The 72,089-nt window shown below is 30.2% G+C and overlaps 1 protein-coding gene across 2 annotated transcripts; it reads left to right on the plus strand.

The window, feature by feature from the left end:
* Positions 1-22,221: 22,221 nt before the first annotated feature.
* Positions 22,222-51,213, plus strand: LOC135950239 (receptor-type guanylate cyclase gcy-17-like). 2 transcript variants are annotated; one of them, XM_065499773.1, is made up of 7 exons: positions 22,222-22,546; positions 40,480-40,696; positions 40,761-41,024; positions 41,094-42,216; positions 48,523-48,621; positions 48,686-48,796; positions 48,855-51,213. In XM_065499773.1, the coding sequence occupies exons 1-7, from the start codon at positions 22,363-22,365 to the stop codon at positions 50,769-50,771; spliced, it is 3,915 nt and encodes a 1,304-aa protein (XP_065355845.1). In that variant the 5' UTR covers positions 22,222-22,362; the 3' UTR covers positions 50,772-51,213. The 2 variants fall into 2 exon arrangements, with proteins under 2 accessions (XP_065355845.1, XP_065355846.1); XM_065499774.1 differs by lacking the exon at positions 22,222-22,546 and having other exon boundaries at positions 40,570-40,696; positions 40,802-41,024.
* Positions 51,214-72,089: the final 20,876 nt, after the last annotated feature.

The following is a 72,089-nucleotide window of genomic DNA, read 5'->3' on the forward strand; positions in this document are numbered from 1 at the left end:
CAAACACTTCAATTACAAATATAATTAAAATTAATCAATAATTATTTAATAAAACTTTATTTATCACTATTTAATTTGAACTTAAGTTAAAACACACACTTTTTATTTAACACAACCGATGATTTTAAAATTCATAAATATACTGAGTATTGTCATGTTCTTCTTCTTTCTTTTAAAATGTAAACAGTAAAAAGTCGGTATTAATGTAATTTGTTATTGTAAAATTTGTCACTAACCAAAAATAATATTCTTTTGTATACTAAAAGGGATCGTTTTTGTATCATAATGTCCTTTTTAATATTATCTATTAAGTTAATTTTTAGGGATCTTTGTTTGTAACTAAAATGTTCTTTAAGATGAGCATAATTCGATAGTAATGTAATTTGTTTCTGTAAAATGTTTTTTATATGCTGAGTAACATTTTTGCGACACAAAAGAGACACATTTTAGTATACATATCGAAAATAGAACTTCCAATTGCTGGCAGGGTATGATTGTGTTAGTGCAATAGTGTGAATGTATTGAGTTTTTTGAACTGTTACTTGCATGCGTAAACGCTAGGTTATTGAAATTTTTTACTAGATTATATATGATTTATTCTCAGTAAATAATCCTAGCAACATTAAAGTTATAATCTAAACATGTTCATATATCAGGAACAAATTTGATATGATTTGATAATGATATGCAATTTTTGATTTTTCGAAATTAACGATCATACCGACGTAAATGTGATTACATACGTTTCTATATGTACACAGAAATGGGTACATAATTGTATTTTTTGGATCTTACTTATTGATTTCCCTGATTTATGAACTTAGTAACATACAAATTTCTGGGTGTTTCAAAAATGTGGCATAGAGACTAAGTTCTTTCTTCTGATTACATTTCATCTCCTTTATTTGCATTATACATATGTACCTAAGTTTAGTATGGTTATTAGAGTGACAATTAGTTGTATGGAAACAATTTTTTGTTTGAATTTTGAAGAGTGCCGGGAATATTGTGACACTAGGCCTAAAAGTTAAGTGCTGAAAATTTGAGCCAAATCGGACAGCGATTTTGGGACGCGCATCGAGGTCAAATATCAGATATATGCAAAATTTTACTATTTATATGAAATAAATAGGTGAAACTCGTTAACTTTCTGCATTGTTTTACAGAAATATGTAGATTTATTTATATTAATGAAAATTAATAGAAATTAGGTCAAAATTACCTAAAAACTGTATTATCGCTAAAATTTGAAAAAATGCAAATTTTTCAGGTTTTGTAAAAATGTTGCTACTAAATGAATACTTCTGCAATTGAGTGCAAAAGAATCGAATTGTGTACTTAATTATCGTTGTAATGAGATATAAATGACAAAATTTGGTTAAAAAATGATAAAGTTATTAAAAATTCCTTAGGTCATTAACGTGTCTCAGGCCACTGGAACAAGAAATGTATAAACAAAATTAACATATTTTGAGAAGTATTAAAATAAAAGCACATTTTTACTAAACTATCAGACCTGTCACTCATTTTGTTCGGAATGGTTTTAATTCCGTTGTTTTGATTACGATCGATTTCGTTTTAGATTCTTCAGATTCCGTGTAACTCATTAATTCAAAAAATATTTAATAAATCTGTATTTCTGATTTTAATTTGACTATGTTTTTAATATTAAAACAAAATTGAGGTGTTTGGTACAGAAATTGATTAAAATTTTTAGAAAACCAAATAAATACAAAGAAAACTTTGAAAACTGAAAGTGGTTTCATTCCGAAAGAAATTTTCGTTTTACTTTTCTGAAGAAGCAAAATGCGGAATTAATTTCACTTTCGATCGGAATGGAATTCTGTGACAGGCCTGTATATCCGTATATGTATATGAGTTTTTGGCTTCGTAGGATACCGCTAACCTATTCGCAGGTATGACCAAACAAATTTAATTTTTTTAACGGCAGTTTCAAAACTCCATTTTCAAATTTTATAAAATTTTGTTAAACAAATTTCAGAATTTTTGGATCATCACATTAAATCAAATCATTTACAAAATGAATTGAAAAATTTGTACTAGATTTTAATTGAAGAAAAATTTAATCATTCAATAAATTTTTGAAGCTATTTTGTTATGGTTGAAGAAGAAATTTAAAGAAATTAGAATGCATAGAATAAACGCATAGAACGGAAGGAAGGTGAGAGTAAAAATTATTCTCTTTTCACACATACGGGTGACACAAAAACAAAATACATGCAATACATTCTCATGAATTAGGTTTTTGGCTCTCAATTACCCATCTAGTTGTTGTCTATGTTAGAATGATTCAATAAGAAATAAATTCTATAAATAATGAATTGTCTTTTTTAATTTTCATACGAAAAACCCCAAATAGATAATAATAATCGGTCTATTATCGCCAAGATATAAGCAAAAAACTGTAAAAATGTTTTCACTGTTTTTTGGTGAAAAAAACCGAGTTCTAACTTGTTTTCTATGTATTTTCGTCAGTTTTTAATTCCCGGGATTCCGTGAATCGGGTAGGGCAAAATTGGCAAAATTCCCGGGAAATTTGTACCGGGAATTCCCGCGATAAAGACCCTAGGCACAATATTCCACACGGCACTCTTTGAAATCTAAAAAAATCGGCTGTCACCTTAATGGTTATAGCTAAAAGCATAGACAATAAAGGCCTGCACAAGACAACATTTTGTAGAAAAATGTCTTACTTCAAAATTTGATGCTTTGTTTTGTTGTGTCGACGCGCACATCATGTTGTTCAATGTCATCGCGCCGCGAAAACCATGTTGTGCCATGTCATCGCGCCGCGAAAACCGTGTTGTACCATGTCATGCCTATAACTATTGATGTTGCTGTTGTTATGTGTGGTAGCTTGAGTTGAATTGATGTTAACAAGTGTCGCATTGTTAGGCCGAATAAAATTTACAAAGCATTATTGAAATTGTTGTACACAACTTCTGAACAGTGGACATCTGAGAACTATTAGAAATATACATGGTAGAAGAAATGAAATTTGTATTAATTGTTTAACATTATATTTTTATTAAATATTTAGAACAAATAATATATGTATTTTTAAAAATATAAATAACGAAGTGTAAGTTACAAAATAAAAGCATTAATAAAAAAATAAAAATAACGTAAACCAAATAAAAGCTAACAAAGATAAGCATTTCAATTAATTAAAAATAACTTGTAACATATATTAAATATTTAAAACTACATACATTAACTTCAAAATATATTTTAAGCATTATTTAAATTGTTAACATAAAAATTACTTAAATCTAAGTTACTATGTAAAAACATAATTTGATTTACACTAATAGGATTTTTACCCAGTACGGACCTCTTTTCTGACAATAAATGTCGTGCTTTTGAAAAAAGTCTTTCCGATGGTGCGGAACTGGCTGGAGTTGCTAAAACAAATGAACTTAGTTTGTACAATAATGGGTATTCTCTTTTGTGTGTTTTCCACCACTCCAAAGGGTCAAATTCTTTGTAGTACAAGATCGTCTGGTTTTCATACCTCATGATTTCGTTCTGTATCTCATCATCGCATCCAGGATCAACAAAAATTTTAACAAAATCAGTGAAGGCATCATCATCTGTATTTAATGGTTCAGTAGGACTATTTGAGATAGATCTTGCATTTTCGTACTTCTTCATCATTTCCTTACAGTATTTATGAATATTGTCCTTTTCATTTTGGTCAAAATTATTTAGTTTATTTGCTGGGGGAAATAAAAAGAGTCCAATTTTGTGAAAATCCTTTATGTTTGCATCAATAACACATTCCATGTAATGTATTAAATTCCTCTTTAATACTTTTATAAATTCCGAATCACTGGAATTTATTTTGCTGGTTAAGGATTTTAGTTTCCTTATTTGAGGATAAACCTGATGTATTGTCGGGTAGTTCTCTCCTTCCAAAAGCCTTGACGTTTCCTCAAAGGGTTTTAAAACGTCAATCGTTTCGTTAATATTTGCCAAATTAAGGTTTGTCAATCTGCTTGTCTCATGTTTTTCCTGCAGTATTTGTGTTATATCAACCCAATTTTGTTGAATTGATTTCAACAAATAGAAAATCGTATTCCATCTTGTTGGTGTATAGCTTTTTAGAGTAGTATTTAGACTGGAATTCACGCCAGACTTTTTGAAATATTTTACAAGTTTCGAACATGATATCGTCAATGCGTTAACTTCAGATGTTTCGGATGTTGCTTTTTCAAGTGCATTATTTAGAAGATGATTAATGCAGAAAATATTCCTATCTAATTGGAATGCTGCCTTCATATTTGCACCTCTGTCTGTGACAATTGTTACCGTCTCACTTAATTCGCAGTTAAAATCTCTCAGTAAATTATCGACTTTCATCCTAATGTTTATTGCTAAAAAAAAAAAAAAAAAAAAAAAAATATGTGTTAAAAAATTATATAAATGGACATAATCTCAATTAAAGAAACTTACCCGTACTTCTTTCACTTCCCATTCCAACCATTCCAAGAATTTTGTGAATAATCGATCCATCTTTAATGTAATGAACGGTAACGCCAATGTATGTTGATTTTAAAAAATTATCGGTCCATAAATCGCATGTTATGCTAAATCCAATATCTTTTATTGAAGTTAATTCCTCTTTAAGGATTTTGTGTTGTCCATCATAAAGGCTGGAAATATTTCTGGCCACTGTTGTAGAGTGAGGAATGAGGCTTTTCACATCTAGATTCCGTCCAAACTCATGACCAGTGTTAAGACAAAACTCAACCAAACTTAATAAGCCTTCATCGTTTACAATGTTAAATGGTCTACAATTAACAACAACCCACTGAACGACCAATTCAGTACACTTTTTCTTCAAGTCGTTGGGAGGTTGAACTTTTTCCGTTGGAACGTTTTTCGAAGATTTATATTTTTTATAGTAATTGTGCCGAGAGAGATTTGAGAGACACTTTTCATTAAATTTAAACACGTTATTACACCGTGTACAAAAAACGAAGTTTTTGATAACTTCATCGTTGTCTTTGATTTCATTAAATATATTATACACTTCACTTCGTGAACTCCTCTTAACTGTAGTTAATACACCGCTATCGATTTTTAATTTAATTTCATTTGCATTATTCATTTTCACTCACTTTAATTAAACGCCGTCTATTGTTAAAGAACTCAAAAAATTGAATAGGAGACAATTGCTTTGTTCATGGAGTTATATTTTATTTAGCAATGTAATTTTTAGATGCCCTTTCATAATTTTCGGGATATACCTAAGTCAGGTATATTTAAAATATGTGAAAAACATTACATTTTTAATTCCATGAAAATTATTGTCATTTTATGGCTTATATTCCACGTATGCCTTTTTAAGTAATAATATAACAGGTAATAATAATATTGCCAAACATTGAAAAACCCATTGATCTGCTTTATATTGCCAAATTTCCCACCATAACATTGAAAAACCCATTGATCTACTTTCGTGTTTTTTATTTTGACCTGCTATGTAATATAAATTTAAATTTCAGTTGTATTTTTATAGGTTACCAAGGTATTTAATAAATATGTTCATATTTATATACATATTTACCTAAATTCATTTAGAAACATTTCATAAAATTGTTTTCCATAAGAAAACATTTTAAAATAATAAAACCCCTAATTTTATTGCACAATAAATAGTAAAAATGAATTGAAATAATCTCATACAACAAATGCCTCATACATGACTTAAATGATTTGAAATTATTTTCCATGTCATCCATGTTGTCTGTTAATTTTTTAGTGTTGTGTGTGTCATGGTTCTGTTAAAACGATGCTGTATTTGCTTTTTGTTTTTATATACATTGCCTTTGCGTGTTGCTGTTAAGTAGGTATAAAAACATAACATGACATGACAAAAGCATCATGTGGCAATTGTCGTCATGTTAAACAATGCTGCTTGTGCAGGTCTTTAATAGACAACAACTAGATAGGTAACTGAAAGCCAAAAACCTAAGTCTGTTGTCAAAACCCTAATACATGAGAATGTATTGCATGTATTTTGTTATTGTATCACCCGTATGTGTGAGAAGAGAGTAATTTTTCCATATATATTACACTCTCCTTCCGTTCTATGTGTTTATTCTATGGCTAAAAGCGACTTAATATTTTTATCTGAGACTGATTTATTGTATTAATAAACTTATCACATCTATATTCCAGGATGATTAGGGATCTGCTTATGGTACCTTTTGTTTTTTGTTAATTAAACAACCTGAAAACATTAAATATCTCAAAGATGTTGGAATTTACAAGAAACTACTTATTTATACTTTTTCTTTGATAGAACTTTTAAATTCTTCGAATCAGTGTACATAGGAATGAATTAGAAAAATTATCTACTAAAAACCTAAATTTTTTAAAATGGAACAAGAATGGCTATATTTCTAAATTTTCAAAATTGATTGGTCTAGAAACATTTACCAGATACTGGTTTGCGATGACATATGGGCAATTCCATATCATCGTACGTGACATTTGTACGCCTATAGAGTGGAATAGATTTTGCAAAAATAAGAGTATCTGAAAAATAATTTGGTCTTTATGTTCCATGCAGAGGGTACTATATTTTAAAATAATAAAAAGTTCTTTCTAAAGATTGTTGTCCAAAATATCGAGCGAAATAAGGTATACCGTAAGTGACATAAAACGGAAGTCATTTTGAAGTACACATAGAAATATGCGAAAATTTTCGAATCGTGAGAGGCGTTATGTTTTCTTTTAATTTCTTACACAAAACGAAATATTTTTCCTTTACAATCCGTCATATTTAAATAAAAACAATCTTTGGATGATTTTATAATAACTAAAATTTAATATCGTACGTGACACACCATGCGTGACAGATTTTTTGGACAAAACACCTTAAGCCGAGATAAGAAAATATCTTTGTTTTTTTATAATAAAACTAACTTTTCAAAACCATCCGTTTCTGAGATATCATAAAAAAACAAATCAACTTATTTTGATTTGTTTTTGACAAAACAACTTAATTCGCAAAAACTGTTCAATTTATCGATAATTATTTTATTATTTATCCTTTGTATATTTCATTGAGACAAATAATAAAGTTCTTCAAGGACAAATAATAAAATATTGATTGATAAATTCAACAGTTTTTGCGCTCTCCTGAAAAATTTTAAAATTCGACTTAAGTTGTTTTGTCAAAAGTTCAGAGATATATTCTGTAAATATATGTATACAAAAACTAAAAAAATTAATAGCTAATATACATTCGGTTTCAATAAACAATATTATAATAGCAAATAAACAAAGTCAAATTCATTTCACACTATATGCTAATTGGGAGCTTAGTTTTAACCGCAATTTTAGCCTAAAACGCCAATTAAATTAAACAATTAAATATAGTCAGTTTAAACTATTATTTTTGCCAATAAAATGTTGTAATAAGCTCTAAATACTTACACATAGTAATATTTTAGTGTTTTCTCCTATTCAAATCATCTTGAAAAAAAGTTTCAAGGGTTTTTGGGTTTTCAGTCGTGGTAGTCATTCTCGTGGAATTACCCATATAGTACTTTTTTTAACAAATTAAACATGAATTTTCTCACTTGCTTTATACTTTGGTTGATTAGGTTAATAGCTAGTTAAACTATATATTTTAAGATATCATTTTAAACAGATAATATTTGTCTGGTTAGAATATTTGACATTTGACTTTTACTAATAGAAAATGTCTTAAGTGGTACTCAAGTGCAAACTAAAGGAAAATTGTAATTTGAAGATCGTACCGAAAGGGGAAATATAAGAATCTTCATTTGATTTATTTTTTGAATTGAAAATTTTGTTTATTATAAAACCATGTAAAACTGTGGTATCAAATATATTATTAGTTTTTATTCGACACAATAACATTATACATTGTACATGTGTATGAAGCTCCATTTAATTTGTTTTATTTAATAGTAGTATTCGATAAACAACTTCGAACAGATGCTACACAATAAAAACTAAACTTAACTTTATATATTTAAATATTCTTAAAATAAAAGTTAGCATAAAATGAAACTCCTAAAACCATTGTCTAATAAAATAAATTTCCGGTTGTGTTTAATTAAATTTGATATAATTTCTGTGTTAATAATTATTTGTCGCACTGTAAAATGCTCGAGTGTGCAAATTGTTATGATTGTATGAGAGTGTTTAAACATGAATAAAATTTACGTTTTTAGAAACTGTGTACGATGCTTTAAAATTTGTTTCAATTTGAAACTACACCATTTCCAATTTTGTGTGGAATGTGGAATGTAAATATTTATGTACAAAAAATAAAAATGTATAATATTTAAAATTGTTTAGTTTTCAATAAAATCAATTATTATAATAAAAAATTAGTATTTTCATATTTTATATTATTTATAAAATATCGGTAACGGTATTTTAGCGTTAACGGTTATTGAAGTTATTTCGGTAACTGTTACTTAGTGGTAACGATGGTTGAGCCGAAAGGATATTTAAGAGGTATTTTAATTTGTTTAGCGAAATTCAGCTCGATGATAAAATTTAGGTTGACAGTGATGACCGTCTATGCTTTACAGCAACTAGATATGGTGTAGAATAAATAAATAAAAAAGAAGCGAAACAAATTTAACAAAATAACAAATATTTATTATACGAGTTTTAACAATGTTATAAGCAAAATAATAAAATTAATAAAAAAGAAATAACAAAAGCAAACGTGAATTTCTAGACTGCAGGTGTGTTATAAAATCAAAAATTAAATAACAACAACATCTTATAGTACATGTTGACTAACGACGATGAATAAAAACCGAATAATATTTTGACGAAAACAAACAATATTTTGATAATTTTCCAATAAATTCTTAAATCGTATGTATTCCAACAAATATTTGAATATCCATTGATACTAGTGTTAATTATTCTGAATATATGGATCCCTGGCTATAATATGTAAAGTTTTTATTTTTTATATTGTAATATATTTTTTTACTTTTCATGAGAAAAGAGTTCAATACCCCGAGTTTTGTATAACAATTTCGATGAAATTTTTTTTTGTTTTTAAACATTTAAGCAATTCTTTTAAAATGCCAACGTAGACATTTAGTTACGTGATTATTTTTTTATTATATCTAGAGCAGAATTTTTATATGAATTTATATGAAAAAACGCACTTTTAATAACGCTTTTCTTTATAACTCCTGAACTGATCGAGTCTCCATCGAAATATTATATTTCATACGTTTTGTGTTATTATTTATTTATTTTTGTGGTGAAAAAATGTAAAAAAAAGAATTTAAAAATTTAAATTGAAGAAAATGTGAGTATTTTACATTTTAAAAGGAATAAAATAAGAAAATTGTGTGTATAAAACAATTGTTACTGGAAAAGCGTTCATTTACTTTTTACTATTTTTGAGAATTTAAGAGAGTAATTTTGTAAATTTTGATTTTATTCTCTCATTGCAAGTATTTACTGGGAAAGTAAATGAACAGACCTATTATGTATGTGCACAGAAAGAATTATTGCTATAATATTTTCAAACAATCGCCTGTCTGAAAATAATTTTATCTTTATATGTATATATAATTCTTCTGTACGTGTGTTAGTAACTGAACTCCTCCTTAACGGCTGGGCCGATTTTGGTGAAATTTGTTGTGGTGAAATCTGGATGGTTTAGATTCACAATTGACCTATATAGGAACAGTGGGCATGGCACCTCCCATACAAAGTAAAAATTTATTAATGCATATCTGGGGTACTATTATAGAGGGAGTCTTCAAACTTTGTGTGAGCTATGTCAGAACAACGTTTGCGGGACAGCTAGTTTTCTATAAATATTTTTATAGATTCTATTAATGCCCTGCAGTGCATTGCACTAGTTCCGCCACGTCGAATTCGTTGGCCACTAAGAACTACTACTAGTGAATTTTCAACCCACTCGCAACGTTATTGACTGGTGAATTTAACACGGGGATGTCATTGCAAGTGTCCGATTGGCACACTCTGCATAACACTACACTATTAAATTCAATAGTGAAAATACTCCAGCATTTGAGAAAAAAAGAAAAAATAAATTTTTCTGAGAGCAGGGTTGAACACATAACCAGCGTTGCCGCTTTGGTCCAATAGGACCAAAAGTGGTAGATTTTATTTACAAGTACAACGATTGGTAGTTTGGTTGGTTTGTTAAATTTTTTTTAATTTGTTGGTTGGAAATAATTAATTACGCAAACTTAAAAGATTTTTATAAATATAAATTCCATTTTTTTTCATATGTAAATAATTTTCAATATGTTAATATGTAGTGTAAACACAATGTAAATAAACTAGTTGCCTACTAGCCTCTTTAATGCCAATTTTGGTGCTGAGGCGCGTACTTAACATGTATTAATACTATTTTTAAATAAAAATTATTATTAAAAAAAAAAAAAAAAATACAATTAATATTTTTAAAATTTATAGTTTTTAAATTTAAAGATAACAAATAAAAAACATGTGTGAAATAAAAGAGTTGGAAACCCTGATTATTGAACTTAACGCCGTTAAATGTATAACATCTTTGCATTTATATGAAAAACATCAAAATCATAGTGTCAGTGCAAATTAAATTAAACAAACACTTGTATTTCTTAAACAAAAGGCCGCAAAAAAGTTATTTTTTTTTACAATTTTATTTAATAGTTAAAATATGTAGTATTTTTAGATGTCTTTCAAAAACTCCAAGACTGGCAATTGATGCTGATGGAGAAAACCAAACATCAAACGGCAATTATGGAAAATAAATATGAATAAAATACCTATAATTTTACTTTTTTCTAGTGAATAAAGTTGCAAAACAAAGCGGAAATTTAGGAGTGAGTGGATTCAACTTTTTGATTGGTTGCAGGAGAAAGATGGAAGCTGTTTTTGAATTGTATCCTTCAAAACAATCTTAAATCACTGCTCCCACATAAATAATGGAATTTGCTTCGGCTAAGTGATATATCTTTAGATATTAATGCTCGCATAAATTTGTTCGGGAAAATGTAAGCACACTTAAAGATGGATTCAATGAAGTCTGTTATAGTGACTTATGTAATTTTATTTTTAATATATGTACTTTCGCTTCCAAATAGTTTTGCTGCTGCAGAACGAAAACATAATTTATGACAAACCCTAATATAATAGCAACTTAACGAGATATATAAAAATCGATTAATTATTTTCGAATTTATTCACAATTAAGTGAATTCGCTCATTTTCACAAAATTTTACTTTTTTGTTTGATATACATAAAATTGAAATTGAATTTTGAAAAAAAAATATATTTTTTATGTAAAAATATCCAATTCTTTTGTTTTATAAAAATCATGAAAAATCGAAATCGGCAGAAATTGGTCAGATTTATTGCATTATGACAAACCCACATGTAATAGCAACAAAATGATTTGTTTGCTCTGTGTAATCAAATGCTTATATTTATTTAAAATTAAATTTTTGGTAGGATAGGACAGAATTTGGTAGGTTTTAGAGTGTATGTTGGTAGGAAAAATATTTTCTTTGTGGCAACGCTGCACATAACCTCTCGTTTTCTAGTCAAATGCTCTAACCACTAAACCACTGAGCTCTTATTTGTACTGCTCTCTAATTGTTATTAAGAATAACATGTGAGTCTACTCTCTATTTTTGCATTTTCTACATCATTACTGAGAATGAAAACACAAACGGCCACATTCAGCATTACATGTGGCCATCGAAGTGGTATATTTTAGAAGATTTTATTTTTCTTGAACTTATTTTCAAAAACTTAAGACAAACATCTGACTATTGTTTATTACTGATTATGCTGGTGAAATGTAGTGCAAATGATAACCATTTAACTACCACTTTAGCAGCCACAGCGAACTAGTGTTTTGTACAAGTAGTAATATAGCTAGTACAAGGTTTCCAATTGGCACTTTTCAAACTGCTGGGTGTTTTTGTTTGATTTTTATTTTAATACAACACTTGGGAAAACACAACAACACCAGCAAGTAAATAAGAGTGCAAGGCGAATTTATACAAGGTGGAGTCAGTCAAACAGCTGATATTGGTTCTAACAACTTTCAAAGCTTGTTTTTATATTTAAATATCTATATATTCTAAGCTTATTAACAAAATATTTATTGTTAACATAAATATGTAAAGCCCTCACTATTCAATTATCTACACTATATTCAGTTTAAATACTTATTTGTTAAAATTTGCATTTTGGTTTTTTGACATTTGGTAAGACCAATCGTTGTTTTTGTAGTACTGACACCACCTTGTATGAATTCGCCTAGTAAGAGTGTTTGTTGACAGCATGTGCATATTAGCAGAGGTTCGCAAAAATAAATCCTCTCACCCAAGGCGAATTTATACAAGGTGGAGTCAGTCAATCAGCTGATTACTCTTTTTTTCGCTTGTTTGGTTCTAACACCTGTCAAAGCTTGTTTTTATACTTCAATATCTACATATTCTAAGCTAATTAACAAAATATTTATATTTTGCATAAATAAGTAAAGCCCTCACTATTCAATTATCTACACTATATTTAGTTTTAATACATATTTGTTTAATTTCTGTTTTTTGACATTTGTTAAGACCATTTGTTGTTTTTGTAGAACTACCACCACCTTGTATAAATTCGCCTTGCTCCCACCAATACACTTACTCTCACCAACACATTCAATTCTTTATTTTACCCTAGGTCTCCACGTAGCAATATTTATTTGATTGCGTCAATGAAATTTGCGAGTGTAGACGGCAAATTGCCATACGTAGCAATCCATTGCGCAATGATTGCTCTACTGATTGCCTGAGCAATTATTGCTAAGCAATAAGCTGTCAGTTCAGTTGTCATTAATGTAAAATTTTTTCTTTCTATAGGTAGGATCACACGATTGCCGCAATGAACCAATTTAATACAAATTTTATTGTGCTGAATTGGGGCCCAATAAAGAAATTGTCCCAATCAAATTCTCTGCAGTCACATGATTGCTTCATTTTATGTAAATTTGATTGTCGTAAATTGGCGCAAAGCGATTTAGTGGCAATAATTGTCGCATTTCAGTCACACGATTGTTCTAGTTTACGGCAACTCAGAGAAACAGCTGTTGTGCTAGATGTTAAATTTTGTTTTGTTTACATAAATGTAAAACCAATCTATTTTTGAAAAAAATATTTGTTAAATAAAAAAAGAAAATTGCGTCGGCCTTAATTATCATATAAAAAAATTAATAAAGAAATGTTAAAAGATGCATGTGGGTCAGAGAGTGGCTCACAAAAACAATATTTCATTTACAAAAATTAATATTGGCGCTAATTGTCTTCTTTGATTGCCGCACTAGAACACAATAAATATTGGTGTATTTTTAACTTTTTTATTGGTGCATGTTGCCTATCAAGCATTCACATGATTGCCGTACCAGGGTTGCATTTGATTGGGCCAAATAAGCACAATATTGTTGTGGTTTGACATATGAGCCAATAAGTTGTGAAATCACACGATTGACGTATAAAATAGACCAATAATTGGTGCATTGCGGCAATCGTGTGATCCTACCTTATGATTCGGTGCGATTAATTCATACATATTTAATTTATTTAAGTACCAAAAGTAAAAAAATAAAGAAATTAGTGAAAAAAATCATGCAATACAAAATATAAGCAAAATATCAGTTAGTTCTTTGAAAATATTATTTTCTGCGGAATCCTGATACCAAAACGATGTAGTATTTGAAAGATTTGTCCAGCAAATAATATAGATGTTATTGAAAATTGTCTGGAAAACATCCAAACTGGTCCAAATATGGAATAACATCGTTTTTTATTGAAATACATTATTTATTGAAAAACTACATATTTTTGATAAAATGTCTCGGTTTTTAGAAGCAAAAAGTAATCGCTGTTAGAATCAATTGCTTCAACAGCGATATATAAAAATCATAGTTGGGGGTAGTGCACTAATTTTTAACTATCACTAATAGTTAGTGGTAGTGTAAAATAATTCACTAATTTTTTTAATGTTTAGTGATGAGTTGAAAAATATAAGCCTCACTCAATAATAGTGATAGTGTAGTTAAAATTTTTTAACTAATAATATTTTGAAAATAGTTAAAATATTTTTTTTTGCAGCCTAATGAAATAATTTTTTCTACACTAAAATTTTTAGTTAAAAAAATATTCCTGCACTATTTTTTTCAACAAAGAAATGTTTTACTCTATTCATAGTTTAAGTTAATATATTTAAGGAAAAAACGTAAAAGCGGTATATAAATACACAAATTACAATAAAAAGAGAAATAAGCAATTACACAGAAAATAATTAGCGACTATTGGCTTTAAGTAAAACAAGCTTTTCGAAATTCGAATCACTTAATTTATTTCTCCGAGGAGAATCCACCATTCCACTAAAAGAAAATAAACGCTCTACTGGAGCAGAAGAAGCCAAAGGCGTGTTAAATTTAAAAAACATTTGCCTTATTATTGGATATTTGTTGAGACTGCAAATATCAGTGTCCGAGCTTAAAAGGAACGCACGTATTTCACTTTCTATGCCATCTTTCTGCACAAAGGTTGTAGGTCCTAATATTGAAGATGTTAATAAACTAAGTAATTTCTTCAATAACTTTTTCACTTACTGTCAATTTCCCCAAAATCTAAGAATTCTACATTATCAGTGTTTTTTTGTGTTATTATTTCTTCGGATGCTGAAAAACACTTTGAAGCTTGTTCAACAAACATCTGTATCAATACATCCGCTGTTATGTGCGGGGCGGTTTGCTGTAGAACGGGTAAAAAACGAAGTTTGACCGCTGGATGGGTCATTCCTGCAAGTAAACTGAGTTCTGCCTCTTTATGTCCTTTAAGAAAATTATTTACATAATTATTGAACTTTTTAAAATTATTTGATTTTCAACCTTCAAAAAACACTTGGAATCTTGAAATTAAAGCTTTTATTAACTCGCCACAAATTTCACTTAACTCTCCAATAGTATCACTTTCCAAAACTCTGACGAGTTTTACTTTTAGTGATATTATAGCCGCAATAAAAAACCCAAAGTACATATGATCTTCTCCCTGCAGGAAGTCGATGGCATTTGCTATCGGATTCATCAAAATTATATATCGCTCCAAGTATTCGATATCAAGCGAAGTAAATTTTACAACTCCTAAATTTGTGCATAAAACCGCTAACTTATCTTTATGCATTAGTAAGCATTTCACGCTATCGTAAAGAGAATTCCAGCGAGTAACTGTTGGTGTCTTTAAAGATGAAGATAAAATGTTTTGTATAATTTCTGCCGTTTTTGGCCGATTACATTTTTTCCATATATTACTGCACCTGAAGAGATATAAATATATACATTTATGCTAAATTAATCGGCAACCAAAGATTGTTGATACCGTGTAAAAGTTTGTTTATGACGAGAGCTTATTTGTTCGTTACACTTTATGATCTTAAGAAAATCTGAAGATGATAGGAGATTTAGCGTATGACTGGCACACCTAAAATGATGGGGCAATGTCAAATTTCCAATATTTATCTCATTATTACTTTCATTATTATCATAATCATCATCATCGTCATCAGAATTGATATCTTCCAGTATTACACTTTCTACATTAAACCATTCATAAATTATAAAAGACCTGAAAGAATATGTTGATTTTTACCTGGTATACCGAACTCTCCATAAGCCTTGCAAAAGTTGGACCCGTTATCAGTTATTGTCAACACTACTTTACTGTTGTCTATCCCAAACTCCCTATGGATTTGGCTCACTGTTTCCGCAATTTTTTCATAAGTATGGGCTCCTGCAAATCGGCGGCATGCTAAAGCAATGTGTTTTCTTTCAAATGTGTCCTGTTTAATGTAATGGCAAGTGTAACCGAAAAACGATCTTTGACGGGATGACCAAACATCTGCAGTAGTGCAACAATATTCTACTTCTTTCAACTCTGCTGTAGCATTCAATACCCAGACAGCATGATTATCGTCCAATATATTTCCCATTATGCGTCTACTTTTAAGTTTTACTGGAAATCCATTGAACAAGTTTTGGAATTCGGGTGTTTCAACCAAACTAAGCGGACTACATGTGGCGGCCAAAAACATCAACACGCGATTATCAAAATTTTTTCCAGACTTTTCATCACCTTTTTTTATACAGTTCGTATTTTTCTAAATGATAAAGTCTCAGGTGCCGGATAAAATTTGAACTAACTCGCAGCGAACCTTTTACGTTTTTTAAACAAATTTTGCATTGGGCTACAATACCACCCATATTCAGTAAATATGCTGATCCTTCTCGTTTTTCGACTATATTAAAGAAATGATAGAAGCGAATGGAATTTGACCCATCGATTTTTCTTTTTTCTTCAATACTTTCAGCAGATTCATTCAGATCACTCAGACTTTCTCTAGAAATATGTTTAATATTTTAAGATGTCCCATCGAAGTCCCAAAAATCAACAAAAAATACTTACGATGATGGTGATACAACTTTTTTTTTCTTTTCATAAGTAATGACATTTCTCTTTCTTTTTAAAGCATGGGATGTAGTTGGTGTATCCTCCAATGCATATGTAGGGTCCATTATACTGTCATCGCTATCAAAGTCTGTATTTTCCATTTTTAATATATCTTTTAACAAATTAAATCTTGTAATGTCCTATAATTTCTTCAAGTCATTATTTTTATTTAGATTTTTAAGTCAAAATTATTTTTCATTATATATGTATGTATGTAGATTAGGCCAGGTCGATTTGTATGGACGATCAAAAAGTAAAAAATGGTATAGCAGAAACGCAATCTACGGAAAATTCTAAGAAAGTTTCCTCAAGAGACCATAGGTCTAAAATCAAATCCTATCTTGCGCATTTCGTCTTTTATCCTGCTATACGATTTTTCGTGAAAAAAATCGACCCGCCCTAATGTAGATATATTTAACTAGCTGACCCGGTGCGCTTCGCCACCCCAATTAGAAGAAATAAATAGTACTATCAAGTCTCACTTTGTGAATCTAATTGTAAATGTCTAATTTCATATTTCTGGGTCCATTATTATAGAAAATGCAAAATGTGTTCCTAATTTTAAATTTTTATGTTTATTATTATAAAATATTCAAAAAGTACCATTGCAATAAGGAAATAGTACCATTGATTATCACTTTTAAATTCGCATTCAATAAACCATAACCCGTCAAGCTTGAATTTTAGATTTGTATATCATTTCCTATATTATCAACTAATTTTGTTTCTATAATACTTAAGATTTAATCCGAAAACCGATCGGTTTTTAATTTTTTAAAACCGAAACCGCGGTTTTGAAATTCTTCGATTTTTTGGAAAGTCTAGGTCCATTATTATAGGAAATTCAATAAAAGTACCATTAGAATATATAAAAAGTACCAAAAATCCCCCACTTGTGGTTTCCCACTCACTCGGGTCCATATAAGCTTAATTTCATGGATTTAGGTTCATTGGTGTAGAAATTACAAAAAGTACCATTCGAATAAAGAAAAAGTACCAAAAAGTCTCCCCCTAGAATTCTCACTCACTTATGACCATATATGCTTAATTTCATGTTTCTAAGTCCATAGTTATAGAAAATTCAAAAAAGTACCATTAGAATATAGAAAAAGTACCAAAAAACCCACACTTGTGGTTTTCCACTCACTCGGTTTATATATAAGCTTTATTTCATGTTTCTAGGTTCATTGGTGAAGAAATTACAAAAAGTACCATTCCAATAAAGCAAAAGTACCAAAAAGTCTCCCGCTAGAATTCTCACTCACTTAGGACCATATATGTTTAATTTCATGTTTCTAAGTCCATTATTATAGAAATTTCATAAAAGTACCATTAGATGAACAAAAAAGTACCTATAGTACAGTTCACACATTTTGGTACCTAAATATTATCCCCTATTCCTAACACTAACTTCACTCAAATAAATATCAGCTAACTTTAATGTCGATAACTGAAATAATTTAAAATTTTAAAAAAGTACCATTAGGAGAAAAGTACCAATTTCCCTTTTCTTACTTGAACACCCCTCAAGTTTGAAATTTAAAAATATTCCATTTTGCCAAAATTGTTTATGCTATAGGCATGTATCAAAATATTAAAATCTGTGTTAATGTGCCCAAGAATAAATATGTTTTAAAAAAAGTACCAAACTGTTTACCCGGATTTGGCCCAATATACACCTTGGTACTCGAGTTCCAAATAACACGCTGTTAGTTAATTTTTGTATGAATCCAGGAATCAACGTTAAAAAAAATTATCAAAATTGGCTTAATAATTTCAAATATAATGTATTTTCCCGATTTTATCCCCTTTTTGGTACCTTTTTTATCCCCATTGAGGTGGTACAATTTCATTCAAATAAATTTCTGTAACGTGGTGGGAGCTCATAATAAAATATTCGTATGTCTATGTCAAATTATAGAAAAACATATTTTATGAAAAAGTACCAAAAATTAACACAATTTTTATCCCTTAAGGGTTCGAATTTCCAAAAAGTACCAAACTTATATTTTTTATTTTTTGTTAATTAAAGAATACGATTTAAAATTTGTTTCTATGTTTATTGGTTTAAAAGATACATAGGGTGCAAAAAAAGTACCCAAATACAGTTTTTACCCGTTTTCTCCCCTAAAAGTTTCGAATTTCCAAAAAGTACGAAACACCTGTCAGCTTATTTTTTAAATGGAGTAACATGCTATTTTAAGTTTTTTTGTATCTTTATTAGTTTTGAAGATATAAGGTTACCGAATTTACCCGTTTTTACCCTTTTTTACCCCCTAAACGTTCGAATTTCCAAAAATCCCTTCTTATCGGATCGTTTTGGGGAGGGAGGAACCCACAGTTAAAATTTCGTGATTCTAGCTTCAGCCGTTTGGGCTGTGCGATGATGAATCAGTCAGTCAGTCAGTAACGTTACTCTTTTATATATATAGAATATTCTAGTTTAAACTGGAATAACTTCATGATCACTAATTTTGAATATATTAGTGCAAAGAAAATTATTGAAGCTTTTTTTTAGTTATTGTTAAATTTTTTAACTATTTGAGTTTAGTGCTTATTTCTACACTACCACTCAATTGATTTATAGTTAAAAAAATATCACTATCACTAAAAAATATTAGTGATAAAAATATAAGCTTCACTACCACTAAAGCTGATGAAAATTAGTTAAAAATATATTTTTTAAAATAATATTTAGTGCTAGTGAAATGTTGATTGCACTCAACATTTAGTGCACTACCCCCAACTCTGATAAAAATGTACAACACATCGTTGTCTTATTTCTGATTCTTTTTCAGACATAATATTTCCATTGCATTTGTATTTTCGTATTTCAGTTTCAAACTGATAACCTAAATAACTCATAGGCTTAATGTAATTTTCAAAACATTCGATTTGGAACTGTCTTTCAGTTAAGTCATTAAGGTGATTAGATTTTTTAGATATGTGCAAAACACCATTTATCGACAACACAAAGAAAAATCGGCATACACTTAAAAAATATTAGTAAAATTTTATTTTTTTTAGTTTCGTTTGTGTAAATACAAGATATAAAAAAGAGCTAAAAACCGCCAACTGAAAATATTTTGCAGCTAGAAAAACCACTTAGCGGTTTTTTCCGAAAAATACACGCTAACGACGAAAAAATACCTCCAGATCTAGCTGAAAAACCGCCGTTTTGGCAACACTGCAGTGCACCTACAAACACACAAATACAAAAACTGAAAAAATAAAGAAAAAGTCATACACCAGTGCACATGCGTATTCCTAGTTGTCTCGTTGAGTGGACAACGACTACTAAAATGTAAGAGCATAAGAATACGTGTGATTTGATTCTGCACAATTGTGCTATGGGCTGCGCATTACTGATATTAGTGACTAATAATAGTCACATATGGTAATTTCTTTTGCATGTGTGTTTTTATGATGTGTGGATATAATTCTCATTTGGTTAAAAATATTTTATATATGAGTAGTTTTGATTTTGTCAAAGGCTTGCAAAAATATGTGAATTGTATGATGTATGGTAAACATCTAAATACTGTTTTAGATGTTTATTTTTTAGTTTTTTTTTCTTATTTGTAGTTTTTTTCTTCTTTATTTTTTTTGTTTTTTTTTCTTATATTATTATTTTTGCCAATTTTTTTATTGGTTCCTATACCAATAAATATCATACTTTTTTTAATTGAAAAAATATTGATTTTTTTTCAATTAAATTTTTGCAAAATTTCTTGTTTGATTTTACAAATTTTGTGATAGGTCCTAATTCAAACAAAATTTTGTCTGATTGGGCAAATTTCTTGATTGAATCAGAAATTTAATTCCTTCTGTGTGGCAAATTTCATTAAAATGGGAGATGGTAAATCCGACTGCTGCATGCTTTCACATGGATCCTCCCAGCTGCTAAAAATTTTAAATTTTCGAAAGATTTAAACCTGGTCTCCAGGTTTAATGAATAGGGTAGAAATATCTGGGAAGTGATAATATTTATCTGTTAGATGTTGCCGAGTATAACAAGTATAACAATAAAATTTGGTAACTTAGTTGAATATAAACTGATTTTAAGATTTAGAAAGAAGAAACTAGGACCTTTCGAATGATATATATTATATTTAAGTGACCTTGAGAAATCTGTGTGTATTTCTCCAGCATACATATATATTTTTTTTAATTTTTTATGAATTCATTAAAAATGTCCTTCTTCCCAAACAACCTGTGCCAGTTCAACGATGAACCAATGGAAAAATGTTTTGAAGGAAAAAATTTAATAAAAATGATTTCAGAATATTGCTGGTCAACTGGGAACTGATGAATTAAAAAGAAATGGTTTTCGGCTGAAATGGCCAAAAATTTAATTTTTCTGCTTGATCTGATTCATCCCTTTCAATAAGAATAATATGATGAGATCAAGATGGAAAGTCTTCGTTTAACCACTTTAGAAACAACAGAATGGGTATATTAGAATGTGAGAAAAATTCTTATAATTCAGTAAAAGTAAAGAAAGATGGTACCACTAGACTTAAAACATTATGCTGGGTATACACGATACTATTTTTCGTACTAATCGTAGTATGAGTTGAAGTACGATTTTGTGATAGACGTTACTACAAATCGTACTATTTCCTTTGAAAAAAATGACAAGTAATAAAAATATCACAAAAATCAAAAATTTTTGATTTTCATACTTCGTTAGTACGACAACATGATACACGTTACTAATTTCATACTTATACGATTTATCGTACGACTTATCGTAACGTGTATACCTAGCATTATGCTGGGTATACACGTTACGATAAGTCGTACGATAAATCGTATAAGTATGAAATTAGTAACGTGTATCATGTTGTCGTACTAACGAAGTATGAAAATCAAAAATTTTTGATTTTTGTGATATTTTTTTTATTTTATTTTTTTTTTCAAAGGAAATAATAAGATTTGTAGTAACGTCTATCACAAAACCGTACTTCTACTCATACTACGATTAGTACGAAAATTAGTATCGTGTATACCCAGCATTAGATAAAGTATATAAAAAACATTAGACACCATTATTAGTCTGAGCAATTTAAGTTAAAAGAAATTAATTGAGATTCAAGAAAACATACATTATCTAGTAGTCGTTCCATTACTGGACATTTTCATGTAAATTATGTCATCCAATAATAAGTCAACGCTTACATTTATAAATGTTGCCAAAGCTATCCTGTTGTTAATATTAACTTTTAATATGTTTTGTAATGTTTTCTTCAAAAAGGCCTAGCAGCTAATTGAATATACATGAATACATACATATCGTCACCTGAAATGCAAACGGACTTAACTACACTAAAATTCAAAATCGAGTTTTTGATTGATTATGGTTATTTTTATCAAACTACATGCTCATGCAACATTTTAGACCTCTGCGGCCAAAAATGATAACTTTATTAAAGAAATTCAAACGCAAAAAATTGTCGAGAATACTTTATTATTATTGATTTTATAAAGTTTTTTGCTTCTTCTTTAATAAAAAATAAAAATGTAGTTGCGTCCGTTTGCATTTAAGGTGACGACATATACAACATAATCAAACATGAATTTATGTAAAACTAAAATAATATAATAAATTGAACTTTTTCTTCTTTTATTTCAGTTGCCCATGTATTTTGAAAGAACATTTGTTTGAATTATTCTATCCACAAAAAAAACCATTTCCGTAAAAATAAATGCGCACAAAAACGTGAAAATAAGTAAACATTTATTTTTATCGCATTACAAAATAAATTTGTTTAAAAACAAAAAAAAAACTCAAAAATGCGGCGAAAACATCCGCATTTTAACATCCGCTTGACATCGCTCAATGTAAAATCGTCATTTGTGGTTTTGATGTCTGTATCCGTTCTTTTGCGAATGTCGTCTATTGCAGTGGTCAACGATAGTATTGATGGTGAGCAACTAAAAGCGAACTTGTACAACTATCAATGCTTTACTGATAAAGGTAAGTTAAACAATAACATTAAACCATTAAGAATATATACTTATTTTTACATAATTAAGTTATACGTTTTTATATATTGTTGATTTATCATTATACTAAACTGTCCAGATTCATATGTCAATAACATAAAACTGTTTCATTTTGAGATAGTTATACCCTACACCACCATTATGCGCGATATTTCGATAAAAGTTGGCACATGTATTATCTTCTGCCCAAGGACCAAGCCTATTATTAGTTGTGTTCGCGTACTTTATAATTTGTAATAATTCGTACTTAATTCGTAATTTGTCAATGATATACATATCTCAGTGTTTTAAATACTCCAATTTCTTACTTTATGCTGATGATCTGAAAGTATTCTCTAAAATAGAATGTTCTAATGATCTATTAAGATTACAAAATGATCTTGATCATTTGAATTTGTGGTGTAATAATAATCATCTAAAATTTAATCTAAATAAATGTATACATATTACATATTCTCGTTTACGTAATCCATTTTATGCCACATATAATCTGGGTACGAGTAATATAAGAAAGGAAAATGAAATAAGGGATTTGGGCATATTATTTGACTCTAAATTAACCTTTAAATCACATTTAGATAATATAATTCCTAAAGCATATTCTACACTTGCGTTTTTAAAAAGAAATTGTACTGATTTTGATGATCCTTACACATTTAAATTGTTATTTTCGTCATTTGTAAGATCTAAATTAGAATATGGTGCCATCATTTGGAGTCCGTTATGCATCAGTCAAATTGCTCGCATAGAGAAAATTCAAAGAAAATTTATTTATTTATTAATAAATCCCGTTGTTTACATGGTATGATATCTTTGGAAAAGAGACGTAAAATTCAGTCAATGCTGTTCGTTTTTGACTTGATTAATGGATATATTGATTTCCAGACCTTTTAGAACAAATACCATTTTATGTACCAGGCAGATTATCAATCCGGCATAGGAATTTGTTTTATATCAGTTTAAATCACAGAAATTATGCTTTAAATAGTCCATTAATAAGATCATTAAATTTTTTCAATATTTTAAATAATAATTATACCTTAGATTTTAATGTATCAAAAACAAATTTTAAACATTTTTTGTTACAATATTTGAATTAATATTTTAATTTTTCTCTATAAATGTATACTTATATTCGTTTTTGTATATAAGATAAATAAAATAAAATGAAATATTTTGTATTAGTCTGTAAGGAATATATTGTTCTCTAGACTTGAAATAAATAAATAAAATTATCACTGGAAGTAACGGGATTCCGTTCGTTTACATTTAAAAACTTGTAACGAGAGAGCAAGAGAGTGTTAAAAGTGACAGTTCGTAGATAGTAGGGTATTCAATCGATTAACCGTTAATCGGTTAACCGATTAATTGGACGGTTAACTGTTCGAATAATTTAAAATTGCCGATTTTCAAATAACAAATAAACCGATTAATTTGTTTCGATTAATCGATTAACCGAAATTCCTTTTTTTTTTGCACATTGTGCCGATTTACACCATGACTTTTAAGACGTCGTTTTTTCTTAAATCTCTTTTGAAGTTGCTTTTACTCCACCCCTCTTATCCACAAATAGCAAAAGAGAATTAAGAACGTCTTAAAAGTCATGGTGTAGATCGGCACTTTAACATATTTTTTTGTATTTATTTTTCCAATTCAATTCAATTCAATTACAAATTTCAAATTAAAATTATATATTTTTTCGAACATCCAAGAAAAATGTTTAGTGAGTATAACAACTGACATATTTAATTTACATGGATTTAAAACTTTGTTTGCATTTACATGTACAGAATTTAACGAAACTATCAAAAGTATTCACTATCTAAAACAATCCAAAAAGGACACCAATATGCTAAGAAAGAACTAAAAAAACTGAGATAATGAATATTCTTCATCATGCTTTCGATTTCTCCAACATCTACAATCAGCGAAAGAGTTTTTTCCAAGTCAAGTTTTATCAAATCTAAAGAAAAAAATCGTTTAAAAGGAAAAAAAAATCAATTATATTCTTTTTATAAAATATTATTTCGGAAAAAACTCAAATGTGTATACAAAAAGGATCTCAAATACCATATTTGCTATTATTTTTTGTTGACTTGTTATGTTTTTTTTTTGTCTTTTATGTTTTTGTACACAAAATTCGTGGTTGTATTTTCAATTTAAAATTAAAATAGATATTATTCGGTTAATCGAATAATTTTAAATTAACCGATTATTAACCGAATAAATCTAAACCCCGATTAATTATTTGCTCGGTTAACCGATTAAACCAGAAACCCGATTAATTGAATACCCTAGTAGATAGAGAACATGATATTTTTTACTCGACATGTTTTTTACTGGACATTTTTTGGCCAGTAAAAAATATCAACATAAAAATATGTTTAAAACTTATGGTTGCAAATATAAACAAAAATAAAAAGTTGAAAATTAAGACAATTTACAATTTTGTAAAGAAAAGAAGTAAAATAATACAAAAAAAAGTTTTAAATTGATTTATAATAAAATACAACTTATTTTTACAAATTGTTGTTCACGTACTTTATTTGATTATTTTCAGATTAAGAGTAATTTATTTTTACTCTTTAAAATAAAGTTACTGGATATTTTTTACTGGAAAGTACGCGAACACACCTATTATTTAACTTAGAAATGTATTCAAAAAAAAAGTTCCTATATATAGAAATGTCTATGGGGTCATAAATGCTTGACTAATATAGATAGAAATCAGGCGATCTAATTGCATGGTGATTGGTCCATAATTGGTCTGGCTTGACCGACTATACTTTTCATCTAAAGTCAGTTGTGGGTACCGTGAAATAGCTCCCAAATGAAATAACTCCCAATGAAATTACTCCCAATGAAATAATTCCCATGAAAAATGAAATAATTCCAAAACTTGAAAAATGAAATAACTACCAAAGGGTAAAATGAAATTACTCCCAATAATCGGCGGTTTCATAATTTTTAAAATATTAGTGACAAAAAAGCGAAATAACTCCCAATGAAATAAATCCCAATAGAAATGAAATAATTCCCAATCCGAAGCAATTTATTTATGTAATCTAAAAAAAGGAACTACAAAAGTGAAATTATTCTTCGCTTACCAAACATTTTTTGCATTGCGGGCCTATAGCGTAGCGCAAAGTTTTACTCATTTGTGTGTATCAAAAACAACGATTTCTTAATCTGGTGCGAAATGAAAATCGGATTTCTGAAATATTATAAAATCTGAGTGAAGCCAGTTGGGATCTGCTTTTGCAAAGTAAAACCCAACCAAAATGAAATACATCCCAATACAGTGAAATAATTCCTAAAATAAAATGAAATAAAACCCAACAAAAATTTTCACAAATGAGGTACCGTGAAATAACTCCCCACGAAAAAATTAAATAACACCCAACAAATTTTTCACACAACTTAGGACTTATTTCATTATGAAACAACTCCTAACGCATAGGGAGTTATTTCATAATTTTTTGTTGGGAGTTATTTCATAATGCAATAACTCCTAAGTTGTGTGAAAAATTTGTTGGGTGTTATTTAATTTTTTCGTGGGGAGTTATTTCACGGTACCTCATTTGTGTCTACCGAAAATAGTCAGTAGTTGCTGACTAATTTCGATTGGCAACAAATTCGGTTATCACAACGAATCTGTTTTTTTTTTTGAAAAATGTCTCTTATTAAGAAAAATGTGAAGTGAAAAGAAGGTAATCTATTAAATTAAAATTTCCGAATTTTTGGATTTTTTTTCTTTACAAACCATCTCCTGAAAATTTCGAATCGAATAAAAAAAATTAGCCAAATCGCTCCTGCCGTTTTCACGTGATGCCATTACATACATGGACTATTTCATTTTTATATATATAGATTTCTTCTGGTTCAACATAGTTAAATGTGTATTTTATGGTTAACGGTAATTTCGATATGGCTTAAATCATTAATAAGTGTTTAAGTTGATAATGTTAATATGAAAATATTACATTTTATCTAAGATTAAGATTTAAGATTTTAATAATACTTATTATTGAAAACAATTTTATTATTAACGTTTCAAATGATTTTAGAATAACAGTTATAGAATTATAGATCCAACGATATTTCAGGGGCAAATGTAGTAGCTAAAATGTTACTCATTATCTACTATAGCGTATTAACACACAAAACTAGCGATATACATATAATTTGTCACATATGTGTCCATTGTGGCAATGAAGAAATTTATTAGAATCGGTCCATGTTTTTACCTACTGCCAATACATGTCATATATAACTTTATAAAAACATGCTTGTTTTATGCCTGTAATTTCAACAAATAGATATACATATACGGTGTAAAATACCTAGCTGATAAATATGCCTAAAAAGATAACTTGACATTAATTTCAAATCAATATCTACGGGTAAAAATTACCATTGGACGCATATTTTACAATAATAAATACAAGTATATCTGTTACAGGGGATTTTTTCTTAATAAATATTATTTAATCCAGCATTTAATTATTTGAATAACAATAATTTTTTTATACGTAGATTTTATAGTCTCGACCATGATACAACCATTAGAAGGTAGAATCACTAGGGAGATAGTTTAAAATTCTATGCCTTGTTACGTCAAATAATAGAAAAATAAAAAAACAGAAATCCAAAAATACGAATAATAACAAATGAAAATTGAGAAATATTTTGTTTATATTTGAAATGCAGTAGAACAATTATATACTAGAATTACAGTGGAACATGTATATGCTTTGCAAACTTTTTAAAAATTCTTTATTTTTAAAAAATTGTTTTTTAATCTAATAAATATTGAAATTTTACTGAAATAAAATAGAGACAATAAATAGATTCAGATAAACGCATTTATTTATTACATACAGTGGTGGCCACCAATTTAACACAAATACTTGAATTTTGTTCATCAACTGAATTTTAAGTGCGATAGAGCCAAAATAAAAGGACCTCTAAGGATATGAAATTTATTATTAATGTTTCTAGTTTCTGTAAAATGTTTGGAAAAATTGATAAAACATATATGGACAAAGATATGTGGAAATACGTTGACACACCTCAGCGAACATCCGCTGTTAATAACATGATATGACCGAAACTAATGGAACTAAAAATACGAAATTTGGTCCGAATATTTTATAATAATAAAATTATAATGATATAAATGTGAGAAAATATGTTTATTTAAAAAAAAATTGTTTCGTCAAGTTGTAGAAAAATTGTATGTGTTCGTGGTGAATATGTATGAATTGACACAGTCGAATAAAACACACTTGTGTGTTAAAACAGTCCTCATGCATACATATTTGTGGAAATATTTGAAAAAATAGTTGACAATTACATGGAATTTAGCAAACAATTTTTGTGTTAATTACCTGGCCACCACTGTATGTAAGTATTTGAAAAAATGTTAACGTACAAGTTGGATACAAAAACAATACAAATAATATATAATGAAGTGAGATTAATTTATAAAGTTCAAAAATTAGATATAAATTGGTCATCGAAAGTAAAACAATATTAAATAAATGTTTTAAAAATCTTACCAGTTTTTGTTCAAATGAACATTTACACAAACAACATTTAACACGTATGTTTCTTCTGATATTTTTTAAATTGAATTTAAATTATTTTTCAATTTAGTTAATTTTTGATTATTTTTTGTTTTAATTTTTGATGTTTTATTTCAATTATACTTTTATTTTTTATTTTTTATTTTATATTAGTCTGACAATTCAAGGCATGTATAATTGAGAACATATTTTGTAGTGATTCTACCTTTTATTGTTATTTATGGTCTCGTCCATAGACAACAACTAGATAGGTAACTGAGAGGCAAAAACCTAAGTCTGTTGTCAAAAACCTAATTCATGAGAATGTTTTGCATGTATTTTGTTATTGTATCACCCGTATGTGTGAAAAGAGAGTAATTTTTTCCATATATATTACTCTCTCCTTCCGTTCTATGTGTTTATTCTATGGTCTCGACAATAAATACAATAACGACAATATTTGCTAGTTGTCACATGATTTTCAATGTCTAAATCAGATATTTCAAATAAAAAATTTAACAATTTTTTTTTACGTTTTTACCTTTTAAAAACGGTGGTTTACTTCATTTAAATAAACTGAATACTTTTGATTGCAAATAAAAGCAGTTTCAGTAGTTTAAAATTGTAAGAACTCTTTATTTATACAAATGCACAACAACAACAGTTTTAAATAGTCACTTAAATTACACTTTATAATGTACAATAATGCAGTTGATGTTATTTGTAACAACGCCTATAATGAACTCACTACTTATACAGCACACTTTAAGGCACTTAATTTGTCTTTACTTAACGATGCTTCACATTAGACAGATTGGTTGGTGTTCTTACGGCCAATTTATATTTCATTAATGTAAGCACCTTCAACATTTAAGTTAAAGTGCTAATAACTGCATGCTATCAACATTGTTGATGAGTAGAAGCTTCTACCAATGAACATGTTTATAAACATGATGAATGTTGCAGGCAGTCGTTACAGACCGTTAAATTCAAATCACTAGTGCAAATTCGTAACACTACATTTTGTTTTTGCAAAATATGTATGTAATTTATTTTGAAATTATAAATTGTTTGTTTTTTGGAAAAATATGAGTTTTAGCATTTAAACAAAGAAAGATTTCTCAGCTACGATTTTGTTCACAAGGATCTGTGGTGTACTTTCTACAATGTTCTTTAACTGAATATTCGAATTCGAATATACGGTCGCAGCAAACAGCGTTGCCAATTTACGATCAATGGTCAACTGAAAGCTTTTATTCAATGTTAATAATGCCCACAGATATGTTACAGTTTGCTATTACAGCACTGCTATTTGAAAGCATTATGTTACTTTAAATCAGCCGTTAAAATCGTTATATTTGAATTCAAGTACAATTTCGTAACACTGCCCCCCGCTTAAGCCTGTTCGTCCCGAATAGGCATAGATTCACTTCTTCCATAGGCAGCTAGTCGTTTAAGATGTTCAACCTTAATTCCCGATATCGGTCTTCCACATTTCCGTATTCTATAAACCATGTCGTCCAATTTCTTAACTACCCTATGTGGTCCTTTGCAGTGATTCCTTAATTTGGATGACAAACCCTTATTACGTTGTGAGCTATATCTGGTTTTTATTTGTCTCCGAACGAGTTCATGCATTTCTTTTTCTGCTGAAGCACCTTCACCCATCTTGGAACACGGCCTGATGATCTTTTCTCTGTGGGACAGACCAAGCACTCCAACAGGAACCATTCCGTCGTTGCACTGTTCAACGAGGCCTCCATTGTTACATGGCCACTTCTCACATCCGCTGGTTCCAACACCAACAAACCATTGTCTATACAATCCTCCACTTCCTCACGGGCCCATTCCAAATCCTCTGACTGCTATGGCAACCTTTAGTGCTCAACAAAAACTAACTTTCTTACTTGAGACTTGCTCTCATAACCGACGTCAAGGGGTATTTAACATTTCTCCAATTCATGACTTTTTGTCCCATATCCAAAGTAATGCTGTGACTAATCATGAAGTCTGCACCAATGATTACTTCGTCCACAATATCGGCAACAACAAAGACATGATTAAGGCTAATACCACCAATAGTTAATTGCTCATTAACTTTACCATGGACAGCGGCAGGCTCTCCAATAGCGGCGCATATACTTACATTGCAAATTGGTTACATCGATTTCTTTACTAAATCTGTTCTGATAGACTGCGACGCTCTCGTGTGCTTCCGACCGTTGATGTACCCACTAGCAGTAAGATTTTTATTTTCCTGCTGCAGTACTAATATGGAGATGGTAGGGCCATCAGGTGTGGTTGTCAGATCCTGTCCCTCAGTGCTAGCTCGCTTTAAAGGTGGCTCCCGTAATGCTTGATGATTCGCCAGCTGGTTATTTCTTGATGGTGAAACATATCTGATTCGCGTTCTTGGTGCTCTGCAGTTTCGCTGAATGTGACCCATTTTTCAACAGTTTTAACATTTAACTTTGGCTTTAGTTTGTCTCTTACTTACAGCCTTTAAAACTGCCTCTTTTAATTCCTTTAATTCGTTGACCATACTTCTATCATTTTCAGCGACAACCTCGATTTTCCGCACATTACACCTCTGGGGCTTTGAAATTATCTTTGAGACGGTTTCAAAGAATGATGACTTTGGTGTGGCACATACTGCATATTTTATCTCTGGATCGCGAATACCATTCACAAATGCCTCTATCTTCAAATGCTCCAAAATCGGATGGTTCTCCCCTGGATAAATAAGCTGTAGCAAACGCTCAATTTACATCGCAAAATCTTGTAGCATCTCATTGGCAATCTGCACTCTACCACGCAATTCCATTCGGTATAATTCTTTTTTATGTTCGGCACCGTACTTACGTTGTAGCGCCTCCATTATGTCATCATAACAATTTCTGTTGCTCGCTGGCACGCTTTCAAGAACTACTGCTGCATTTTCTTTTAAAGCCAATATCAATTCTATAGCTTTTTCTTCATTGTTCCACATGTTTCTAACGGCAACTGTATCAAACTGGAACTTGAAAACATTAAATGGTGTGCTGCCATCAAAACAAGGGGCCTTTATTCTGCTAGATGCTTCTGAAATAACTCGAACCGGTCCATCTTGGCATTGAAGATTAATAACTTTTGTTTGCAGATCGTGCAGTTTATTGTCGACACCAAATTCTAAGTCGGACAGTTTTTTATTGACGTCTATGGCTTGTATTTCTAAACAGCTTTCTAAGTTGGACACCTTTTTCTCAATGCCATCCACTCTGCTGTTTATAACTTCCGATATTTGCTGAAGCTTCTCGTCTGTCGCTATAGAAGTTTCTTGAAATTTCATTTCCATTATTTTATTTTCTTCTTTAACTTCAGCAAGAAGTTTCTCGTTGTTTACTTTGGAAGTTTCATGAAATTCTTCTTTGACTTCTTTTAATTGTGCCATCATAGCAGCAAACATTGTTCTTAAATCCATGCTGCATGTTTTTGAACGTGTATAAACTTCCATTTCTTCCTTATACTCGAATTCGTAAGCACCGATGTCAATATCACGCCGCTTGAATTCATCGATCAGCCTCTTCTGCAAATCTGCCTTGTTACCTGCTGTTGGTAGCTCCAACTTACTCAATTCTTTCTTGAGTTGTTCAACTTTTAGTTCCTCAAACTTCATGCTTATTAATTTGCAATGCCACTTCTGACACCAATTGTTACGTTTTAACCTTTTCAAAACGTTTGTTTATTTCCCTTAAATAAACCGGATACTTTTGATTGCAAATAAAAGCCGTTTAGTAGTTTGAAAATTGTAACTCTTTATTTATTTAAAATGTACAACAAACACAGAATTAAATAGTCAATCAATGTTTTTTATACACGTTTATAAATTCGCAGAAATACAGACATACTTTATAATGTACACGAATTCACTTGAAAAATACAGCACACTCAGTTGATGTTTACTCGAAAAGCGTCTCTGATAAAATCACTAACGACTGCAACCTCTGCCACTATTTATAACACTACCATCTGCACTCTAGATTGCTTTTTAACTGTCAAAGTTCGTATATTCTAGAGCTTTCTAATACATACGCCATCTGTGGTGTACTTCCTACAATGTTCTTGAACTGAATATTCGAATTCGAATATACGGTCGCAGCAAACAGCGTTGCCTTACTTACAATCAATGGTCAACTGAAAGCTTTTATTCAATGTTAATAATGCCCACAGATATGTTACAGTTTCCTATTACAGCACTGCTATTTGAAAGCATTATGCTACTTTTAAATCAGCCGTTAAAATCGTTATATTTGAATTCAAGTACAATTTCGTAACAATATGGTGTTCGTAACATCACCTTATTGAAAGTACCTTGGGTTAGAGATGAGCGATGCCGTGATTTTTGAAGAACGTCGTTCTAAGTGAATGTGAGTTATAAATCACTGTTCTTTTAAACAGTGACCGTGATCACGTTTTGTCTATGTTAAGCAAAATTACAATTATGTTAAGAAGAATACATTATGTATTATTTTCATTCTTAAATCTGCTCGTATGTTAACCAAAAACTAATATTTGCTAATTTAAAAACGTCTGTTAAAAAAAAACATAGAAAAATAACAGAATTAAGCAAATGCAACAACATTTTAAGAGAACTAACTGATGTTAAGTACCAACATTTTATTTTATAGACCAGTGGTGCTCAAACACATACCATCAAAGCTTTGGTTGTGTTGGTAAAACAGCGGAGAATAAAAACAACAACAAACCACAACCCAGCAGTTCTAGGAGACAGTACCGAATTTTACCCATCATTTAGGGTGGGAGCTAGTTACTTTAATAGCCACGTGACTGTCCTAAGCAGGGGGTCAAATATTTTTTGTTGATTACAATGGGACTGTATAATAGCTGGTCCAAAGTAGGCAACGCATTGGTTTCACATACTGGTTACCAGTATTGCCATTTTAGCACTTTCAGTGCTAGATTTAGCATTTTGTTTCTTGAAAATGCATTGAAATTTGTAAAAATTATGCTAAATGCTTTTAGCATAATTAGCTTGATAAAAAAAAATTTTCGAAAAAATTTTTACTTCCAAAAAATATTTTACTCCATAAAAAGCTTTTGGAGAAATAAAAAATAACTTTTATTAATATTTCAACTAAATTTCTTTCGGTGTGGTAAGTAAATGAACACAACGCACAAATTTACTTCCTTTTTTTATAACTATGTAATGTGTTACGCATTTTTACAACTGTTTTATATCAGTAGTTTAAAGAAATTAAAAACAAAAGGGAAAATAATAACAGTTATTTTTTTTGAAACATTAATAGTAAGATTCTTTTGATGAATTTTTACTTCCATCGCCGTATTTAGGATATGAATTTGAAAATTTAATAAAGCAAGCGATTAGCTTAAAAAAAAATTGGGATTAGCTCAAAAAAAGATTGGGATGAAAAATCTGATACAATGATTTTTGGGATTCAAGTATATAATTTTAAAAATTCTGTCGGTGAAAATGTACTTAAAGAATTGTCTATTTTTCTATTGTCATTACTCATTTCACCATTTTCTAATGCCGACTTTTTAGTTTAATGGCTTTAATTAAAAAAAAAAAATTCGTAATATAATTAAACCAGAATTGTTAAGTTCAATAATACAAATTCGAGAAGGATTAAAATTCGAAAATGCATGTTGTTACACTTACAATATAAATAATGATATTGCAAATAAAATAAGATCATCATTCAATTAATTATTTTGTATAATCAGTAGGTATTCTAATTGCTTTTGTATCGAATAATATTGATAAATGTATTAATAAATTAAAAATCTTATTTCATTAAAACATTGAAGTTATAAAAAATATTTGTTATTTTATTCTTTAAAACAAAAACAGAAATTCAATATAAAAGTATATTTAAAAAAACTATATATGTATATTTAATGTAAAATACATATATAAAAGAATATTCAATTCTGAATATAATATATTTTTTAAAAATTAAAATATTTATTTAAATATTTGTGTACTACATTTTATAAAATAACCTACAATTTCTTATTCCCAATTTATTTTCAGAAAAATTTTTGAATTAATAATTCGTTACCTTAATATAGAAACGCCCTAACTCGTTTAGTTTTTTGCATACTTCGATAGATAATCCCGTAATACACCATTAATAAAATAAAATGTGACAACATTAAATTGGATGAAGACCTTCATAAAATTGTGTGTTAAAAAAAAATCACAACTACAGAAATTTAAGTTTTATTAAGTTGTTTTCTTCTCCTGTACAGTAATGAAAATGTTAGTTAGGGCCTTTCTATATTAAGGTAGCGATATGAAATGTAATCTATTAAAACAAGTCAACAATTGTTATGAACAAAATTAGAAAAAACTTTAATTTATATTTGTAACATTTGAAATAAAAATTGTATTGTTACATTGAAAAAATTTAGCACTTTTTTTCTTCTGTAGAACATTTTAGCACTTAGTTTTTCAAGTTTTAGCATATTTTGAAATTCATTTACTGGCAACACTGCTGGTTACATAGCGTCAGTTACCTTTCTAGCTTTGTAACTGGTTACTTGATCAGCTACTTGACTAGTTATTTTAACACTTGCATGTCCTAAGCAGGGGGTCAATTGACCCTTTAGATTACAATGTGACTATCGGATAGCTGATCGAAAGTAGTCAACGCTTCTGGTGGGTAAAATAAAGTGCAGTACAAAAAAAAGTTTTAAGTGTCTTCACCATATGTTACTAAGAGACACTAAAGTGACTATTGCCTTCATGCTATGTTACATGGGATACCAGTATACTTAAGCAAAAATAAAAATAAACTGTATGAGAATTATATCAGCACAATTTGTAAAAAACAGTTTGTATGAATTACTCACAAAACGTTTAAAGTAACTACACTCTAGATTACTTAGAGACACTTAAGTGACAATTGTCTTCACGCTAGATTACTTGGGATGCATAAAGTAACCTTTTGTCTTCTCTCTGCGCTACAAAGTGCACAGGCGTGTCAAATGACCAAAATATGTATATAAAATGGAGTCAGCCAAGTGATAAGACATTTGTGACAATTACTGTCTTTAAGGGATACATTGACTACTTGCTTAACTGCTGCGAACTGTTTTGATTTTGTTCTCTGAGATGAAAACAAAGCAACAAACGCATGATCATTATAAGACAACACACAAGTAAGTTTATAGTGTATGTGTATCAAAGTAACGTCGGCAGAATTTGCTTGCCCTAGGGAATTGTGATATTGAGCGACACTGTTATAGACTCATATAAATTATGCACCTAAAAATATGCAGTAACTGTTGTTGCAGCCTGTCCAGAACGGAAGACAGATGGACCAAAGGTAGAAAATGGATATTTAAGGTATTTTAAGTGTAGTTTAGAGAATAATTTTGTAAATTATTTTTATGTAGAATGCTTGATGGACACAAGGAGCCCTGCTTGTTTTATACGGGAATCTGTTATTTCTCGAAGGATTCATTGGAAACGCGAAATTGATAATAATTCTTCTTTTTACGGCCTGAATTCTATAAGTGTTTAGTTTTAAGATTTAGTTACATATTGTAAGGCCTAGAAATTAAAGGCATTAATAATATTATAATAAAAGTATAAAAAAAAATTCTATTGAAATTAAAACTTTTGGCAAAATTTTATTTTACTTGAATTTTGAAAATAAATGTGTTGAACTTGATGTATTTGTGGTTGATGATTCTGCGATGGTGTTTGATTGCATCCTTAGAAGGAATTTTCTTGATAAGGTAGGATTAGTATTGGCGGACAAGGGATCTTTGGTAGGGGATTTGGGGACGGTTGTGTGGAGGCTGACGATTTCGTGAGTGCGATTATTTATATGTGGGAACGTGTCTGAAGTTGAGGATTTGAGGATGGGTGAGTAGATTGGGGAGGATTGTAGCGAAAGACTGATACGGTTATTTATTTGTACATACTTGACACCAGAGAGTCCATCTGAACCTAGGACGAGGAGTGAGATTAAACTTAATTTGGAGGGACCGAAGCCGTTCAGTTGCGCACCAAGGAGATTATCATATGAATTCTTGGGGAAAGGGACAAGCGAGTCGGAATTTGCTTCACCTATTGTACTTGTGAGGAAGAAGACCGGGGAAATACGTATGTGCGTGGATTACAGGACCCTGAATAAGATGACACTTAGGGACAATTATCCGATTCCTCTTATTAACGAGTTCGTAAACGGTACTTTACGAAATTGGATTTGAGGAATGGATTTTACCACGTTTTTGTTGAGGATAGTTCTGTGAAGTACACATCCTTTGTTACCCCACTATGAGTTTTTGAGAATGCCGTTCGGGTTAAAGAATGCCCCATCTGGGTTCCAGCGGTTTGTGAACAAGGTTTTTGCGGATATGGTTAGGGATGGAAGGTTGATTGTTTATATGGACGACATTATGATAGCTACTGAGGAACATTTTCGGATTCTTTAGGAGGTGTTCACGCGTTTGGTGGAGAACAAACTGGAGTTGCGGTTGGATAAATGTGAATTTTTGAAAACTAATGTTAGATATTTAGGATATGAGATCAGTGGTGAGGGTATAAGGGCTGACGATACGGGTCTGAGCGCTGTAAGGGATTTCCCTGTCCCTAATAATGTACATTCTGTTCGTAGTTTTCTTGGCCTCACTTCGTATTTTAGGAGATTTGTTAAGGATTTCTCTACTATTGCGGATTTGACAAGGAAGGATAAGGTTTTCGAATTTGGGCCAGATGAGTTAAGGGCCTTTGAGACACTAAAGGAGGAATTATTCAGATGTCCGGTATTAGCATTATTTGATCCAGGGGATGAAACGGAACTGCACTGTGAAGCCAGTAGCATGGGATTTGGCGCTATTCTTTTACAAAAGAAGAGTGACGGGAAGATGCACCCTGTGTTTATTATTCCAAAAGGACAAGTGAGTCAGAGTCAAAGTATCACAGCTTTGAACTGGAAACTCTTGCTATTTTGTACGCTTTGAGACGTTTTAGGGTTTATTTACATGGAAGGAAATTCAAGATTGTTACTGATTGCAACTCACTCACAATGACTTTGGGCCGGAGGGAGATGAATCCAAGGATAGCAAGGTGGGCTTCGGAATTTCAGGATTACGATTATGTACTGGAACATAGAGCTGGGTCTCGCATGCAACATGTGGATGCGTTGAGCACGAGTTTGCACGTGATGCTGATAGAGAGTAATAGTTTTGAGGAGAATTTGGTAATATGCCAGAACAGGGACCCGAATCTGCTGAAACTGAAGGAGGAACTTCAGAGCAAACAGAGTAAGATGTTCGAGATGAGGAATGGGATTTTATATAGGAAGACTAATAAGAACGATATAGTGTTATTTTGCGTACCGGAGGCGATGGAAAGTCACGTATTATATAGATACCATGACGAGATGGGACACGTTGGCATTGATAAGATGACGGATCTTATATCAGGCAGTTATTGGTTTCCGAATATTAGGAGAAAGGTTTCCGATCATGTTCATAATTGTTTGAAATGTATTTCTTACTCGGATAAGCATGGTTTCCTAAATAGTATTCCCAAATCTACGGTTCCATTTGATGTCATACACATTGATCATTATGGCCCTGTTGACAATGGGAGACTTTTGAAGCATATATTGGTTGTTATCGATGCGAGTACAAAGTTCGTGAGGCTTTATCCAACAAAGACCAGGATTTTTGTTTTTTGAATGAGTGTGGTATACGACATGTGAAGGTTGCGACTGGTTCTCTGCAGGCTAATGGACAGGTGGAGAGAGTTAACAGGAGTATAGGTCCAATGCTGGCGAAACTTGTTCGCCCCGAGGATGGGGTTTACTGCGATACGGTTTTGGACAGTTTGGAGCATGCCTTGAATAACACTGTTCATAGGGCAACTGGGCAGCACCCGAGTGTGATGCTGTTTGGTTTAGGGCAGAGCGGTCCAGTGGCGGATACACTAAGGGAATGTGTACTTGACGATCTTCAGCACAGGACACAGGTCGACCACAGTTGTGTAAGGGAGGCGGCCTCTGGAAGGCAGGAATATTTACAGAACTATAACAAACGATAAGTTGACAAGCGTAGGAGACCGGGTACGGAATATTCGGAAGGTGACTACGTGATGATCAGGAATTTTGACTCACATGTGGGTGTGTCGAGGAAGTTGATTCCTAAATTTAGGGGACCGTATAGGATACCCAAGGTTCTTAGGAATGACAGGTATTTGTTGGAGGATGACGGGTGTATGGACCGTCGGGAATATCCGTCCATGGTTTAAGGGTCGGAAATGTGTTAAGTCAACACGAGATCATGTGATCTCATCTGTCAGGATGGCCGAGCTATAGCCAATATATGTGGTATACTTCCCTGTTTGGCATGTTTCCCTATATCCAACAAGCATTACTACGAATTCATATACATTTAAGAATTGTCGTTAAACAACAGTTATATTTTCTTATTTATATTTATACATTCCTTTGTATCCATATGCATTAGCCATACACATAACTAATTTTGGCGAAATTTTTGGCATACCACCACGTGATGGCCAATGTTGTATAAGTAATGAAAATCATTTTTTTAGGTCATTTGGAATCAAAAACATCACGCACCGAAACACGTGATGGCCAGTGTTGTATAAGTAATGAAAATCATTTTTTTAGGTCATTTGGAATCAAAAACATCACGCACCAACACCAATTTCTAACATAAACCATATTTTTTTTCTCTTAAAAATTATATAAATAATTTCATAATTTGTTTTGCCTTATTTAAAAATTATCTTTTGAAGTATGTCCGCAGTTATTATTAAAATAAAATATATTGGCCCATAATCATAGTCAAAAATAAAGTACATTTTAAGAGAATAAAACTCGACTTTACTTAAGAGCGGACTTTAGGTCTATCATAGACAAGTTAAAGTATACTTCTGACGCTGAAGTCGACTCTAAATATAAAACAAGCTGAAGTTGTTTTTAACTCGTTTAACAACAGCATCAGCTGTTCTTCGCCGAGTAAAAAAGTTCGTCACAAAGTAAAAAATGTTTAAGTTACAAGATATTGGTAGAGATTTTGCAATTATTGAACAGTTATCAATAAAATTAGTACCAAAATATCGTAATTATGATATTAATTTTATCTTTTCCATTTTTTCACAACAAACAACTTTCATTCTTTAGATGTCCCGGTTACTTTCATTGTTTACGTTTTTTGGATTTTTTTTTAATTTTGTATGCCAACTGTTCAGCGTTGCCACTTGTCTGTTTTTTGTTGTATATTGAATGAAAACATTTTCTACATTTGCGGTGGCACCCACTTAAAGTCGGTTCAATTTAAAACATACTTTAATTTTGACTATGGTTGCAAATTAATAAAAAGCTGGTTTTTATTTTAAAGTTGTTTTTAAAAAGAACCGACTTTAGTGTTTGACTATGATTATGGGCCATTGTATTTCAAAATAATTGAAAATATTTCATGAAAAACTTTTTGCGTCTGGTGCGTGAACTTTTTTAACAACCGCGAAAAAATAATACCGTGTTTTTTTATATTTTTTAATGCTCTATTCGACTGTGCTATGCCAATTTGCAAAAATTGTACAACTATTGACTATACATACTATATACATACATGTAAGAAATATTGTTTAACTATTGCATCATCTTTTTCTTATTACACATTGTCTTATTATACTCAATAAAGACATTGCTACAGACATTTAACAGTTTGTTGAATTATGTAAAAGAACGACATTAAAAGTACCGGTTCTCTCTCCATTTGTTACCAATGATGTTTTAAGAACGTTACCACTGAATGTTCAAAAATATAAAAGAACGACATTTAAAATGGAAAATGTGAAAGAACGAATTAAAAGTAGGTACCTGTTACTAAAGTTATTCCAGTGATTTTTCAAAAACGTTACTAGTGAATGTTGAAAAATATAAAGGAACGACATTTAACAGTACATATGTTGAAAAATATAAAAGAACGACTTAAATGTACCTGTTACTTCCTATATTCAGTAACTGTTATTACCAGTGATTTTTCAATCACAGGTATGGAAATATCGCTCATCTCTACCTTGGGTTAGTTAAAAATCTGTTCATTTAATTTTAATTCAATGAATTTCTGTTTGCATTTAATAAGTATGTATATGGATATCGTTTTTCTTAAATTTGCCTACTTTTTTCGTAAATCATTTCAAGATTTGTAATTAGATATAGATTTTTGTAAATGTTAAAAACTTGATATGAAATTGAAGTGATTTAGCAAATAATAGTTTAAGGCTGTGCATGAATAAGGACTAAACACTTATTTGTTCTTCTTTCAGACAACGCATCTCCAAACTTGAGTCTTCGTCAAAGCTCCATTGGTATACAAGTTTCATATTGGCCGTCACATCAAATCATTACCCGTATATTTGCAATTTTTCTACGGGAAATTCTTCACTATCAAAATGTCTACATACTACCAATTGAGTTTAATGGAGATACCGACGAAGACTACTATGAAGGCAAAAGGCTTACCAATACTCTTGACTTATTAATGTAAGTCCAATGGTGCAATCGTTTGTCCCATTTCACTTCCTCATATGCTTTGACCAATTTATAGAAAACATCCTCAATATCCAAATTTACCAATGATAAATTTAGGCGTTTGGACCCCACCGATGGGCCATGGGTTAAGACCGCTGGAAGTCTACGAGTCTGGTGTTTCGTTAGATCCAGGACGCTTTGGCTGGTTTGTTGGCCCAGCCGAACTTAATGTAACGATGGAAGGTTTGCACTACTCAATATTTTTAAACAGGTCAAATACCTTCTATGAGCAATATATAATAGATGAAGATGAACTAAATTTGCTCACACGGGGAAACGAGTAAGTACAGAAATGCTTATTGCTTATTAATGCTTCAACATTAATTTATGTAATTCCTTTTTTTAATAGACATGAATACTTTGTCAGTCCGATGTGCAAACATTTTCGATGTGCTACACTCTTAGCTGAATATAAAATGGAAACCTCGTTTGTACAGCAGCAGATTAAAGAAATTAAGGGTTATTTGAATATACTATGGTTGGGATCACGATTTCGTTCGGAAATCGATCGTTTATATTTGAAATATACCGATTATAATGCGAGTGGCAAAAATAAAAGATTTTTAGTTTTGCACTGGAATCCTTCGGATGTAATCGATGGTAAAAACACATTTCAACACATTGAATTACCGCTTTGTGAAGAGTCATTATCGCTGTGGAAATCCTATTGTAAATACGAATTAACTCCAATTTTTAAGTACCACTCTAAACACCTACTGGCCGATGAACGCCTAATGCATTCCTTACGTTTATTTTGGATCAATAATGATGAACTAACACATCTCTTTATGGATCTCGATCAGAAACGTTCACAAAAGGGCTACGTAACGGATGGGATATACAATGAGTTGGCATGTGACTGGCTTCGATATCATATCGAAACATATAATTTGTGGATATCCAAGGAACCGATGACACTGTCGATTGGCGCTATATTTCCCATAAAGAAAAATACTAGAGGCCATCAAAATCTGGTATATGCAGTGCAAAGTGCTGTGCGCGCTGTTAACAAAAATAGTACAATTTTAAGAAATTACAATCTGAATGTCATTGAAAATGATGGCGAGTGTAAAGCGGACGTCGTAATGAAGTCATTTATTCATCTGTTCAATGTGCCAAAACTTTTGGGTGTAGTTGGTCCCGCCTGCAGTGAAACTGTGGAACCGATTGCTGGTATATCAAGGCACACCAATATGGCTGTCATTTCATATTCGGCCGAAGGTGCCTCATTTTTGGATCGTCAGGCATATCCATTCTTCTTTCGCACCATTGGTTCGAACCGTCAATATGAAGATGTTTACACTAGCCTAATGAAGGATTTCGGGTGGAATCGAGTGGCAGCTTTGACGGAAGATGGTCAGAAATACACCGAATATATTTCTCACATGGAAGCGACATTAAAAAATAACAATATGGAACTGATAATAAATAAGAAATTTTTAAATGATATAACACACGCAGAAATGAATAAGGTAGGCGATACATTATATGTATGTACACTTTCCGGAGCATTTTAAAAATTTAAAACTGTTTTTATGTATCACTAGCCTTTAACCCACTACTTCGTTAGCGAAGCAAATCAACCAATGTTTAATAAAAGTGAGACAATTCAAGTTTAATTTGTTACAGTTCAGATTTGAAAATTACAAAAAGTACTATATTGCATCGCAATATAGAAATATAGCCATTTAATTTCCACTTCCATTAGTGTACATATTTAAAAAAAATTGGTTTATTGGTTTAGGAAAAGTAAGCCCTTTTTCTAATTCTTTCCTAATCAATGTATTGATTTGCAAAAAAACAAAAATATCACTTTGAGAAGATAGAAAATTGATATAAATGGAGCAAAAATCATGACATCATGACAGATTGAATAATAATATTTTGGGAAATAAACCTTTTATTTGAGTAAGTTTTTGTTATTTAACAACGTGCTTTCTTCTCAGTTATAAATATTATTTGTATAAATTCACTGCAATTTTCTGTTTGTGGGATAAGCTAGTTCCTATGCACATTTGACTGGTTGCTTCGGCCAGATCATCAGGAAACTTTCCACCAAAGGCTGTAGATTGGCTAGAGATGTTATACAACTAAAACTACAGAGCGAATGAGAATTACATACAAGTTTTACTTGTAAAAAAATTAAAGCTTTGACACCAATAATAAACTGTGATTTTATATTTTCTTACTTTTCCTATACTTTTTGTTATGTCCCAATTAGAGATACGCACACTTTATAATGTACAAGAATTCACTGGAAATACAGCACACTTTAAGGCACAGCGTTGATGTTTACTCGAACTCAACTATTTGTACACACGCCATCTCTCGTTAACTTTCTACAATGTTCTTTAACTGTCAAAACTCTTATACTCGAATTCTAGAGCTTTCGATATTATTGTTCGCAGCAAACATTCAGAGATGCCATACTTACGATCAATGATCAACTCAAAACCTTTTTTAAATGTTTTATGTTCGACAGCTATATTAATAGCAATTGAGGAACGTGATGCAACTAGTCATTAAATCCGTTATAATTGAATTCAAGCACATTTTCGTAACAGTATTAAAGAAATGTTATATTTGTCATAAAATGGTTACGGTTTTTGTCTATACTGTAGCAAACTATTTTCACCACCAATGGAAGTAAAATAAAATAAATTTTTTAATCAGAAAACGAACATTCTGCTAATGGTTTAGCCTGCATTGTATCCATAGCTGCCAGATTTGATGATTTTCAAAATAGCAATTTCAAAAATAGCAATTTGACGATTTCTTTCTCGAAAATGACGATTTTCTGCATTATGAAAATATGGTACTATTTTATGACATAGTTAAAGAATATTCTCATTTTGTTGGTGAATGTGAAAAGCAATATATAGATTTTGAATTTGGTTAATTAAAATTTTTAGATTTTAAATCAATTTTTGTAAATAAATTACTGAAATAAAACGGGAAAATTCTAAAGCAACTTTTCCTATTTTGACAAAATTTATTCAGAATATAATGTCATTATCCCATTCAATTAAAGCCACCAAGCTTGAATTTATTCTTTAATCTCAGGCATTATTACCTTTCGAATGGACCACCTACAGCGTGGTTGTTGTTGTTGTAGCAGCAGTGATTGCTGAGCAGCGTTGCCACAAAGAAAATATTTTTCCTACCAACATACACTCTAAAACCTACCAAATTCTGTCCTATCCTACCAAAAATTTAATTTTAAATAAATATAACATTTGATTACACAGGGCAAAAACTTTTTTTTGTTGCTATTACATGTGGGTTTGTCATAATGTAATAAATCTGAACAATTTCTGCCGATTTCGATTTTTCATGATTTTTATAAAACAAAAAAATTGGATATTTTTATATAAAAAATATTTTTTTTTTCAAAATTCAGTCAATCGAAAGAAGAACCATTACCTACTCAATTTTATGTATATCAAACAAAAAAGTAAAATATTGTGAAAATGAGCGAATTCACTTAATTGTGAATAAATTCGAAAATAATTAATCGATTTTTAAATATCTTATATTAGGGTTTAGCATTATTTATGTGGGAGCAGTGATTTAATATTGTTTTGAAACATACAATGCAAAAACAGCTTCCATATTTCACTTGCAACCAATCAAAAAGTTGAATCCACTCACTCCTAAATTTCCGCTTCGTTTTGCAACTTTATTCACTACAAAAAGTAAAATTATAGATATTTTATTCATATTTATTTTCTATCATTGCCGTTTGATGTTTGGTTTTCTCCATCAGCATTAATTGCCAGTCTTGGAGTTTTTGAAAGATATCTAAAAATACTACATATTTTAACTATTAAATAAAATTGTAAAAAAAAGTAACTGTTTTGCGGCCTTTTGTTTAAGAAATACAAGTGTTTGTTTACATTTAATTTGCACTGACACTATGATTTTGATGTTTTTCATATAAATGCAAAGATGTTATACATTTAACGGCGTTAAGTTCAATAATCAGGGTTTCCAACTATTTTATTTCACACATGTTTTTTATTTTTATCTTTAAATTTAAAAACTATAAAGTTTAAAAATATAAATTGTATTTCCTACCAAAAAATTAAAAAAATTGAACAAACCAACCAAACTACCAATCGTTGTACTTGTAAATAAAATCTACCACTTTTGGTCCAATTGGACCAAAGCGGCAACGCTGTTGCTGAGTTGATAGCCCTTGGCCGAATGAACTCGGCTATTCCGGTGCATAGAACCGGCTGTCGTGGGAATGATGTGGTCGTGGTGCTATATTTTAATGAAATTATCTTTAAATAGTAATGTCAGATTATTCTTTCGGGTCATAATAAAGATTTAGACATTAAATTATATTTTGTGTGTTTTATTTAAAATTCAAAAAAATTCTGAATGAAACCTTATATCATAGACAACAACTAGATAGGTAACAGAGAGCCAAAACCTAAGTCTGTTGTCAAAAACCTAATTCATGAGAATGTATTGCATGTATTTTGTTATTGTATCACCCGTACGTGTGAAAAGAGAGTAATTTTTACAAATATATATAGAAATCTTGACCTTTTTAATTTTCCGATTTTTTAACGATTTTTAAAATTATAAATGACGATTTTTTTCTTTTTTATCGGGATATTGACAATTTTTTCCCAAATTCATCTGGCAGCCCTGATTGTATCCGAACAGACCGGGTTCGATACTTAGAGGCACGTAAAATTTTTAAAATTGTATAAATTGTTTTTCAAGGAATTGTATGACAATATTTACAAAGAGATGTAATTTTGTTTAAATAATAAGGGGGAAAATTAAATTTCCAACATCTAAGTCTTATTAAAATATAGACTTTTTGAGCACCGAAAATCAAAATAAAACCCAATTTAGTTGCACTCTAATGAACATACTTAGATTCTAAAGAATGAAATGTGTGATTTAAGGCCTAGTTAGTTTGTACGTTCTGTTCCGTTTCGAATCAGCTGTTTTGTTTTTAGCATAGGGAAGTTGTATATGTCGTTAGTTTTTCTGTAACGTTGCCGTTCTGTTGCGGATGAATCTGTTGAAAACAGAATTTTGTCCGCAACGTTAAGTGACAGCTATAACAGCTGATATCATATATACACAAAAATGCCAACAATATGAAAGCAGTGGTGCCAACATTTTTGAAAGGGAAATATTTATTATTAACAAAATATAATATTTTCAAAAAAAAACATTGAAATTTAATAAAATAGATATAAATTTCTTTTAATGTATGTACTATGTATGTAAAAAAATTAGTTTAAATTAAATCATTAACAAAAAATATATGTATGTATTTATAAAAATGTTCACAATAATATGTTGATACAATCTTACGGAAAAACTAACTACAATATAACAGCATTCAGAACGACACAGAACAGAAACGTTACAGAACGCAAAGACTAATGGAGCCTTTAGAGTGAACGAAACAATAAATACAGTCAGTAGCTTGTTAACTTGCAACAAAGCAGGGCTGTGTTAAATGTTTTTGAAAAATGTATACTATGGTGAAAACACTCACAAACCTGTTTACAATTGGTAAGCAATGAAACATTTATAGAAGTCATGAAATTTGTATGATGAACTCCACTTGTATTTATTTTATTCTGTTTTAATCATAGCTTTTGTTTTCTCGCTCGCAACTGATCATTTATATGTGATCATCCCATATGTCTTTTTTTCGATCCCTGCCTCGCCCAGCTTCAATAATTACAGAGAAAATTAACATGGGACTTCATTCCTCTAGTTCAGATCCACTTTTATTTTGTTCATGTTTGATGATTTAAAATAAAAAGGACCTACAAAAGAAGTGGCCCAAAATCATAGTCAAACACTAAAGTCGGTTCTTTTTAGAAACAACTTTAAAATAAAAACCTGCTTTTAATTATTTTGAAATTATAGTCAAAATTAAAGTGTGTTTTAAATTGAACCGACTTTAACTGGGTGCCACCTCAAATGTAGAAAATGTTTTCATACAATATACCAAAAATATAGACAAGTGGCACCGCTGGCCAGCTGACATAGAAAATTAAAAAAAAGAAAAGGTAAACAATAAAAGTAACAGCGAAATCTAAAGAAAAAAACGCAAATTGTTTTGGAAAAATGGAAAAATTAAGATTAATATCATAATTATGATATTTTGGTTCTAATTTTATTCATAACTGTTCAATAATTGCAAAAACCCTGCCAATATCTTGCATCATAAACATTTTTACATTTTTTCGAGCTTTTTACTTGGTGAAGAACAGCTGATGCTGCTGTTAAATGAGATAAAAACAGCTTCATCTAGTTTTATATTTACAGTCGACTTTAACGTCAAAAGTATATTTTATCTTGTCTATGGTAGACCTAAAGTCCACTCTTAAGTAAACACGACTTTATTTCTCTTAAAATATACTTTATTTCTGACTATATTATGGGCCAGTAAGCTTCTTCTCAAAAAATACTGATGCTTTATCTAATATTTCAATATTTATTTGTTAAGCTAATCTGGTTCACACACCTTTTCTAGAAGCACACTCCTCATTAACTATTAGAAGCTTTATCCATCTTGGGGATCCTCAATAAAGTTAGGACACGTATTTCTAAATTCATTAATTTAAAAAGTTAACAAAAATTACCAATTACAATTTTCTAAGTTTTAAAAGAAAACATTGAGGGTATTCATTTAAAAAAAAATGGAAGGTATACTCTAATTTTTTTTTAAATTTTAAAAAACAATTCTTGTGTAAAAAATTGTATTTTTTTTGTGGAATTTTGTTCATGTTTTTGTTGTGTAAAAGTGTAATACAATCAGAGTGTAATTTTCCCTTTTTCTGAAATGAATAAAAAGTGTTATCATCCATTTCTTTTGAGTTCACTTGGCTTGCAAAACGAAATTAAAAATCTGTTTACTAGGGTATTCAATCGATTAACCGTTAATCTGTTACCCGATTAATTTTCGACGATTAACTGTTCGAATAATTTAAAATTGCCGATTTTCAAATAACAAATAAACCGATTAATTTGTGTCGATTAACCGATTAAACAAAATTCCTTTTTTTTTGCACTTTAACATATTTTTTTGTATTTATTTTTCCGTTTCTATTGAAATACAAATTAAAATTAGATATTTTTTTGAACATCCAATAAACATGTTTAGTGAGTATAACTGATATACATAAATAAAAAAGTCCAAATTTCGAAAAGTCGACATTTAAAAATCATAAAAGTCGACTTTTGGTTTCAACTATAGAACTCTAATGCATTCATGTCACTTTACAACTAAATCTATGGACTCAGGCTGAAATTATATTAAGATTCCGCTGGAACTGGAACTCGATGTGCGAAATGATCTATAAAAAGAGATATTTATTATTTTTTTATCAAAGATAACTCGATGCTTCTTCTAGTTTTTTTCATTACCTTTTCTTATTTTATTACGAAGTATACTGCGAAATTTTGGACCTGTAATATTTTAAAACTTGTCTATGGCGAAGATCAAAGTTGAATACACAGAGTCCTTTCCTTTTCCTGTATTCTTTAGATTAATATAAATCATATTGCCTCATTTATTTATTAATTTATTTATGTTGCCACAGAATAGATTGAATAAACTGTATTTTGCTTTGCCAATCAATATCTTAATTATGAAAAACCGTTAAAATTTTAAAGTATTTGAGACAAATATTATATCGATTTATTCTCTATTTGTATTGTGTAGCTTATCAAATTACGGCAATTAGTTCTTTCAATTAGTTATATTCAATGTCCATTTATTTTATTTACAGTATTTGGTCGATTTGAAGAATCGGCATGCAAAAATCATAATAGCTGATATCCACAATAAATATGCGCAGATGGCTTTATGCGAAGCTTTTAAACTTGAGGTAAAATAAAATTTGAATATTAAACTGTTTAAGAATTTTAAATTATGGTTTCTTATTACAACAGATGACTGGATACCAAGGTTACGTGTGGTTTTTACCATCATGGCTGTCAAAAGATTGGAAGTTTATTAGTGCTGAAGGTAACCAAAGCTGCTCAAGTCATGAACTGGAAAGGGTAAGAGTGTGCGAATTTAGTAATAATGTTAATATAACAATGTGTTTACTTCATGCAGGCTTTCGAGGGTCATTTCAGCATCATGCACAGTCCATTTGGAAGTAATAAAACTATTATGCAGGAACATATTAACATCGAAAAATGGCTGGAGTCGTATAGCGCTAGTGTAAGCAGTGTTTCAAAGTATACGGCTTTTGCATATGACGCTGTGTGGGCTTATGCACTGGCAGCTGATAAACTTTTGCACGAAAACAGGGATACTGTTGAGAATTTGCGTTCCAAAAATGTCGTTAATCGTTTTGTTGATCTTATTTGGGAAACTGACTTTGTTGGTCTTTCAGGAAGAGTTCGATTTGGACAAGGCGGCTCCCGCATAACTGAATTGATAATAAGACAATGGCGTAATCATCAGTCAGTTGAGGTGGGTAAATATATACCTCAGCTGGTGGGCAAAGGTCGTAACTTGCGAACCAATGGTGGAAATTTAGTTTTGAACAAAAGCGCAATTGTGTGGCTCTTTGAGGGCAAACCACCGAGTGATGGAACATTCGACTGCAGTTTTTCGGCATTGGCTGAATTTTTAAATACTGAATGCCAGAATGCGACCGTAGCTTTCACGGCGCTTATTTGTATGATTGTCGTTGTGTTTATCTCGCTTATATCTTTCTACTTCTGGAAACGACGATACGATAAAAAACTTAAACGTTCTGCGAAGATTATGAAAAATTTCGGCATTGACCTGTTATCTCCCTCCCGCAGTAATGTAAATACTTTAGATAAATGGGAAATTCCTAAGGAAAATGTTGTGGTCAATCGACGTTTAGGTGAAGGTGCTTTTGGAACGGTGTATGGTGGAGAAGCCAAAATTGGTGACGAAGGTTGGACAGCTGTTGCTGTCAAAACTTTGAAAAGTGGAGCATCAACTGAAGATCGCTTAGATTTTTTGTCGGAGGCAGAAGCCATGAAACGATTTGACCACAAAAATATAGTGAGTCTTTTAGGTGTGTGCCTTCAGTCCGAGCCAATTTACACAATTATGGAATTCATGTTGTACGGAGATTTGAAAACATATTTACTGGCTCGTCGCCATATGGTCAACGAAAAAGTTACAGATGACTCAGATATTTCATCAAAACGACTCACAATGTACGCAATGGATGTGTCACGTGGTTTAGCATATTTGGCGCAACAAAAGTATGTGCATCGCGACATTGCATGTCGCAACTGCTTGGTCAATGCTCAGCGCGTTGTGAAGCTGGGCGATTTTGGAATGTCTCGGCCTACATACGAAAGTGATTACTATCGTTTCAATCGCAAAGGTATGCTTCCGGTTCGATGGATGGCTCCTGAATCACTTGCCTTGGGAATGTTTACACCATCTTCGGATGTTTGGGCTTTTGGTGTAGTGCTATTTGAGATAATAACATTTGGATCATACCCCTACCAGGGTCTGACCAATAATCAGGTATTAGAGTATGTAAAAAGTGGAAATACTCTTAGTATACCTATTGGTCTTAAACCTTACTTGGAAGGTCTCATAAAAGCATGTTGGAATCAGGATCCTAAGAAACGGCCAAGTGCCTCAGAAATTGTGGAGTACATTTCAAAATATCCTACGCTGCTATCAGCTAGCCTTGATTTTCCAAGTGCCTCCGTAGAGATGGCCGAGACTGAAAGTGACGAACTTGAACTATTGCCAAAATCTCGCAAATGTTCACCTCTGAAAAATGAGTCTGTTCTAGATGTTGTAGCCCAAGCATCGATTGCAGACAATCTTGAAAGATTTAACAATTTCTCTAATGAACGGGAAACGACTGTGGAAACTAACATCGAAATGCCAACACATACTGCCAATAGTGGAGTAGAACCTCTTGATTCATCACCTATAACTCCGGATGGATACAGCATTATGTCACCACTATTGATGAATCATGCTGAGTCACCACCCTCTTCACATCAGCAGACACCCTTCTAAAAACTCGATGCTAATAAGTTGACACCTACTCCACACTTATCATTTTGTTACATGATGAGATAATGATGCCAATCAATATCTGTATGATGGAGGATTGGTTTGGCATCCATATCTTATCTTGCAAAAAAATTGGTAGATGAGAGTTGCCAACCTAGGGTCATCGATATTAACCACAAAATTACCTGGCAAAAAACGTAAAGAAAGTTACTTTTATACCTCGTTAATAGATAAATAGATCTTTTGTACATACTGTGTATATACTACTTATATTACTATTACATATTTATGTATTTTTATATTATTTAAGGTTTTTGTACTTATTTATACATTATACTTTAGTATGCAACTCTGTATATATGTATTTTATAACTAAAATTGACATTTTTCAAAACAATTATAATTTAATATAAAAAAAATTAAATAAATAAAATAAAAAGTTAAATATTGTTTATGTACATAAGAGTGCTCTAAGCTTGTATGGACGAAAAACATTTTCTATGTACAGTCCGTCCCCCACAAGAATTGTTCTATGTATTGTAGAAACACGTTGTGTGAAATATTAGGATGATAGGATAACGTTAACTGGTGCCCCAACGACACTGAAGCTTGTGGTGCAGTTACAAGGGGAACAAATTAAATTTTTTCAGTTTTTGTAAAAATTTTGCAATTAAATAATAACTTTTTCAAATTAATTTAAAAGAATCGAAATGTGTACGTAATTGTCGTTCTAATAAGATATGAAACACAAACATTTGTTAAAAAATTTTAAAGTTATTAAAACATCGCCAGGCCATTAACGTGTCTCAGGCCACTAGAACAAGAAATGTAGAAACAAAATTAACATATTTTGAATCTGAAAAATATACTTCAGATTCGAAATCAGCAACCTTGAATGCCTCCGTATACCGATATTCACTCTTGTTCAGTGATTTCTTATAGATTTGGCCACTAAAATGGGTGAAATTACATATAGTGCAAACAAAAACACAATTTCGTTTTTATATATTGTTACGTTTTTACCTTTTTAAAATGGAGGTTTATTTCCTTTAAATACTTTTGATTGCAAATAAAAAGCAGTTTAGTAGTTTACAAATTGTAACAACTCTTTATTTATTCACATGTACAACAACAACAGAATATAAATAGTCACTCAGTGTTTTTATACACGTTTATTAATTCGCAGAAATACAGACACACTTTATAATGTACAAGACAGTTGCTGCTAACTCTAACAGCGCACAGTGGGGGATCTGAAAAAAAGTGGAAATAAATCTGTAACTTCTAAACGAAAAGATAACATTTCCGATTTTAATAACACTTCCCATGGCCATAGAGGAGGTGTTGATAAGATTAAGTTTTGAATTAGGGCTTATAACACCATGGGGAGGCCGAGCCACAATGCCCCAAAGTGGGGCACCTCGGGAATATCAAAAATTAAAAATGATGCCAAATTTTTGTTTGCGATCCGATTTGAAAGATTTTTATATATATGGAATCTACTAGACGAGATCTACAAAAAACATTGCTTTAGCCATATTTTATCTCTTATTATTATTATCTACGAGTTATTCGCATTTGAAAAGTCAAATCTTATTTTATTTACCTACCTTTTTTGCTAATAACGTTTGGGGCATTGTGGCTCGGCCCTCCCTTGGTGTTATAAGCCCAAATTCAAAACTTAAATTTGGGCTTATAACAGCCAAATTTATAAGCCCAAAGTTAGAAGTTACAGATTTATTTAAACTTTTTTTCAGATCCCCCACTGTGCAGCGCTTATAATAAACTCATTTTTGACTGCAACCTCTGCCACTATTCATAGACAATGCCATCTACATCTGAGTAGACTAGATTATTTTTAACGGTCAAAACTCGTATATTCGAATTCTAGAGCTTTCGATATTAATGTTAGCAGCTTAACAGTTAATGTTGCCATACTTATAACTAAACAATGCTAATCAACCGCATGCTATCAACATTGTTGATAAGTAGAAGCTTCTACTGATGGAAATGTTTATAAACTAATCGCTAATGCAAATTCGTAGCAATATAAAGAAAATAATGTATAGAATAAAATTTTTTAAATGTCTTCGACCACACTTTTTAACACGTCTTTAGCTCCTTCTCTTTCCAGAGGATGACGAAGCTGCGACAGTTGATGAGAACATGGTGTCAAGAGAAGACAGTGGTGAAGTAGGCGATAAAATCATTACTGGTGATGTCAATGGCTGTGACTCCGGCGATGACTGGCTGCTTGCATCTGGTATATGTATTAGGGTATTCAAACGATTAACCGTTAATCGGTTAACCGATTAATTTTGGACGGTTAACTGTTCGAATAATTTAAAATTGCCGATTTTCAAATAACAAATAAACCGATTAATTTGTGTCGATTAACCGATTAACTAAAATTCCTTTTTTTTAACTTAAAAAAATTGTTTTGTATTTATTTTTCCCTTTAAATTCAAATACAAATTTCAAATTAAATTTATATATTTTTTCAACATCCAATAAACATGATTAGTGAGTATGTATAACAACTGACATATTTAATTTACATGTCTTTGAAACTTTGTTTGTATTTACATGTATAGACGAAACTTTTTTTGAAATGAGTCTTTTATCATAACTAAACGAAACTATTAATCAAAATCTAAAACAATCCAAAAAGGAATATTCTTTATCATGCTTTTGATTTCTCCAACATATACAATCAGCGAAAGAGTTTTTTTCCAAGAAAAGTTTTATTAAATCTGAATAAAAAAATCGTTAAAATTACATAAACAACTCATTTGCTCATCTGCTGCAACAACGTCATAATTAAAAAAAAATCGTTTGGAGAAAAACGTCTTTGAATGTTTTATGACATTTTACTATTTCTTAAATAAATTTTCAACAAATCATGCGATTTCCGAAATATAAATAGTAGGTGTTAATATCTTTCTAATCTGTATTTTACCCACATTTTACTTATCAAATATACGAGAAAACATGAATTTTAATTTTGATGTTTATAACAAAAAAACACTCTCACACAAAATATAATTGACTTTTTTGAAAAATTATAAAACTATATGAAAGGTTCAAAAAAACAGTTCAAAAAAACATGGATTTTGAGTTATGACGTTGTTGCAGCAAATAGGCGATATGTTTACAAAAATGATCTCAAATACCTTATTTGCTGTTTTTTATGTTTTTGTACACAAAATTCGTTGCTGTATTTTCAATTTAAATAGAAATTATTCGGTTAATCGAATAATTTTAAATTAACCGATTAATTATTTGCTCGATAAACCGATTAAACCAGAAAACCGATTAATTGAACCCCTAATATTTACCTAATAAAATTAAATTATTAAGAGCTAGTTTCTTACTTGTCAGTTAAAAGCAGTGTTTAAAAAACTAGACTACAAGTAGCAGTAGCAACGAAAAAACACAAGTTGTCTAGTTATAAAATTAATAAAAACTCGGAGTCAATAATTACTACTACTACTGCTACCTTCACATTTTGGTAGCAGTAGTTGTAGTAGTACTAATAAAAGAAAAATTTTAAATTAGCAGAGTAATTTATTTTCTATTGCTACCTTAAAAAAGAAAAAGTTTTGATGTAGCAGTCATTAGTTTTTTATTAATTCTGCTACTTTTAAAATTTAGTAGTAATAGAAGTAGCAGTTGAGGTAGTAGAAGAAGTAGCAGTTAAGTAGCAGTTAAGTAGCAGTTGAAGTAGCAGCTAAGTAGCAGCTAAGTAGCAGTTGAGGTAGCAATAAAATAAGTCAAAAATAAAAATCTTCAGCCAAAAAAGTATATTATGTGTTGTTGTTGTGAATGTATATTTGTGTAAGTTGGTCGTGTTGTAAACAAAAGTTCGGCTTTTTTGTTATACACACAGAAAACACGATATTTCTGTTAGCAACACGAACATCTGAGACGAATAAAAACGAATAATTCTTTCAAACTCTCTCAAAACAAAAACAACACACAGTGTTTAATTATGTCAATTTTGGTGTTATGACTGAAGATTTTCTTTTTTGACTACTTTTATTGCTACCTTAACTGCTGCATCAACTGCTACTTTACTGCTACCTTAAAAATTAAAACTCGATATAGAGTAGTAGCAATGATTTGTATTTTTATGCTACTACTCCATTTACAATTCATGTTTTATTACTACTGCTCTGTTAAGAGTTTTATATTTTGAAAGCAGCAGTAGTTTTAAAAAAACAAGAAAACGAAAAAAGACAAATGCTACTGCTACCGCTACATACACTTTTTTGAAGCAGTAGTTGTATCAACAGTTAAAAATTTGTTAGTTATCGTAGCTTTTTAAATACTGGTTAAAAGTAGCTTAACATGCTGTTATAATAAACCTGAACACACATTAACCGGGATTTAACCAATGATTGTGTTTCTCACTAATGGATTAATTTTGTTAGCATAGCCATACTTTTCAGTCAAATCACATGTTTATTCCTCAAAATTTTTCATATAAATACGGCATTACTTTAAATTTTATAAGAAAAAGCAACCGCGTACATAACTTTTTTTTTTGCTAATTTTAACTTTTTAAAAGAAAAAGTGACATTAAAGCAGTGTCGCTCAATATCACAATTCCCTAGCACGCAATATAGGGCAAGCAAATTCTGCTGACGTTACTTTGATACCCATACACTATAAGCTTACTTGTGTGTTGTCTTATAATGATTATGAGTTTGTTGCTTTGTTTTCAACTCAGAGAACAAAATCAAATCAGTTGTGGTGTGGTTGTTGTTTTTATTCTCGCTGTTTTACCAACACAACCAAAGCTTTGATGGTATGTGTTTGAGCACCACTGCATTCCCTGCCAACAATTAAGGCCCAACTATAATATGCATAAGCTAGCTTAAGGTAATGTCAAAACCGAACGAAAAGTCTGTCAAATGCTTAAGGAATTTCAAAGAAACTTTTAGGTGGCTATAATGTACTTACGTGCATTCAAAACTATTTAGCCCCATTTGAACATTTATGTGCAACTTGCAATTAAAAAAATACGTATTTCTTATTATTTTATCAAAATATATAAATTTTCTTCATCCTTTTCATTTATTTCTTTATTTTCTTTGTATAAAATAAATAAACAGCTGATTCCGTACGGAATGTGCGACCAGCTTCGCACTTTGCTTAAGCAAATAAATTTCGACGAAACTTGACGAAACTCTCTTAAGTACATTATAGTTTAGGCCCAACTATAATATGCATAAGCTAGCTTAAGGTAATGTCAGAACCGAACGAAAAGTCTGTCAAATGCTTAAGGAAATCCGAAGAAACTTTTAGGTGGCCATAATGTACTTACGTGCATTCAAAACAATTTAGCTCCATTTGCACATTTGTGTGCAACTTGCAATTAAAAAAATACGTATTTCTTATTATTTTATCAAAATAAATAAATTTTCTTCATCCTTTTCATTTATTTCTCTATTTTTTTTGTATAAAATAAACAAACAGCTGATTCCGTACGGAATGTGCGACCAGCTTCGCACTTTGCTTAAGCAAATAAAATTTGACGAAACTTGACGAAACTCTCTTAAGTACATTATAGTTTGTCACCAGGGTTTAATATTCAGCACAAAAATAAATAGTCTCATGTAACGACTGAACTGAAAAAAGTTTAAGTCTTCAATTTGAACAATTTGCTTACTGAAAACAGTTGACTGTGCACACACATTACAACAGCAAGCAGCAATCGACTTTGTTTTTTTCCAGCAGCCAAACGAATCAGCAGTCGCCATGTTTCAGTTTTCAACTCTACCGAACTGATTAAACGACTTCAGCAGCAAAAACATTTCTGTGTGTGCTGCTTACGCATTGTCAGTTTCGAGTTTTGTTTTTCGTACTACGCAGCGTAACAAAAACTGCTAGCTCGACTGAATAGTACGACTGGCTAGTTTGGCTGGTTGTTTAAAATGTGTGTACAACAACACACACTTTATGAAGTTGAATCGTATGATTTTTTGGTTTTTGTGTTTACATATCACAGAGGAAATTTAAATGGCGCATATTCAGAAATCATAACTAAAGTCGGAACTAGTAAAACAGAAACTAAACAAGTAAGAGTGCTATATTCGGCTATGCCGAATCTTATATACCCTTCACCTTTGTTGTGGATGCATTATTATTTTTTATAATTTATCAAGAACACAAAAAACAACAACAACGCCAAACGAAACAAAACACCAAAAGAAAAAACAAAAACAAAATACGCAACCCAATGAAACCAACACACATCCAAACATACGTTTAATTGTATAAAAAACAACAACGCCAAAAGAAACAAAACACAAAAGAAAAACAAAATACGCAAAGCATGCACATCCAAACATACAATTTGTTGCGTTTTTGTCAAAAAAACCAACACACAACCAAACAAACGTTTAGTTGTATAAAAACAACAACAACGCCAAAAGAAACAAAACACAAAAAAAACAAAATACGCAAAGCATGCACATCCAAGCATACGTTTTGTTGCTTTTTTGTCAAAAAAACCAACACACAACCAAACAAACGTTTAGTTGTATAAAAAACAACAACAACGCCAAAAGAAACAAAACACAAAAAAAAAAACAAAATACGCAAAGCATGCACATCCAAAAACATACGTTTTGTTGCTTTTTTGTCAAAGCATGCAATACATTGTGTTTTTTGATGAAATTTTCAGAGGTTGTCTCGGCTGTGCCGAATCTTATATACCCTTCACCAAATTATACTTCAAAATTTTAAATATTTTTAGGAAAACAAAATTTAATTTTTTTTCCAGTTGTTTTTTGAATTTTTTGGAAAAAAAAATTTTTCGATTATTTTATTTTTTTTTTTTAAATTAAAATTTTTTTTTTAAATTTAAAATTTTTTTTTTTTTAAATTTTAAATTTTTTTTTTTTTTAAATTTTAAAAAAATTTTTTTTTTAAATTTTAAAAATTTTTTTTTGTTTTTTCAATTTTTTTTTTTTTTTTAAAAAATTCGGGTTCAAAATTTTTTTCCCGATTTTGACCCATTGTAGGTCCAACTTACTATGGTCTTATATACATCGTTGCAAATGTCTTTGAAATATCTATCATTAGATATCCATATTGTCTATATTAATGTCTTAGTAATCCAGATATAGGTAAAAAAATAGGTCAAAAATCGAGGTTGTCTTGGTTTTTTCCTCATATCTCAGCCATTTGTGGACCGATTTTGCTGATTTTAAATAGCAAAATTCTCGAAAGCATGTCTGACAGAATTATTGAAGATTTGGATCCCGAAGATATCTGGGGTCTTCAGAAAACTGATTTCAACAGACAGACAGACAGACAGACAGACAGACAGACAGACAGACAGACAGACAGACAGACAGACAGACAGACAGACAGACAGACAGACGGACATGGCTTAATCGACTCCGCTATCTATAAGGATCCAGAATATATATACTTTATAGGGTCGGAAATGTAGAAATTACAAACGGAATGACAAACTTATATATACCCTTCTCACGAAGGTGAAGGGTATAAAAATAGTTCATAGATAGTAGTAGATCTTATTCACAATTCATAACTAGCTTAGTTACTGCTTTGACATATAGAGAAAACAAAATATCGATAATATTTTGATCGATATATACTGTAATTAATTAAAAGGCTTAAAAAGCTATTAAGAGACTATTTTTGTTCTCTAAAAGTACATACAAAATTTATAGTTATAGTTTGTATGTAAATCAATTAAAATAAGGGTATGTAGAATGAAATTTTTCAATAGAATGTTGTTGACAAAAAAAAAAAGGTACTTAAATAGGTACTTAAAAAAGTCAACACTTGGTGATCGTTTATGAATATGCTCCAATGTTATTATTGTTAATAGAAATAAATAGGATATTCTTATATTTATTATACCTTAATTAAAAATACTTCTTATTAAAAAATAAATTTAATAAAATTATTAATTAATAAATTTAGAATAAAAAATTATTGATTTTTTTTTATAATATTTTATATTGAATAATTATCATTTGCTTTATGATTTTTGGAATATATTTACTAATAAAACAAGTAAGAAAGTATGGTCGGTCAAGCCCGACCATATAATACCCTACACTAAGTAAAAGAGCAAAAACATTTTTCTTTTAAAATTTCAATAATTTATATTTTTGGGTGATTTTCGGAAGTGGGCCTTATATGGGGGCTATAACCCATTATGGTCCGATCACCTTGAAATTAGGTCGTGTGATTTGTGTCTATATGAAAGTTTACTATGTTGAATTTTAAGCGATTTATGCACGTTAAAGTGATTTTCGGAAACGGATCTATATGGGAGCTATGACTAATTATGGACCGATCGTAACAAAATTTGGTGACATAAATTTTGTATATATAAAACTTATTTGGAGCGCAATTAGTGGAGATGGGCTATATATGTACCAAATATGTAAATGATATTTAAGTTTACAATGAAAATAAAGCATTTCATTATACCCTACACCACCATAATGGGGAGGGTATAATGCGTTTGTGCAGATGTTTGTAACGCCAAAAAATATTAGTCTAACACCCAACTTAAAGTATACCGATCGACTTAGAATCACTTTCTGAGTCGATTAAACGATGTCCGTCCGTCTGGTTGGCTGGCTGTCTATGTAAACCTTGTGCGCAGAGTACAGGTCGCAATTTTAAAGATATTTGGATCAAATTTGGTACATATTACTTTTTCGGCTCAAGGACCAACCCTATTGAAACTGGCTGAAATCGGTCCATTATTTCACCTAGCCCCCATACAAATGTCCTTCCGAAATTGGACTTTATCGGTCATAAATGTTTAATTTATAAATGTAACTCCACAAGTTGCGCTCCAAATAAGTTTTATATATACAAAATTCATGTCACCAAATTTTGTTACGATCGATCCATAATTAGTCATAGCTCCCATATAGATCCGTTTCCGAAAATCACTTTAATGTGCATAAATCGCTTAAAAATGTTGGTATACTCACAAAATTCAACATGGTAAACTTTCATATAGTTTATACTCATGGTGATCGGTCCATAATTGGTCATAGCCCCAATATAAGGTCCACTTCCGAAAATCACCCAAAAATATAAATTATTGAAATTTTAAAAGAAAAATGTTTTTGCTCTTTAACTTAGTGTAGGGTATTATTTTCGGTCAAGCCCGACCATATTTTCTTACTTGTTTTATTAATAAATATATTCCAAAAATCATAAAGCAAATAATCATTATTCAATATAAAATATTATAAAAAAAATATCAGTAATTTTTTTATACTAAATTTATTAATTAATAATTTTATTAAATTTATTTTTTAATAGGAAGTATTTTTAGTTAAGATATAATAAATATAAGAATTTCCTATTTATTTCTATTAATAATAATAACATTTAAATTTCCTCTGTGATATGTAAACACAAAAACCAAAAAATCATACGATTCAACTTCATAAAGTGTGTGTTGTTGTACACACATTTTAAACAACCAGCCAAACTAGCCAGTCGTACTATTCAGTCGAGCTAGCAGTTTTTGTTACGCTGCGTAGTACGAAAAACAAAACTCGAAACTGACAATGCGTAAGCAGCACACACAGAAATGTTTTTGATGCTGAAGTCGTTTAATCAGTTCGGTAGAGTTGAAAACTGAAACATGGCGGCTGCTGATTCGTTTGGCTGCTGGAAAAAAACAAAATCGATTGCTGCTTGCTGTTGTAATGTGTGTGCACAGTCAACTGTTTTCAGTAACCATGTGGTCAAAAACTGAAACTAGTTACTTTTTTTTAAGCATGAGACTGTAAAAAGTTAACTATTCAGTAAAATGCGACTGCTTTTAGTAGTTCTTCGAAACCCTGTTTGTCACATACATTTTATATGTATTCGCACAGTTGCTTAAGCTAGTGTATGCATATTATAGTTGGGCCTTTACTATCCAAAAAGTGTCCCAAACGTATCTTGAAGTTGAAACTCATCGAATATGATATCGCTTTCTTATCGTAATAGTGTCACAGTGCGGGAAAAAAACGTGCCACGCATATGATACCTACCAATTCTATCCATTTAGTGTATTATTATATCTAAATTTGTGTCTAAAAAGTGTCCAGAGAGAAGATAATGTTTCCAATTCTGCTTCTTGCATTAAAATGGAAATATTTTATTGCATTCCAGCTATGAAAACACTATACATATTAGAGTGCTCCAAAAAAATAAAATTGCGAATTTTGACCGTCCCCCCCCTCTAGAATTGTTCTATGTATTGTAGAAACACGTTGTGTAAAATATTAGGATGATAGGATAACGTTAACTGGTGGCGCAACGACGCTGAAGTTTTTAGGTGCATTTACAAGGGGAAAATATGCAATTTTTTCAGTTTTTGTAAAAATTTTGCCATTAAATAATGACTTTTACAATTTAATTTAAAAGAATCGAAATGTGTACGTAATTTTCGTTATAATAAGATATAAAAGACAAAATTGGTGAAAAAATGTTAAAGTTATTAAAAAATCGCCAGACCATTAACGTGCCTCAGGCCACTAGAACAAGAAATTTATGAACAAAATTAACATATTTTGAGAAATATTAAAATAAAATCTTATTTTTACTTAAAATATATCCATATTTACTTGTATATGAGTTTTTGTCCTCGTAGGATACCGTTAACCTATTCGCAGGTATGACCAAAAAAATTAAATTTTTTAAACGGCAGTTTCAAAACTCCAATTTCAAATTTTTTAAAATTTTGTTAAACAAATTTCAGAATTTTTTGATCATCACATGGGGATTTATTGACAACATAATAGGGAATAAAAATGTGAAAAAGTATGTCAATACCTCCTATAGTTTTTCCGTACCTGCGATATAAATTTTGCGATTTTCGAGAAAAACAAATTTTTTTGGCCATATTTTGGGGAATGACCAGAATTTCCTTACTGTACCTAGAAAGTTTTTTTCGTCCATACAATCTTGGAGCACTCTAATGCATATACTTATTTACATTAAAAATAAATAAAATAATGATATAACTTAACTTAATATGACTTTAATTAAAAATTAGAGTATAAAAAATTATATAAAATTGGTCAATTCACAAGGTCTCTTATCATGTCATATTGTCATAATGTCCTAATATTTCACAATGGTTTTTATTGTTTTTCAAGCAAAAATGTTCTAAAATAATATTACTCTGTATGCTATGTTTATTGTGTTATCGTAACCAACCAGCAGAGACCTGGGCCGAACGCGTAAGAGTCGGTTAAGCCGAGCTACCGAGTCGTGATATCGAGCCCTAACCGCGAAAATAACGTAAGCGCCAAAAATCAAATTTTAAAGGAGAGAGTTTTTTTCGTTTTTTTTTAAGTTGTGCGAAGGATTTCTTTGAAAATTAAAAACTAGTCTCTTAATGATCTCATATATGCGATAAATGCATTTTTAAGTTAATTTTGTGAGCAACAAATGTGTTTTGGCGCTTACGTTATTTTTACCGCTACTATTATAGGCAGCTGAGACTAAAAAGTGGCGCATACGATAAATGCTTTACAAAGAAAAAATATTGTCTTAAGTTTCGAAAAAAATTATTTTCTTAAAGTATGTAGTTTATTATAAATTTTTAATAAATCATAAAAAAGATTTAACCTAATATAGTAGGTGCTTAGGGAATTAAGGCACATCTTCTTCATCTGTTTCGTTTAAGGCGTCTTTAATATTTTGGGAATGTTTTAGGCCAATATATTCGTTATGAAAACTTTGAGGAATACTATTTTTATTGCAAAGAGCTTTTAGATCGTTGAATTTATATGAGGAAATTTTTAATTCTGTGCTGTATAGAGGAGGAGGTCCACGGACCGTATAAGTATTTAAATCAATGTTAATAGTCTTTTCCTCGCTATTATCAAAATAGCCGTATTTAATTGTAATCATAGTTGTATCAAAAATTGCAGACCGCATCGTGCTTAATTTTAATTTTATTTTCTTTGGAAGAAACAGATCAGAAAACATTTTCCAGTTTAGAAAATCAGAGTGCTTTAACGATATACACTCATAACAGTAACGGTTTGTTCTTGCACTTCGAATAACTGTAGGCCACTCACTAGGAGCCCATACAGTTCGGTTTCGAGTAAATGATTCTATTGTACTGTGAATAGAATCAACAGGCATCATAGTATGACCTGGTAGTAAGTAAGTAATTTTAATAGATTTAATGAATTTCATTTTATTGTGATTTTGACCGGCACAGCTATCGCAATACAAACTTAAATCGTTCACAGTTTTAATTTCGTCTAAAATAAGGAGATATTTGTACATTGCTGTACAAATTTCATTACAACCTCGTTTGCAGTCTTTTTCACCCCATAAAAAACACAATCCATTTCTTGTCCCGTTTTCATAAACACTTTAATTGTAATACGCGTATTTTCTTAAATAAAACAGTGTAATATTTTTACTATGAGGCGTATTCAAAACTTTTTGAAGGTCGAAACTAGCACATAAAAACAAATTATTTTCCGTCCTTTGTTTTTGTTCCTTCAAAAAAATATGCTTGATTTGATCTTTGTCCAATAAATGGGACTTAAATTCTTCTGTTTGGATGTGACTGCTGTCTAAATTTTTTCCTTGATCACATTTAGTACATCTATCTTTTTTGGGCAAATGAAAGGCAATGTGAAAATCATTGTTGAAAATTTTGCGAAAAACTCTCAAGGACAAAGAAGAATTTGTAAGGTTTTGTTCTTGTAAATATTGGATATAACACTTATATAACGTTGAAACATTGCAATACCTTAGTGCTCTTGTTGCGACAATAGTGTGACGGAATAGCTGGTAATCCCTCAATATATTTTTTCAAAATTGAAACCTTCTCTTCGTCAGATTTATTATGCGGTTTAACATTCCTTTTACTTTTCGACGACTTCAGATTTGCCGAAGCACTTCTAATCATTTGTTGCGATACATCTAAGGTTTTTATAACAAATTGCTGGCAAACTTTTAAATGCTTTTCGCGAAAGTTTATAAAATAATCATAGCTTAACTGGCGTCTACCATTCTCTGTTCTCGATCTTTTAATATTTTTTTGCGCAATGCATGAAGTCAACCAAGCTCGCTGTCTTATTTTACTCATGCCCCAATAATGTTCGTGAAGTGCCTGGCGATCTACTTCAGAAAATTTTGATGCACAATCATTTCCACATTTTTTGTTAAGACAAGGATTTGGTTGAAGAAATTTTTGAGCACTATATGTAAATTGTTTTTTTTGTTTTTTATAGCCCCGTTTTCCAACACATGTTTCTTCTTCGATGGCGTCATTATCAATATTGGACTCGTTTTCTGTGTCACTGTAAGGCACAAGTGACATTTCGAAAACCTTAAATAATTTCAAAAAAAGTTAATAACATAAAAAACCTTTGACACAAAACACTGAACGGAACACATTTTACTAACTAAATCAGTGCAGAAAACAATGGCCCATAATCATAGTCAAACACTAAAGTCGGTTCTTTTTAAAAACAACTTTAAAATAAAAACCTGATTTTTATTAATTTGCAACCATAGTCAAAATTAAAGTATGTTTTAAATTGAATCGACTTTAACTGGGTGCCGCCGCAAATGTAGAAAATGTTTTCATACAATATACAACAAAAAACAGACAAGTGGCAACGCTGAACAGCTGACATACAAAATTAAAAAAAATCAAAAAAATGTAAACAATAAAAGTAACCGGGGCATCTAAAGAAAGAAAGTTGTTTGTTGTGGATAAATGGAAAAGATAAGATTAATATCATAATTACGACATTTTGGTACTAATGATGCTGATGCTGTTGTTAAACGAGTTAAAACCAACTTCAGCTAGTTTTATATTTAGAGTCGACTTCAGCGTCAGAAGTATACTTTAACTTGTCTATGATAGACGTAAAGTCCACTCTTAAGTAAAGTCGAGTTTAATTCTCTTAAAATGTACTTTATTTTTGACTATGATATAGGTTTCAAATTAATAATAAAGAACAAAAACTATAATTTCTGCGAACTTAATTTTCCATAAACCAAATTACAAAACAATATGACTGGATCTCGAACTCCATTTTCCCGTTAATTGTATTACAATCTATTTTGATTTTCTCTTTAGTTTTTCGGATACTCTTACTTTCACTTATTGCTTTTATGGCGCTTAAGTTATTTTTGCGGTAAAGCAAAAAGGTGAGTGGCGCATACGATATAATTGAATTTGCGTTATCTCTGTATATATAAACACTTCATTTTTATTATTTCGGGTGTTGATGCGCACGACACTTTTCTATCGATTTTCATTAAAAAGTAAATTTTGAAAAAATGGCGCTTATGTTATTTTTGCGGTTAGGGCTCGATATATTAGGACATTATGACAATATCACTGATAAGAGACCTTGTGAATTGACCTAATATGTTTCACTAATTAATTGGAATACGTATTTACATTTAAAAAAAAAATTCACTACTTATTGCACTAACTCTATACCTTTAAAAAAAACTTGTTTTATTGATACACTTTTAACAAACACTTCAATTACAAATATAATTTAAATTAATCACTAATTATTTAATAAAACTTTATTTATCACCATTTAATTTGAACTTAAGTTAAAACACACACTTTTTATTTAACACAACCGATGATTTTAATATTCATAAATATACTGAGTATTGTCATGTTCTTCTTCTTTCTTTTAAAATGTAAACAGTAAAAAGTCGTTATTAATGTAATTTGTTATTGTAAAATTTGTCACTAACCAAAAATAATATTCTTTTGTATACTAAAAGGGATCGTTTTTGTATCATAATGTCCTTTTTAATATTATCTATTAAGTTAATTTTTAGGGATCTTTGTTTGTAACTAAAATGTACTTTAAGATGAGCATAATTCGATAGTAATGTAATTTGTTTTTGTAAAATGTTTTTTATATGCTGAGTAACATTTTTGCGACACAAAAGAGACACATTTTAGTATACATATCGAAAATATAACTTTCAAATGCTGGCAGGGATAAAGTATATAAAATTTACATATGTATCATGATACAACAACATAAGGTATACCCAGTAAAAAATAAATTCTCAATTATACAATTCTTGTATATTAAAAATTATATTGATGTTAACTCTTTGTCGACCGACGGTACTTATAAGTACCATAACAATAATAAGCTTACAAAATGGAAACAAAACATATTTTGAACCTTTTTGCCTAAAAGTACTTTGAAGTACACTATCATCTTTGGAATAATATATTTTTTTTGCCTTCGCTTCCCAGAATAATGGTGAATTATTTCATGTTCTCATTGTGGTGTTTATTTATGTTGTAATGATAAAATATACTGTTTCGTAAAATATCATAAAATAGCAGAAAATGTTATAAAAGTTAAAATTTAAACAATGTTCTATGAGTTGTTTTTATTTTTTGGCTGATGCTGACCCGTCCCTTTCGGATCCTTGCAGTTCCTCCACAAAGTTAAAATTTTGTAAATACCTTTCTGAAGTCCATATTTTCATACCTTGCTGAAGTCCATATTTTCATACCTTTCTGAAGTCCATATTATATTCATAAAAAATTAAAACTTTTTCAACGATTTAAAGTCTTGGTCCACAAGGGGTTAATAAAGCTAATCAAAACTGTGCTGTGCTGAATTGTTTATTTTATTTTTCATCTGATTGTGCATCGGCATTTTATACCTAGGTTTTTTTGTCACATAAAATTATTTTGAAATATATGAAATGTTAATTTCTACAAATGAAAATGTTTTTGGAGGTTCTCTTATATTGTGGTCCATAACTCCTGTTCTACTGATTCGATTTGGCAGATTTTCAATACACAGATATATGGAAAGATAGACAGACATATGTAGCTCGTTGTAATTTCATAAGGATCAATAATATATATACTTTTTTGGGTCTCAGATGAATATTTCTCAGTACACACACGAAATGATAAATTTATATATACCATTATTCACCACTTTTAGTAGTGGAGGGTATTAAAAGGTAACACAGTGGATGTTCTTAAGTGACAACTACAACAGAGCCATCTATATTTCAATGTTAACAATTATTAAGATCCACAATCAACTATAAAGTGAAGACATGAGCCTTTTTGGCATTAAAATTGGAGGGTATTAAACGGTAACGCAGTTCATGTTTTAAGTGACAACTACAACAGAGCCATCTATATTTCAATGTTAACAATTATTAAGATTCACAATCAGCTAAAAAGTGAAGACATGCACCTTTTTTGGCATTATAATATCTAAAGCTAGGTAATCTGTTCAAAATTTCGTGCGAAATGCTGTCAAACTACATATAAAATATTTGGAATGAAATATATGCGAAATCATTTCGCAAAAGCAGTACTCTGTTTTTATTGTGGAAAACATGTGAAATACATCTGGCAACCTTATTTTTCCACACGAAATAACATACGCAGCACTTCTTTCGCACGAACAGCTATGAAAAAACCATAGTTTTTCGCAGATATGAACAGAGTACTAGGCTTTAGTCAATAATAATTTCACCTCATAGTAAAATTAACAATAAGGGAATATAATACATCATGTGAGATATTAGTCAATGATAATGGCCGATAATCATAGTAAAACACTAAAGTCGGTTCTTTCTAAAAACAACTTTAAAATAATAACCTGCTTTTAATTGTTTTGCAACTATAGTCAAAATTAAAGTACGTTTTAAATTGAACCGACTTACTGGGAGAAATCAACAATTTAGTGGCGCAAAATAAAAAAATACTTTCGCATATTTGATTTATTGTTATGTAATTTCAATCTATAGTTGTTGCTGTACTTAAAAATATTTAACATTTATTAATAAATGATTAATGAAACCGTACGGCCCTATGCTCCTTATAGGAACAACAGGAATTAATATATATATATAATAACTTCAGTGGTTTGGTATTGACAACTATTTAAATGTAAAAAATTTTCAGACATTTTTTTTATGAAGAATTGTTTTCAAAGTTGTTATTAAGCAGGATAGTACAAGGTTTTCTTTAAGTTGTATTTTTACTTTTTTTTATGTAAATGGAATATGAGGCTTGGTAAATCAGAAAAATAAAAATATATAAAACCAAAAATATGCTCTAAAAAAAGTGTTTTATGCGCATAAAATATGCACTTAAAAACGAAAAATATGCTCTTAAAATATAAAAAATATGCACTTAAAAATAGTTGGTTATTGTTTGATTTCAATGTTTTATTAAAAAGAATATAAGAAGTAAATAAAAGTTTGTTCAGTATTTAGTTGTATAATATTGTAGGGAGAGGATATCAAGAATTTCCTTAAAATCTACTTTATTATCATTTGCATTATGTTTCGAAATCACTATAGAGAGCGTTTGTAATTGTTTGGTAACAAATTGCATTGGATTTTGGAGCATTCATCATATATGAAGATTAACATCTAAATTTGATTTCCAAAATTTAAACAGAATTATCAAAAAGCCTTACAATAGTGAAATGATTTGTTTTCTTTAAAACTGCGGAAAAATAAAAAAAACATTTTTGTATTTTTATTACTGGAATTCAAAATACCGTGACATTTTCTATGTTTTTTCCTTTCTCATCAATTGATTGTTTTTTTAATGATTTCCTAATATCTTTGTTACAATTTGTGTAAATCTATCAACGTGATTTGAACGTGATATTTGCGATGGATCTTAATATTCTGAACATTTGCTGAAAAGTTGTTTAATTCTGCATTAGTGGTAAACTGTTAATGCCCAACCATAACTGTCTCAAGCCACCTTAAGTTTTTTTAAATGTATCCAACATTTTGTTAAGAAGTTGCCCATTTTCTTTTCTTTTATTTTTTTATGTATTTTTTACTATTTGTTAAATTTTGATATTTGTGTGTGAATATTATTAATTTAATTCAAATATATTGAAACTAAGATCCCTTAAGTCAATGAAAATTTAATGAAGATAAGTCGATTATGGGTACTCTAATTTTTTCTTTAAGTAGCTTAGGCAAATTATCATTGGACCTTAACAAAATTGTAAAATATAGAAATGAAAAATTACAATACAAGCAATAAAATTATATTTAGAAAACAAAATAATGGAAATAAAGAAAATATGCCACAAAAATATGCAGTTATGAGTTAAATATGCAAAAATAAGCTATAAAACGCAATATATGCAAAAATATGCAGTAAAGAGCAAAATATGCAAAAATATGCACTAACAAATCGATGCCAAAATTCTTCTAATTGTCTGAAACGGATAAATAACTAACTCATATGTTTATACGATGCACAGCAAAAAATATGATATTGCATATTTTTGGTTGCCCTGGTGATAACCAATGGCCATATTCTTATAGAATTTTTTTTTACTTTTTGAATTTTGTCAGTTACTAATGCTGTTAGATGCAGTCCTAATTTTTTTTTACCAATATCAAGGCTATCTTATAGACTACATATGGTGAAAAATTTAGCTGCGAAAAAGTGCGAGGTGAATTTATACAATTTTTTTAAGAAATTATTATCGTCATACTAAATTTGTTCCTTATTTTTTTAAGATTGTATATAAGAAGTGTTATTGGTAATTACCAGGGAAACCAAAATATGCAAATGCATGTTTTTTCTGTTGAGTCTAATGACCACATGGATAAGATATTTACACGTTTCAGAAATATTTAAGAATTTTGGCATCGATTTGTTAGTGCATATTTTCGCATATTTTACCCTTAAAAGCATATTTTTCCATATATTTGTTTTAAGAGCATATTTATGTCATATTTTTGAGTTTTTAGAGCATATTTTACTGTTTAATAGCATATTTTGACTTTATCAAAAACAAATTTTGTCTTACTTATTTTTCGCTGTTGTGTTACAGCTTTGTTTAAAATTCAAAATTGAAAAATAGATGGCTTTTCACCAAAAAAAAATTTAAAAAACAAAATTTTTTTTTTAAAATTTAAAAAAATTAAAAAAAACAATTCCAAAATTTTTTTTTTCCAAAAAATGAAAAAACTGAATAAAAATTTTTGTTCAGCTAAAAATATTTAAATTTTTTATTTTGAAGTATAATTTGGTGAAGGGTATATAAGATTCGGCACAGCCGAATATAGCTCTCTTATTTGTTTTAATATAAAATAAGCATTATTTTAATAAAATCACCATCTAAATATCAAACTTTAGTTCTAATTCAAACTTAACCGTTCTAAGTGTTTGCAATAATAACCTTAATTGAAGAAGTGACATTATATTTATATAAAATATCATCAAAAAATACCTCTCGAGGCCTTTTCATACATTAACCCTCTAACCTGCCAATTTTATTTCGAGGTAAAATAATATACCAGGTTATTGTTTGAAAAAAAAGAAATACGTTGGAATAAAAACAAACAAAAGACAAGTGAACGTTCTTCTTTATCACAATAAGTAAATTGTGATAAACGTATACACGTATTTACCGTTATAACGGGAAAAAATAACCAAATAAAGCACCATTTCATACATTTAACATACCCGCCTAAAGGCAGCCTTGCAGGTTAGAGGGTTAAGTTCCTATAGTTTTTATGTTGTATTTAGTTTTTGTTATACTTGTTTTAGTTCATGTTATTTTTGTTTATTTTATATTACTTTACCTTTTTAGAAATAAATTGTATTGATTTTTTTTAATTAAAGTATATTTTTTGGTTAAAAATGATATAAATGTTTGTTTTTTTAAGAGCATATTTTTTTAATTTTAAGAGCATATTTTAAAGTTTTTACTGCATATTTAAAGCGCTTAAAACAATTTTTTTAGAGCATATTTCCGGTTTCCCTGGTAATTACATTATATAAAATTGAAATTTATGTAATTCTAACTACGTACAAGTTGCTACAAACAAATGCCCATATACCAAATTTGACATAAAATTATTAGTCCTTTTAAATATGGTAGTGCTTTATTTAGATTAAAAATATAAAATTTGCAAAGTGTTTTATGTCAATATTAATATATGGGGGATTTCACGTCAAATGTACCAACTTTTAAAATCGATGTCTTCCGAGCTTTCTTTTGAACAAAAAAAAAATTAAAAAAGGGTCCATTTTGAAAAAAAAAAAATCAACAGTTTTTTTGATTTTGCAAAAAAAGTCAAAAATTGCATGTTTTGAGTTACAAAACATTTTATAGATATCAAACTCGCATCCCACTAAGCGACCAAATAGGTCTTCGAGGAAAATGGGTGTGGCATCACTGATGCCACGACCTGCAAACTTTTGCAACATATAACTTAATGATGCATTGGTTGCACAAATTTGGGGCACCACTGCCAACAATTTGCATTAAAAACGTTTGATGTAAAGCAATAATCGCAAATATGCTTTGCTAAACGAAATATGCGAAAGCTAAACTTTTAATTTGCTGCAGTGATGCAATCATACTAAATTTACGAACACACCCAATATCTAAGCTTTATTTTAAGAAAAAAAGGGCCCATTTTGAAAAAAAAGGTAAAAAAGTTTTTGATTTCGGAAAAAAATATTAAATTTTATTTTTAAATTTTTTTTTTTCGAAAGATTGAAGAAATAGCTATCTAAACTATTTGGAACACATTTTGTTAAGAACAATAGGTAATAAGTTACATGGATGAGAAAAATCACATGTTTGGCCAAAATGTCAGAGTTCTGGACCGATCTTGTTGAACAATTGTGCCTGAATTACTATCCAATAGGTCTAACCTTGGTGTAAATTTCATCCCGATCGGAAGTCATCGATTTTAAAAGTTGGTTCACTTGACGTGAAATCCCCCATATTTGTTTTAACGCTGTGTTATATCCACATTGTCCAGAACTTCATCTGCAAGCTATAAAAAAGTGGAGCCGTTATCGAAAGATGTTAGGCAACTTTTGTTGGATCCATTACTTCCTAGTGATTCATCAGACTGTGAAGACGACTAATTTAAATAAATTTTAAAAATCTCATAATAAAAATTCTCAAAATTGTAACAAGTGTTAGTTAGCTTAATTACTCTTTATTTCATTGTTAATTATAACTAAATTATTTATAATAATTAAATAAAATCATTTCATAACTAATAATTGTTATTCGTTTTTAAAAATAAACTTATTAATAAAACTAAAAAAAGTTTAATTTTATATGAATATTTCGACCTATGTATGCCGGCAATCTATAGATTTAAATAGTTACTTGCTATAAATAAAATTACTTATAAAATTTAAATTTTTTGAAAGATATACAATTGAAAATAGTACAGAATTTCTTCCGAGGTAGTGTAGTTTAGCAGACTCTCCCGCTCATTCTACTGAAGTAGCAGTACCCATTT

Source organism: Calliphora vicina, chromosome 2 (genome assembly GCF_958450345.1).
Source record: "Calliphora vicina chromosome 2, idCalVici1.1, whole genome shotgun sequence".
Classification (NCBI taxonomy): domain Eukaryota; kingdom Metazoa; phylum Arthropoda; class Insecta; order Diptera; family Calliphoridae; genus Calliphora; species Calliphora vicina.

Bases quoted from the DNA above. Each gene is read 5' to 3' on its own strand.
- LOC135950239 (XM_065499773.1), top strand. From the start codon at position 22,363: ATGCGGCGAAAACATCCGCATTTTAACATCCGCTTGACATCGCTCAAT. The intron at 48,622-48,685 runs GTAAAATAAAAT...TTATTACAACAG, and splicing joins GCGAAGCTTTTAAACTTGAG to ATGACTGGATACCAAGGTTA. The intron at 48,797-48,854 runs GTAAGAGTGTGC...TACTTCATGCAG, and splicing joins CAAGTCATGAACTGGAAAGG to GCTTTCGAGGGTCATTTCAG.